Source organism: Dermochelys coriacea, chromosome 2 (genome assembly GCF_009764565.3).
Source record: "Dermochelys coriacea isolate rDerCor1 chromosome 2, rDerCor1.pri.v4, whole genome shotgun sequence".
NCBI classification, from domain to species: Eukaryota; Metazoa; Chordata; order Testudines; family Dermochelyidae; genus Dermochelys; species Dermochelys coriacea.
Genome location: NC_050069.1, coordinates 69079562 through 69151650, shown reverse-complemented (window position 1 = coordinate 69151650; position 72089 = coordinate 69079562). Strand labels below are relative to the sequence as shown.

The following is a 72089-nucleotide window of genomic DNA, read 5'->3' as shown; positions in this document are numbered from 1 at the left end:
TCTCTTTACCGGCAAAATGTTCTGAAAAGGCTCATTGCCATTGTGAGAATGCTTGCTACCCAAAACCTAGCACTGCGTGGCACTTCAGATTAGCTGTGCCAAACAATGGAAACTTCCTTAAAATTGTGGAGCTGATGGCTGAGTTTGCTGTACTCCAGGAGCGTCTAAGAAGAGTCACCACCCAAGAAATGTATACCCCCCACTACCTTGGAAAAACAATTCAAAATGAGATCATGCAGGTACTGGCAACAAAAGTCAAACAGAAGATTGTGGCAGATCTGAAGTCAGCAAGATATTACTCTGTTATTCTGGACTGCATACCTGACATCAGCCATACGGAACAAATGACTTTAATGGTGCGTTTTGTAACAGCAACAGAACCTAGTGAAAATGTCCCTGCAATGGTGACTGTCAGAGAGCATTTTCTAGACTTCATTGACATTGATGATACTACAGGAGCCGGTATGACAAATGTGCTTCTTGAAAAGCTGGAAGATACGGGAATTGCGATAGCTGACATGAGAGGTCAGGGCTGTGATAGGAGTGCAGACATGGATCTGAGAGTTAAACCCTCGAGCTTTTTTTGTCCCATGCAGTTCTCATTCCTTGAACTTGGTGGTCAGTGATGCAGCATCAGCTTCTAGTGAGGCTGCTGAATTTTTTAATATAATTCAAAGCATCTATCTATTTTTCTCTGCATCAACTCACTGATGGCAAATTTTGAAGCAACATCTGGGAACATCCACTCTGACGCTAAAACCACTGAGTGCCACATAATAGGCTTTATCACCTCCACTCGATTTTCCCATCAAACACCAAATTGGGAAGATAGTTGATGCCATAGTTGCCATTATGGAGGATAATGCTATAACAGGAACTGTTGGTGGGAGAACAGTGGCAGAGGGAAATGGAATCACCAGAAACATACAAAACTTCAAATTTCTGTGTGGCTTAGTGTTGTGGCATGACATACTGTTTGAAATAAATATTGTAAGCGAGAGACTCAAAGGTGTTGACCTTGATATATCTGGAGCAATGGAACAACTGGACAAAGAAAAGTCATACCTACAGTATTTCTGGTCAGATGAGGGATTTCAAAATGTTCTGAAGAGTGCACAGAAGTTGGCAGAGGAACTTCGCGCTGAAGCTATTTTTCCACCCATTCAAGAATACAAGAGTCGCCTAAGAAGAAGAGGTTACAGAGTAGCAGCCGTGTTAGTCTGTATTTGCAAAAAAGAAAAGGAGTACTTGTGGCACCTTAGAGACTAACACATTTATTTGAGCATAAGCTTTCGTGAGCATCCGATGAAGTGAGCTGTAGCTCACGAAAGCTTATGCTCAAATAAATGTTAGTCTCTAAGGTGCCACAAGTACTCCTTTTCTTTTTTTCTAAGAAGACGACATTTTGATTACGAGGCACGGGATAATCCCATAAGAGACCAACAATTCAAATTTGAATTCTTTAACCAGGTGCTAGATTGTGCAATACAGTCAGTTGAAGAATGTTTCATGCAGCTCAAGGAACACAGTAGTATATTTGGGATGTTGTATGATATTTCAAAACGCCTCACTATACTTGAAGAAGACCTACACCAGCAATGAAGGACACTAGAGACAGTGTTGACACATGATGGCGTGCGTGATATTGATGCGAGTGATTTAGGTGATGAACTGAAAACCCTTTCAAGATACATTTCAGCAGGACCAACTCCAAAGGCTGTTCTGGAATATATGTGCACAAATAAGATAAGATCTTCCCAAATGCTTTTGTTGCTCTGCGCATACTTCTAATGCTTCCTGTAACAGTTGCCAGTGGAGAATGCAGATTCTCCAAGCTGAAGTAAATAAAAACACATCTACGCTCCACAATGACACAGGAGAGGCTGGTTGGTCTTGCAACCATCTCAATAGAGCATGAGCTGGCCCAGACTGTGGACCTTCAGGAATCAGTTCAAATCTTTGCAACCAAGAAGGCATGGAAAGCACCACTTTGATTATTCAAACAGATAAAAATGCCAGTGTTTACTATGCAGACAAGAAAGTTACATTTGCTGTTCAGGTGTTTGAAAGTTAAGTGTTACTTAAAATTTTTGAACAAGGCATTTTAAGTTGTTAGTTCTCCTTTATTGGGGTAGGTAGCGGAGGAGTAGAACAGCCAGAAGGCTGAATTGAGACGTTTCAAAGTTTTGTCCCAAGCGAGAGGGCCTGGGGGCATCATTTGAGCTTCCCGCCTCAGGTGCCAAAATGTTGTGGGCCGGCCTTGTTAGCAGAGACTCTTGCTCTCTCTGCCCTAGCCTGGGAGCAGCTTGCCTAGCATACTGTCAGTAACAGTGACATGAGAACAATAATTTAAGTTCTTAACTTCCAAGTGCAGTTCCTCATTATTAATGCAGACAGTTCTGAAGGCAAAAAGTAAACTGCATTTGGCAGCAAGACCTTTTAATGAGAATGTAATTAAACAATTCAGTCTGCAAACCACAAAATGATTTGTAGCGCACCCGGCTGACTTTTCTGTCTGTTTCTCCCCTGTGCATTAAACATAAAAATGTCATTTTCGATACATTTCCTAAATTATGGATCTTACTGATATCACACCCCAACTTTAGCAGAAGGCTGGTGTTGGCTTCTGGCCAACTGGCAGCAAGGAAAGAGGATCGCTGTTCAAATGATGTGGAAGCACAGCAGAAATGGAGCAGGCAAATGCAGGCTAGAAATCCTGAACTACTGTAGGTGATTTCCAGGGTACTAAGGGAGGTAGATAAAAAGATGCAGCTCAGTTGGATTTGTGAGACAGTATTGGAGGACTAACAGCACACAGGCTTGATTAGCCTGTATTATCACTGCAAAATAGGCAGGTTGCCAGTCTGGGCTGAAGTGAAACTTGAGCTCAAGCCTATGCCCTCAGCCACACCTCCTAGCCTGGATTTAAAGCACCCTGTGTGGATAGAAGAGGGGCTGAGGGCAACATGCAGGCTAGAGCCAAGGCTAACCCTGCTGTGAAGACATACCCTTAATTGTCGGCCTTTGGGGTAATGCCCTATTTCCCCCCAGTGCAGAGTGGTCTATTCTGTGCTGTTAATCAAGTTACAGAGATTGGAGGGGTGGATGGGAAAGAGGGTAAATTTAAACAGTAGGAATAGCTATAACAATAGCTATAATAACTAGCTGAAAGACACAGAAAGCTGAAGATTCCAGGGATCAAATTTCCTGATCCCCCAAAGGTGGTCCAATATAGTTTTCACCCCAAATTAGAAACTGTACATTTGTCTGCCTTATGACTCAGCTATACAGCTCTCTATATGGAATAATTTCTTGTTCCTTCAAGACAAAGTCTCTGTAAGTCCTGAAGTGAAATGAAAGGGTATTGGATATACTCAGAGAATGTACAGCGTATGTCCAAACCATTGGAAGAATTGAGGATATTAATTTGTGTTTCCCTCAAAATGATTGTTGCACCCTAGAAATGATATGAATTGCATGGTAGAAGAAGGAAAAGGATTATTGGAAGGTATGACATTGAAATATTAAATTAAATTGGTTAAAAGGGGAAACTCCAGTTGCTAGTCTGGTGAATATAGAAATACAATCGCTGAAATGAATAAAACATAAAAAACCATGATAAAGGATAAGAAATTTGTTGTACACTGTTGCCATCTACTGGATATAGATGGACATTAGCAAGAAAGGTTCAGAGTAGCAGCTGTGTTAGTCTGTATTCGCAAAAAAAGAAAAGGAGTACTTGTGGCATCTAGAGACTAACAAATTTATTTGAGCATAAGCTTTTCGTGAGCTACAGCTCACTCATCGGATGCATGAGTACTCATAGATTCATAGATACTAAGGTCAGAAGGGACCCATTCTGATCATCTAGTCGACCTCCTGCACAGCGCAGCCACAGAATCTCACCCACCCACTCCTATGAAAAACCTCACTCATGTCTGAGCTATTGAAGTCCTTAAATCATGGTTCAAAGACTTCAAGGAGCAGAGAAGCCTCCCTCAAGTCAACCATTGCCCCATGCTACAGAGGAAGGCAAAAACCTCCAGGGCCTCTCCAATCTGCCCTGGAGGAAAATTCCTTCCCGATCCCCAATATGGCAATCAGCTAAACCCTGAGCATATGGGCAAGATTCACCAGCCAGATACCCAGGAAAGAATTTTCTATAGTAACTCAGATCCCATCCATCTAATATCCCATCTCAGGGGATTTGGCCTATTTACCCTGAATATTTAAAGATCAATTACTTACCAAAAATCCCATTATCCCATCATACCATCTCCTCCATAAACTTATCTCCTCCATAAACTTATTGAGTACTCCTTTTCTTATAGCCAAGAAACTGAAGGGCAAAATGAGAAACCCATTGGCAAATCTCAGCGGGGAATCCGTGTTAGTCTGATCCGCAAAAACAATGAGGAGTCTGGTGGCCCTTAAAGACTAACAGAATTTATTTGGGATAAGCTTTCCTGGATAAAAAAATCCTCCCACTTCTTTCAGATGCATGGAGTGAATATTACAGATGTAGTCATAAGTATACTGACACATGCAGAGAAGGGAGTTAACTTACAAGTGGAGACCAGTGTTAACAAGGCCCATTCAGTCAGGGTGGATGTGGTCCACTCCGAATAATTGATGAGGAAGGGGTCAATACCAAGAGAGGGAAATTGCTTTTGTAGTGAGGCAGCCACTCCTAGTCCCTATTCATGCTCAAATTAATGGTATTAAATTAGTAATGAAGATGTAGCTCTGCAGTTTCCTTTGAAGTATGTTTTGAATTTTTTTTTTTTGTTTAAGGATGGCTACTTTTAATCTGTTGTTGAATGTCCAGGGAGATTGAAGTGTTTTCCTATTGGCTTTTGTATGTTACCATTCCTGATGTTTGATTTGTGTCCATTTATTCTTTTACACAGAGATTATGTTGGATCATATTAAAGAAGTTCTGTATTAAAATCACAAATGAGTTTGATACCCCTGGAATTTAAAACTATGGGGAATTACTAATTAAGAGGTCTCGGTTTTTGGTACTGTTTCTCTCCCTCATGTGTGAAACTTGCAAGCTGCTAATTGTGTTAGTACATTCTAAGCAAGAGTCTGTTCTCAAAGCAATTCTTTGTACAACAACTACTCCACAGAGAGAGACTCAAAGCAATACTCTGTAACAACAGAAGCAGCACCAAGAGAGTCCCCACCCTTTTGTTGTATTCATCTCGCTTTGTTAACAATTGTGATTAAAATAGAGATAGAGGATGTATGTGGATGGATGCTTGGTGTGGATAATAACTGAATGATCAGGGAGGTGCGAGCCTAAGAATCCAGTGTCCATCGGCTGAAGAAGGTGTGAAGTGGAAATAACCAGAGGGCCCCCAGAGGGCAAGACTGGAATCCACCCAACAGCCTCAAGGATGGGAGAACCAAAGAACAAGATAATATCTGGCAGCACGGAGCCGTCAGGAATGTGCTATCTGCTGATTGATTCAGCAACAGCATGATGAAGCAATTCCCATAGACTGGCATAGGAATAAATTCCTATAAAAATGGACTCTAGAAAGTGAGAACTTTTGGGGTCCTGATTCTGCAAACCAACTTCCAGGAGCATCAGATGAGCATCTGACAAGGCCCTGCTCCCTCCTCATGTCCAGGCTACCTGGTCGTGGGCTTGGCATGAGCAACTCTAAGGCTGTTACTATGATAACAACCTTGCAGAACCTGTGTGTGTATGTGTATGAATGATGTGTGAATAAATATGAAATTGAATGGAATGTTATACCTATAACTAACTGCTTACTGAAAGAAAAGCAGTACTTGTGGCAACCTTAGAGACTAACAAAATTTATTAGAGCATAAGCTTTCGTGAGCTACAGCTCACTTTGTAGCTCATGAAAGCTTATGCTCTAATAAATTTGTTAGTCTCTAAGGTGCCACAAGTACTGCTTTTCTTTTTGCGAATACAGACTAACACTGCTGCTACTCTGATAACTGCTTACTATGATTCTTTCTGTATTCACAATAAATGTGGCATTTTGTCTTTTCCCCTTTAATAAGATCCTGCTAGTTTTTATTTATTGGTATAACAACTGTCTGGTTTGGCCAATGTACCTGGCAGAGGGGCATTGCTGGCACATGATGGCATATACGACATTAGTAGATGTGCAGTTGAATGAGCCCCTGATGGTGTGACTGATATGGTTGGGTCCTATGATGGTGTTGCTCTGATGGTGTTACAGGGATTGGTTCCTGGGTTAGTGTTTCTGTGGTGTGGTGTGTAGTTGCTAATGAGTATTTGCTTCAGGTTGGGGGGTTGTCTGGAAGCAAGGACTGGCCTGCCTCCCAAGGCCTGTGAGAGTGGGGATCATTTCCAGGAAAGGTTGTAAATCACTGATGTGCTGGAGAGGTTTTTAGCTGGGGGGCTGTACATGATGGCCAGCGGCGTTCCGTTATTTTCCTGTTGGGCCTGTCCTGTAGTAGGTGACTTCTGGGTACCTATCTCGCTCTGTCAATTTATTTCCTCTCTTGCCCAGGTGGGTATGTAGTTTTAAGAATGCTTAATAAAGATCTTGTAGGTTTTTGTCTCTGTCTGAGGGATTGGAGCAAATGCGGTTCTATCTTAGAGCTTGGCTGTAGACAATGGATCGTGTGAGGTGTCCTGGATGGAAGATGGAAGCATGTAGGTAGGCATAACGGTCAGTAGGTTTCCAGTATAAGGTGGTGTTTATGTGACCATCACTTATTTGCACTCTAGTATCCAGGAAGTGGATCTCTTGTCCAGGTCTTGGTCCAGGCTGAGGTTGATGATGGGGTGGAAATTGTTGAATCTAGATGGAATTCTTCAAGGGCCTCCTTCCCATGGGTCCATATGATGAAGATATCATCAATGTAGTGCAAATAGAGGAGGGGCACTAGAGGATGAAACCTGAGGAAGCGTTAGTCAGTAAAAATGTTGGCATACTGTGGGGCCATGTGGGTACCCATAGCAGTGCCGCTTACTTGAAGGTATACGTTTTCCACAAATCTGAAATGGTTGTGGGTGAGGACAAAGTCACAAAGCTCAGCCACTAGGTGTGCCGTGCCCTCATCAGGGATACTGTTCCTGACATCCTATAGTCCATCCTCATGTGGAATATTGGTGTAAAGAGATTCTACATCCATGGTGGCTAGTGGTGTTTTAGGAAGATCACCAATGCATTATAGTTTCATCAGAAAGTCGGTGGTGTCTTGAAGACAGCTAGGAGTGCAGGTAGTGTAGGGTCTGAGAAGAGAGTCCAAATAGCCAGATAATCCTGCTGTAAGAGATGCCTGAGATGATGGGGCGTCCAGGATTTCCAGGTTTATGGATCTTGGGTAGCAGATAGAATACCCCTGGTTAGGGCTCTAGGAGTGTCTCTGTGTAGATTTGTTCCTGTGCTATAGTAGGGAGTTTCTTGAGCAGATGTTATAGTTTCTTTTAGTACTCCTCAGTGGGATCAGAGGATAGTGGCCTGTAGAATGTGGTGTTGGAGAATTGTCTGGCAGCCTCCTGTTCATAATCTGACCTGTTCATGATGACTACAGCACGTCCTTTGTCAGCCCCTTTGATTAATAATGTCAATTTTGTTTCTGAGGCTGTGTATGGTGTTGCGTTCTGTATGGCTGAGGTTATGGGGCAAGTGATGCTGTTTGTTCACAATTTCAGCCTGTACACATCTACGGACGCATTCTATGTAGAAGTCCAGTCTGTCATTTCGACTGTCAGGAGGGGAAAAAAAAAAGCAATTTTCCCTCTCTTGGTATTGACCCCTCCGCATCAATTATTGGGAGTGGACCACATCCACCCTGACTGAATGGGCCTTGTTAACGCTGGTTCTCCACTTGTAAGGTAACTCCCTCCTCTTTTCATGTGTCAGTATATTTATTCCTGTATCTGTAATTTTCACTCCATGAATCTGAAGAAGTGGGTATTTTTACCCTTGAAAGCTTATGCCCAAATAAATCTGTTAGTCTTTAAGGTGCCACTAGCCCATTGGCAAGTATCTAATAAGAAATATGAAGATTATCCTCTTCCAATAAATTCCTTGAAACAAGGTATAAAACCAAGGCCATCATGTGGAACCTCAGAGTTTGCCAAACCCACCGAAGAAGCTGCAGAACCCAGAAGTGCAACCAGATACATGGACCAGTGATGTGGACAGGCTATCCCTTCACAGGATTACCAGAAGTCAGAAGAAGAGACTTCATTGCCTCTCTCTTTGTGTTCTTTAATACAAGTACTGAATGTTACCTTCTTGAGTCTACACTCTTTCTAGTGAGACATTGAGGAACTGCATTTTTGGATTCTAACTAAGCAATGCTCTATGCTTGTATCACCTTTGTAAGTCCAAGTAAATTGACCTAAGAGAATCTAGTCCATTGCAAACTAAACACTAGACCTATCGGGATCACATTAAGATAAAGTGCAACGTTACATCTTAGAGAATTACTTGAAGTGTGATAAATGCATTAGAGATACTAAAGAACTGATAACTGATTATATTCTTACATGATTCTTGGTGACTTAATGCACTTATTGGTTAGTTAAGAATAACTAAGTATTCTAATCTGTGAAGCCTGTCCAATGTAAGAGTTGACCTGAGAAGCATAAAAATTGGTAATCTAATGATCCCTGGACTTAATAAAAAAAAAAAAAGGGTTATTTATTACATTCAATTCAGATATTGGCAATAATTAAATTGAAATATCTAGTTTGTTACATTTCATCTTTAAAAACTAACTGGTACCTCAACAAATTCATAAATTTAACCCCATTCACACTTAAATAACCTATGTTAACATTATTAATAAATGTAGTGTCCAGTGCTTAATTTGTAATGAAAGAGGTGCTGGAGCTCAAGCAATTTTTTTACTTTCATAACTGATTCAGCAAGCCCAGTGGTGCTGGGGCTCAGCCCTGGCAAGCCCTGGCACAAATTAAGCACTGGTAGTGTAGAACTCAGTAGGGTGGGAGGGTTTCAGATCCTGGGCTCCAGCCTGAATGTAGAAGTCTACACAGCAAAGAAACAGTCCTGCGAGCCTGAGTTAGCTGGCACCAGCCAGCTATCGGTTTTTCTTTGCTCTGTAGACATACCCTTTGACTTTGAAATTCACTCAGCTCTGTCCAAAATGACCTGAATCTGTTGACTTCTAGTGCATACAGCAAGACCCATCTGTTTCTCAGACCTTTGGAAGTTGATTAGGATAAAGCAAATGGGATGCTGAAGATTATTTGATCATAGCTGGTTCTGAAAGTGCGGGAAGCTGATTGGAGATTTTATTGTATAATTTGTAATGTTTTTAAGGAATGGCAGGGCAGAGAGCACTTTTAGGGTGTTCCATAAATGGAAACAAATGGCAGCTAATACATTTTGCCTGCACCTCCCCAGAGTTCTCCTGAATACAATGCCCCCTGACCTTCTGGGTATGGACCTGGGTGGCTAGCCCAAACACCTCATGTGCCACTATGGCTACACTGCTATTTGTAGGCACTAGCTTGAGCAGAGCTAGTGCGTGTACAGTTACTTGAGTGAGAATTACACCTCCCAGGGGTTGTGTAGATATACCCTTAAAGGGCCAGCTTGCTCTATTAAACACATACAAAGTTATTTTTGTAATTATAAGATTCCAAAAATTCACTGTCACATATGTTGTCAGATTATGCGAAGGAATGTGAAGAGCACAGGGCAAAATTTGTAAAAAAGAGCTTTTTAATATGTTCCTTCTGCAAAAATTAATAAATATGATTCAGCATGAGAAATGTCATAGGGGCCACAACAATGGTTCCCGTAACCCACCCAGCAATATTGTTAATCTATCCAACTATACTCTTAGCCCAGCAGAAGAATCTGTCCTATCTCGGGGCCTCTCCTTTTGCCCCTCCACCCCCACGAACATGATAACAGTTCTGTGGTGACCTAGAATCCTATTTTCGACGTCTCAGATTCAAGGAATATTTCCAACACACCTCTGACCAACATATTAACCCACAGAGACCTTCCTGCCAACACTACAAAAAGAAGGATTCTGGGTGGACTCCTCCTGAAGGTCGAAACAGCAGCCTGGATTTCTACATAGAGTGCTTCCGCCGACGTGCACGAGCTGAAATTGTGGGAAAGCAGCATCGCTTACCCCATAACCTCAGCCATGCAGAACACAGTGCCATCCACAGCCTCAGAAACAACTCTGACATCATAATCAAAAAGGCTGACAAAGGAGGTGCTGTCGTCATCATGAATAGGTCGGAGTATGAACAAGAGGCTACTAGGCAGCTCTCCAACACCACTTTCTACAAGCCATTACCCTCTGATCCCACTGAGAGTTACCAAAAGAAACTACAGCATTTGCTCAAGAAACTCCCTGAAAAAGCACAAGAACAAATCCGCACAGACACACCCCTAGAACCCCGACCTGGGGTATTCTATCTGCTACCCAAGATCCATAAACCTGGAAATCCTGGACGCCCCATCATCTCAGGCATTGGCACCCTGACAGCAGGATTGTCTGGCTATGTAGACTCCCTCCTCAGACCCTTCGTTACCAGCACTCCCAGCTATCTTCGAGACACCACTGACTTCCTGAGGAAACTACAATCCATTGGTGATCTTCCTAAAAACACCATCCTAGCCACTATGGATGTAGAAGCCCTCTACACCAACATTCCACATAAAGATGAACTACAAGCTGTCAGGAACAGTATCCCCGATACTGTCACGGCTAACCTGGTGGCTGAACTTTGTGACTTTGTCCTCACCCATAACTATTTCACATTTGGTGACAATGCATACCTTCAAATCAGCGGCACTGCGATGGGTACCCACATGGCCCCACAGTATGCCAACATTTTTATGGCTGATTTAGAACAACGCTTCCTCAGCTCTCGTCCCCTAATGCCCCTACTCTACTTGCGCTACATTGATGACATCTTCATCATCTGGACCCATGGAAAAGAAGGTCTTGAGGAATTCCACCATGATTTCAACAATTTCCATCCCACCATCAACCTCAGCCTGGACCAGTCCACACAAGAGATCCACTTCCAGGACACTACAGTGCTAATAAGCGATGGTCACATAACCACCACCCTATATCGGAAACCTACTGACCGCTATTCCTACCTACATGCCTCTAGCTTTCATCCAGATCATACCACTCGATCCATTGTCTACAGCCAAGCGCTACGATATAACCGCATTTGCTCCAACCCCTCAGACAGAGACAAACACCTACAAGATCTCTATCATTCATTCCTACAACTACAATACCCGCCTGCTGAAGTGAAGAAACAGATTGACAGAGCCAGAAGAGTACCCAGAAGTCACCTACTACAGGACAGGCCCAACAAAGAAAACAACAGAACGCCACTAGCCATCACCTTCAGCCCCCAACTAAAACCTCTCGAACGCATCATCAAGGATCTACAACCTATCCTGAAGGACGACCCATCACTCTCACAGATCTTGGGAGACAGGCCAGTCCTTGCTTACAGACAGCCCCCCAATCTGAAGCAAATACTCACCAGCAACCACACACCACACAACAGAACCACTAACCCAGGAACCTATCCTTGCAACAAAGCCCGTTGCCAACTCTGTCCACATATCTATTCAGGCGATACCATCATAGGGCCTAATCACATCAGCCACGCTATCAGAGGCTCGTTCACCTGCGCATCTACCAATGTGATATATGCCATCATGTGCCAGCAATGCCCCTCTGCCATGTACATTGGCCAAACTCGACAGTCTCTGCGTAAAAGAATGAATGGACACAAATCAGACGTCAAGAATTATAACATTCAAAAACCAGTTGGAGAACACTTCAATCTCTCTGGTCACTCGATCACAGACCTAAGAGTGGCTATACTTCAACAAAAAAGCTTCAAAAACAGACTCCAACGAGAGACTGCTGAATTAGAATTAATTTGCAAACTGGATACAATTAACTTAGGCTTGAATAGAGACTGGGAATGGATGAGTCATTACACAAAGTAAAACTATTTCCCCATGCAAAAAGAAAAGGAGTACCCGTGGCACCTTAGAGACTAACAAATTTATTAGAGCATAAGCTTTCGTGAGCTACAGCTCACTTCATCGGATGCATTTGGTGGAAAAACCCTCCCACCCCACCCCCCACTGTTCCTCTGATATTCTTGTTAACTGCTAGAATTAGCCTACCTTGCTTGTCACCATGAAAGGTTTTCCTCCTTTCCCCCCCCTGCTGCTAGTGATGCCTTATCTTAAGTGATCACTCTCCTTACAGTGTGTATGATAAACCCATTGTTTCATGTTCTCTGTGTGTGTGTATATAAATCTCTCCTCTGTTTTTTCCACCAAATGCATCCGATGAAGTGAGCTGTAGCTCACAAAAGCTTATGCTCTAATAAATTTGTTAGTCTCTAAGGTGCCACAAGTACTCCTTTTCTTTTTGCGAATACAGACTAACACGGCTGCCACTCTGAAACCAGTATCTTGTTGCGGAAGTATTTGTGTGTTGATTTTTTTTTTAAGCTCAGGCTCATAATGGGAAACTAACTTTAAACTTGATTAGGCAGCAGCTACCACTCTCTCTTGTTCTAGTATCTTTTATTGAATGATATACTCCCCCTCTTTCAAAACTTCGGATAATGCATTATTCAAAATCTTACACAATCTTGGGAATCAGCATTGTCAATAGTTTCTCCATAGATAAGGTGGTGTTGAAATTTGCACTTAAAGCTGGACTAAAATCCCATTGTGTCACATATGCATGATTTAGTGTAATCTCCAAATTCAGCACAATAACTCTTCACAGGACAAGTTGTGTGTAATTTCTTCAAAATATATTTTACTAAATTAAAATGACTAAAATTACATAGACTCAATTGCTCTATGAAGAGTATTGTGCTAAATCTTGAAGATTTAATTAAATCACAATCACTAGAATGTGACACAGATGCATTTAGTTTGATCTTAAATGCAAATTTCAATGCAACTTAACTACGGACTCACTCCTGATGCTTCCGTAGTAACTTGGAATGAGAAAATAAATGTTGATTGCCAAAAGGGCGGCCTATTTTAGATTTCTAAGAATCTAAGAAAAGGAAATACATATAATTATGTGAAAATACTGCAAAAAGAGCTAGGGTATTAGTTTCTTATGAAGGAGTAGTAGTAGCCACATAATAATTAAGATTGAAGCTAGCTTCCCATTGTGGGCTAAAGAAAAGAGTCTCTAATCTAGCTACATCCTGACTGTCCAGTAGCCTGAGGAAAGAGTGGCCTCTACTGACAGGCTGGAGACAAAACTGTTTATAATAATCACACACACACACACACACACACCATTGTTAAGGTTGCAGAATCAAGCACATTATTCAAACCTTGCTCTGAAGATTTTGTGTAGTGCTAATCACTAGAGTATCTGAGAGCTTCACAAAACTTAATGTATTTATTTTCACAATACCTCCTATTATATCCCCATTTGACAGATGGGAACTGAGGCAGAGAGAGATTAGGGTCAAAAGTTTCCACTGATTTCAAGTGTCCAATTAGAGACATCTAGGACCTAATTTTTCAGAGTACTTGGCATTATATAGCACTGCATATGGTCAAAACATTTTACACTGAGTTGCAACTCTGACTGCTCAGCACTTTTGCAAATCAGGCCATGGAGTTCAAGTCAAACATCCAGAAAATGAGAAACACACACTTAAGCACAGCAACCTTAATTCTGGTATATCTTGACTTGAGTGCTTGACTTTGCACCCTTAATAGTGTTCTTTTAACAATGTTTTGGGTGTGTCAAAGATTTAGTCCCTCTGTAGCACGCTATTGGGGTGTGACAGGGTCACATACTGGGGTTCCAATTATCCAAGTTGGGGCAATTAACATCACCAGACTGAGGACAGAAACTTGGCCCTCTGGCTGACTTCCTCTGGAGTCTGCCCTTCTGAGATTCCAGGAAAACAAAAAGAAAGAAGTGGTGCAGGCAGGTGAGGAGGGGAAGGAAAAAAAAAAAGGAACAACCTACCAGCCCCAAACAAGCCATTGGCCACTCTGCCTTCAAGATGGTCTTGGGGCAAGCTGCAATCCAACTCAATACTCTCTGGTCAACTGGCAGAAAATGCCCTAAGACAAGTAATTGTCTATAGTCTGTCCCACCTTTCTCTCAAGGTGCTCAGACATTCTATAGATATGGGAACAGGTACTGCTCTACATCTGGCTTCTCCCTGGGAGCTGTGTGGGCTGCAGTAGTCTGTCCTCCTCCCACAGCTGCCTCCTACTTAGCTGGGCTCCCCCCCCACACTTTTGGGGGGAGAACTTTTCCTCCAGTCCTGACATGCCTTGCAGGCATAGGAATAGCTCCAATTGCAGCCCAAAGCAACTCCTTAACACATTCCTGTCTGGTGTGGGGTGTGTACAACCCATCACAGTATGTAATAATACACACACACACACACACACACACACACACACACACACACACACACACACACACTCTCTCTCTAGTTATGTTAAGATGAACACTAGTTAACTGTATTTCTCTGGAAAATATATCAGACACCATTAGCTATTGAAATCTCTCTTCCACAGTCACAAAGGTTCAAACGTTGTATTTAACCAAGGGAATAAATATGGTAACTAATTGCTGCCATCTATACTTCAAAGTATTTCTTGAATTGTAGTGTTTATGAAAAGTGCCAGAACACCATTAGAACTGAATGTTCAGTACTTTTGTGTTTTGTATAACTTGTACAGTAAGGCAAGTAGCAGTGTAAACTTTCCCATGCTGCTGCACCGGTATATTTCAAAACTCTTGGTCAAGAACTACTAGGGATGTGAGGTTAGCTTCCATGCCCATTAAATCTTTACAGATAACCCCAGTTAAGAGAGTAATGGGGCTAATTGTGATACCCATTCACGAAGGAATGAAGGCAGAGAACACTAACTGAAATTTCATTTGCTGCAATGGAAGTTAGGCTTGGTAACTGAAGAGAGAGAATTTGCCCCTATCTAGTCATAGAATGAAGAAAGAACAGCTTGTACTAAAAATATTGAATAACATGGACAACTAGCAAGAAGAAATACGACATCTTGAAACATGTTAAGTGTCATGTAGAAAGCAACTTAACTACTGAAGTCAGAAACCTGAAATACTAAATCATATTTCCACAAATTGTTACATGTGAATTTCAGTTTGCTGGTATTTGATATCTTCAGTGCATTTGGTTCCAGTCTCTTCTCTTCTGACCTCTTGAATAATCTGGGTTGTTGCCCAAAGTGCTGTGCAAGGAGGAATATCATGTTTGCAGATAGAAAGCTGAGGAGAACACACTGCATTTCTGGTTAGTTTTGAAAATTATAAAATGCGTTCACCACTAATTCTAATGAGCAACAATAGATAAATAATAAATGTGTACACACATAGTGCTTTATGTCTCCTAGTCTGTGTAATCTTAACAAGCAAATTTCCCATTCTCATTTACAGATAAGGAAACTGAGGCAGAGAGGCTAAGGGTATGTCTGGAAGAGACATAATTGCACTAGCTGTCATTGACCTGGCATGCTAAAAACAGAATGTAGCCATAGTGGCATGAGTGGCAGGAAAGGCTGACTGCCACGACTACATGCCAATAGTCTCAGAAGGGTCTGTACTTGGGGCACTACCATGGCTATATTCTATTATTAGTACTCTAGCTCGATCAGAGCTAGTGCAAGTCTGCCTCCTCGAGCTGGGAATCATACTCCCAATCGAAGTGCAGACATACTGTAAGTGACTTGGCCAAGAGTACAGAGTTAGTCAGTAGCAAAAGCAGGTTTAGAAGTTAGATTCATAAATATTAATACAAGAAGGGACCATTAGATCATCTAGTCTGATCTCTTATATAACTTGTAAATATTTCCAGAAAGGCATCCAGTTTTGATTTGAAGACTTCAAGGTATGTCTTCACTGCAATAAAAAAAACAGGGCACCGAGTCTCAAAGCCCTGGTCAGCTGACTTGGGCTGGAGGGGCTTGGGCTTCGAGGCTAAAATTAGCAATGTAGATGTTCAGGTTTGGACTGGAGCCCAGGCTCTGCGATGCATCTATGTCATGGGTTCTCAGTGCCCAGGCTGCAGCCCTAGCCGGACGGTCTACACTGAAATTTTATAGCCCCACAGCCCAAGCCCTGGGAGCATGTCAGCTGACCCATGCCAGCCACAGCCATGCCATGGGTCTTTTACTACAACGTAGATGTACCCCAAGACACTAAAAATCCAAAATTTCCCTTGCTAATTTGTTCCAATGGGTAATCATTCTCACTGTTTAAAAAATGTGCCTGATTTCTAATTTGAATTTGTCTGGCTTTAACATCCAAATATTGGTTCTTGTTTTTCTTGGAAACTGGGAATTCCTGACTCCCAGGCCTGAGTACATTCCTTCCGATCATGCTGCCTTAATTCTTATAATTTATATTCCCGATTAAAATTTTTAAGACGGTGATAAGATAAAAGCCAAAGTGAATATGTGCATTTCCTTTTGTATTAAACCAGGATTTCAGATAAGGGAACAAAATTACAAAAATCACAATCACAATCAAAATCATAAACAGAGCTAATTACAATTTTTTTAACAGTTTTTTTTTCATAAAAAAATGGCCTTTTTTCAAAAACAAAATTTCACAAACCTATCTTACCCCCCCAAAAAAGCTTGCGCTTTTCAATTGTTTGTTACAAAATTTTTCATAACATTTTTATTGACACATTACTAAGGACATTTAAAAAATGCTTGTGACATTTCAATCATCGCTTTGATAAAGGTTTCAAGAAGAAAGGGTTATCCATTTGAAAAAAAAAACGCATTCATTTTGAACCTTGTGAAATGGGAACATTTTATGAAATTTCTGAATTTTTCACAAGACGTTTTTGAATAGCTCTAGTCAAAAGTCCAATACATTCGGACATATATTTTTGCAAGGAATGTTTGTGTTTCTTTGCAGATGGGATTGCTTAGATCTGAACAGAGCGCTGAAGGCTCTGGAGGAGTCAAAGGCAAAGTCTAATCTTCAGTTGCAGCAGGTGTCGCTTTCTGAGGTTAAGATGGCCTGGGAGCCACTTTGCTGCATCCATGATTCCCTTGCTGGTGAAGGCAAGTTAGGTGTGGGGCCCACTCCTGCTAGAGCTTGTTAATACCTCTCTTTGGGAGGATCAGGTGCTCGCTTCCCTTATGGAAATACTTGTTAGATTTCTTCTCAAGGATCTGCTTCTTGATGCAGACTTTTTATCTTGTCTTTTAAAGCCAGCAAAGTAGACAATCCCTTATCTTCCAACTCTTCCTGCTCTTCACAATTTAAGTGACTTCTTAAATATTTGATTAAAGCAAAACAGCTTTTTGCTGCAATTTCACTGCATCTTGTCCAAGAAATGCCTAGTGAGTCAAAGACTTCTCTTAAATTTTCATCCTTTAGTTGGTATAGCAGTCCTCTAATTCTTGTGTTAACCTATTTGTGGATGTGTGCGTGTCTACACTCAAATTGGTCCCTGGCTCAAGTAAGTACCCTATTATGGCAATGCAGTAAAACCACCTTTCTAAATGGCATAGAGCCATGGTCAGCCTAGGGAGATCAAACAAGGTGAATGTAGACACTGCATGACCTGTGTTGACCCTCCAGCAGCTATCCCACAATGCCCCATTCCTTATGGCACTGAACTTTGTGGTCACAATTGCCGAGGCTGTCACAGAGACTGGAAGTCACTTCCCCCACTCTTTAAAACTCCTATTGTGTTTTTAAAATGTCTTTTCCTGATTGCCCACCTTGATGAGCACACCTAGCAACTCTCCCTTGTTGTTTGCAATTGCCCAACTGAGCATGCTGGCTTCAAGCACTAAACACGCTCCTACTTGGAGTAGCCAGGAGGAATTGGATCTCCTGGGGCTGCGGGGAGAAGAGGCTGTGCCAGCACAACTATGGACCAGCCATAGAAATGTTAACATTTTTGAGTAGATTGCCTGGTGGATGCAGACAAAGGGGTACAACAGGGATCAGCAGCAGAGCAATATGAAAGCGAAAGAACTTCACCAAGGAAGCCACAAGGCCAGGGAGCGCAACAATAAATCTGATGCTGAGCCACAGACCTGCTATTTTTACAAGGAACTGCATACCATACTTTGTGGAGACCCCAACAGTACCGTGCAGACCAGTATGGATACCTTGGAGGTGCCCAAGACAAAGACCACGATGTCCTGCACATTGCCGAGTATCACAGTCCTGTGCAGCAGGAGACAATAAATGGCCTGGTACACTTTCATGACTTTCCTACTCCACAATGATTTCTTGCTGACTAGTAGCAATCCAGTATCGCAAGCTTCCACAGTGAGATTGACAGTGGAGTAGCAAATGGCAGTGCAGCTCTCATTTGTGTGTCCCGGCCTAGGATGGCTGGGGTGAACTCAGCACTCAGATCTAGAAATGTGGCCTTTCCTATCCAAAAGTTCTGTAACTACTGCTCGTCATCCCAAACCTGCATTACAAAGCAATCCTTCTAGTCAGTGCTTGGGCCCAGAAGTGGCGCTCCACCATCTGCAGCTGCTCTGGGAATGCCACCAACAACCTTGAATTGTTTTTCGTTATGTCCCTTAACAAGCTGCCCTTGAAGAAATCATCATGTCCCCTGTTGTTGTGGTTCTTCTTGTGGGTTTGCAAATACTGGATGATTGTTCTATCTGTATTTGCACCATTCATGAGAATAGTGCAGACCTGTGTGGGCTCTATGCTTCTGCAAGAGATTGCAACAGCAAAAGTGCTATGTGGGTTTGTGGGATTAAAAAAAAAAAAGACGCAAAAATTATGGGATATGGATGGCATTATGAGATGGAAAATTGCACACTGAGAACTTGATCCCCCAGCTCTCAAAGGTCCCTGGGCAAGTCTTTTCTATCCCAAAACACTTTGGAAAAAGCTTCCGAGAAGGCATTACACTGGATGGTAACAACACTGGAGGGTGGCAACAGGGGCACACCTCCATTCTATGTCCCCAGAAGTCAAACACATGCATCTCAAACAATACAAATATCAGAGAAGAAATAACGGGTTTGCTGCCCTGCTGGCATGGTCCAACATGGAATAGGCACGCAAAACATGGCTCCTTGACTAGTCACACTGACATAAGCACTCCACTTGCATCACATGTAAAAAAACACAACTCCTACAACAGACTCATCATTATCACAAAGAAACCCTACAGTTCCATATTGTATCAACATTTTACAATCCTGCCCTCAGGCCACAGCTGTTCCTTAAACCTAATGAACCTTCACCAGCAGCAGTTAGTCCAATAAAATACATCACCTCACGCACCTTGTCTCTCCAATATCCTGGGACAGACATGCTACAACAAAACTGTATACAGAAGATACATGTCCACTCCCCCTCATTAGGCTGTGGCCATGCAATGAAGGGATCGGACGTCTTCATCAAGAAGCGATCACACTTAATTAAAAGGCTATTTCACCCCTGAATGCCGGCATGCTGGCAGGACTCCCCAGGCCAGGCAATAAATCCATCCTCCTCAAGACTTCTATGTCCCTGTGGTACATTCCAATCAGAGCAGATTTCATTTTAAAAGTGAGTCAAAAGGAAAAAAGGCAAGACACAACCAAACATGACAAACAGAAAGCAATGCCAATATCCGCAGACATGGCACAGTCCAGCTAGGAAGATCCTCACAAGATATTATCTGTGTGTTCAGCTGCCCACTAAAATCAAAAGAGGGACAAGTATATATTCACATGGGCTGAACTAACACACCCAAAGATCTGTAGCAAGAACAGTGTCAGTAATGGGATGTGCTTTCATGAAGGCAGAAACCTGTGTATGATGCAAGATGAAGTGTGACTTTCAACTGTTTGCTAAATCTACCAGAAATACACCAGACATATACTGAATACATGTTCTCTATCATTCTATAGAGCATAAACACCAAATGGTACCTTGGGGAAAATCTAACAAGCAGGTCAATAAGTAGCCAAAGAAATGTATGTGTGTGTAGTAACTGGAGATGGGTAGAGACAGCTCTCTAGGGAGCTGTGTTCATTTTTATAAATGGTGTAATTTAGATTTGACCAGAATGAGACTTTGTATTGCAGCAAAACCAGATAAGAATAGTGGGCTGGGGATATTCTCCCAGAAAATTTTGAAATAACCAGAGAAATTCCTGCATCTTAGAAGATTTAAACGTTTCAAAAGACAGATTTTGCATAGACTATCCGATATATTATTGGTCTCTTTTTCCTCCAGAGGGGAGAGGAGGTGGTGGCTAGCTTGTGGTGCCAAATCTCTTTCTTTTCTCTTCCCCCTTACAATGAAAGAGAAGCAGGTGGTGGGATAGATATTTCTGTAGAGCTTGTAGATAGGCTATTTCTGGCTGGACACCTTTTTCCTCTGTCAGGTGCTGCTGCTGCTCCACCCATTAATACCCAGAAAAAGCTCAGCCAGACATCAGGTTCTCATAGCTCCCCCACTTCATATTTCCCAGCCTGCTGAGTCTTCACCTTTCTTGCCAAAGAGGAAGGGGAACAGTGTTCTCTCAAGCAAAAGGAGAGCGAACCAATATACTCCACACTTGCTCTACAAAATAGCATCCTTCGCAGTGTGACCTCGCACGCACCATACAGATGAGGTCACGCCCTGTGGAGGATGGCGTACCCTGTGGAGCAAAATGGCATCCTCCATACAGCGTGAGCTCACATGTACAGTGCATGTGAGGTTATGCTGTCTGGGGTCCGAGGAGGAAATATTTCATCGAAATGGGATTGTACCTGCAAAAAGTTTGAAAGTCCTGGTCTAATGGTTGCAGGGACATGCAACTTGGGGTGACTTGAGGTATTTTGTCATTTACACATCCTCAGTTTGAATAAATAACTCAGATTTAATAGGAAATGACATCACGGGCTCCTGGGGACTTGCTTGTGCCTCTGTGAAGCATGTTCTCAAAAACACGCTTCTATAGTGTTATAAAGTTCAGTTTCATTGAGTTGGAATTTCTAAAAATGTAAATTTACACAGATTTTTTTTTAAAAAAAAACTTCAGCTTGGAATAAGGAACTGGGAGCAACTTCAGGCTTGTCCCTTACATGAACCTCTCACCAGTCAGGCTCCTGCATCTGGATCATTAGTTCTACAGGAACTATCAATCATAGGTGGAAGCTACTCTAAACCTTCAGTGAGTCTGATTTATCTACCATCATATGGGGGAATGAGAAAAAATCTTCAGGTGGTTGCTCAAGCTGAAGCAAGCTACTACTATGGGGTGGGAAATGAAACTACATTTTAGAATTCCACAAGTTCTTTCCATTCCAGGATATAGGCAAGGAGGCCTGCTTGCTAGGTGTCATGATTACTGATTGCAGACATTTTATAGAGATCAGCAGTACTGGAAGTAGTAGGTACCTATTATGTCCTGCAAGGGAGACAGCATAGCATTACACTACGTTCAACAGCGTTTATTTCTGTTCACTCACCTGTTCAGGTTACCTATTTCCCTTGCCCTTCTCTTGCAGTTTTTAGTAATTGTATACCACATTAGGCTATGGAGCCAGTGACCATGAAAACACTCCAGTTGGTTCAGATTGCAACAACTTACCTACTCAGCACATGACTTCCCACCTCCTCTCTTCTCCTTGTTGGCTCTGAGTGGAATGCAGAGCTTCATCGTTCTAAGCAGTGTTCTGTTTCACAGCCACTATGATCTGTCACGCCCAGATGCATTAGCTGTTTGTTTTTCCCCATGTAAGCGTTATCCTTTCAACTGTTTAAATAGTAAAACTTGCTGTCTAGGGCCATTGAGAATAAAGATTTTCAGCTTTTTTTTTTTTTTTAAATGGTGGTAGTGATGCTATTGTGAAGATATTTGTTATACTTGGCTCTCTACAATTCTTGCTGGTTGAAACGCTGTTCATTTAAACTGTTTGATACCTCTTTCCTTACAAGAAGATTATGAAAAAATTAATGTAATATTTGAAATTATACTAAAAGCCCCAGCAATTTAAATAATCAAGATTACCACAACATCACAAATTCTGCCTTTTTATGCTTATACAAAATCACTAGGCTGTATCATCAGCATACACAAGGGATCTACACTTTACACCTTGGATCAATATTTCCCAAACTTCTGAAAGTTAAGTTCCCCCTTCAGGAAACGAAACCAATTATGCCCTCCACAGCTACACCATGTGTTATTAAAGGCCTATCAATTTTAATTGATGTGTCTTCTGCATGTCCCTCCTGAGCTAGCCCTTCATGCCCATTCCCCTACTTCGGGAAATTCTGGGGTAGATCTTCACCCAGTGGTTCTCAACCAGGGGTATGTGTACCTCTAGGGCTTCACAGAGGTCTTCCAGGGGGTACATAAACTCATCTAGATATTGGCCTAGTTTTATAACAGGCTACATAAAAAGCACTAGCAAAGTCAATACAAACTAAAATTTCATACAGACTTGATTATACTGCTCTATATACTATAGCGTATACACTGTACTATAAGTACAATATTTATATTCCAATTGATTTATTTTATAACTATATGGTTAAAAAGCAATTTTTCAGTAATAGTGTGATGTGACACTTTTGTATTTTTATGTCTGATTTTGTAACCAAGTAGTTCTTAAATGAGATGAAACTTGGGAGTAAGCAAGACCGATCAGACTCCTGAAAAGGGTTCAGCTGTCTGGAAAGACTGAGAGCCATTGCCCTATGACACTTCCTCTCTTTTCATAAGTATTTTGAAAAGCAGTGAGATGGTTAGTAACATTGATATTTAAAGCATTATTAGCGACATTTAAGTTAGCACCCATTGAAATGCATGGAGCAGTTCACACTTCAGTGCTATTGTTTCAAGGGCTCTGTAAGCTTGGACAGACATCTTTCCTTTGGTTGCACTCCAGATTTTAACAGTTTTCTTTGCAGTATAATAGCTAGAGACTTCATTTTGTTTTAAATGAAAGCACAGACTCTGAAGAATATTTGAAAGATCTGTATGAACCTCTCAAAAATAGTGCTTTATTATCCTCCTTGGACATGTCCCTCACTTCGGGGAAACACTGCCTTAGATACACAGATATAACATTTCAAATTACTGCCTATGCATGGAAGTGAAATATTCTGCAGAACTAATAAGTAAAGGCAGTGGCAATGCAACTTTTTCTATTCAGCCCCAATTATAATATATAATATTGTCCTGGAGGAACTACCTTTAACAATATGAGATTAGGTCAATCTCTCCATGTCCATTAAATCCCACAATCTCTTAGCTGTGAGTGCCCATAAAGATAACAGCTATGTTAATTTGTGACCTCGATACCCATTACTTATGGAACTAAGACATCACTACATTAACTTTTATTTGCTTTAATGAATTATGTACATATGTTGAGAGGAAAATATGCCTGTACTGATGGAAAGAAGACAGAACAGTTGAGGATAAAAAATACTGATTAACAGACAGCTATCAGAACAAGTATGACATCTTTAAACACCTAAAGTATCATATAGAAGAGAATTGATCTAAGAAAGAAATAAACCTGAAGAAATAACCCATTATGTCCATTAACTGTTACATACGAATTTTGATTAGCTGGTATCTGACATCTTCAGAGCAGTGTGGTTTTGGTCCCTTGTCTTCCGGTCTCTGACACCGTCCAGATTGTTGAAAATACCAGCATACTCTACAGCAAGGAGTAGCACTTTCTTAGATACAAAGCTGAGGAGACAAACAGCATTTCTAGTTAGTCTTGATGGTATTTTTTAACTATCCACCCACTAATTCTAACTAACAAGGAAAAAATAAATTAATACTACATATAAACAGAAAATCAAATATCTGTCAGGAATGGTCTAGGTATACTTGGTCCTGCCTCAGCATGGGTGGATGGTATAGATGACCTCTTGAGATCCCTTCCAGCCCTACATTTCCACGATATAATACTTTACATCCCCAACATCAGTCTTCACACCACGTTTAACAATCCAAGTTTACAAATGAGGAAACAGAAGAGAGAGATTAAGCCATTTGACCAAGAGCACAGAGCTAGTCAGAGGCAATTTTAGAACTTGGGAGTTCCTGACTTATGGCCCCAAGTGCCTTCCTGCAGATCACACTGTCTTATAACTTGTGAAAATCCTTGAAATAACTTTTACTTGTGTATACGTTTATCTGAGAAGTGTGTTGGAGGCAGTCGTTGAAACCACCCTTTCTTCGTAGTTCTGTCGGTAACTAGTCTGAAAATTGATAGTCCAGCATCATATCTTATTGCACATTTTTACTAGCTTTGTATTCTGTTTAGCTACCAGGTATTTGGTGGTGGGGGAAGGGGAAAGAAATCCCATTCTTACTTTTTCAAAGAAGAAAGGCAATTGGTCAGAGGCATGAACACATAAAACTTCTCCTCTCGAATTGCATCCACGATCTTCCTGCCTGCATACTCTACATCCAAAATAGGAAATAAAAGTGGCCTCCTGGTAAAATAGGACATGTAGTTATTAAAAAACTGTAAAACTTGACTTCTCGAATCACTTACTTCAAAACTGATAATTTCCCTCCTTCCTCCCACTTCAAATGGAAAGTTTTGCTTCTTGCAAAAAAGTAAAGATTCTCCATTCTTAGGCCAGGTTTTCACTTAACGTTTTTGACCTAGTTACATCACTCAGGAGTGCGAAAGATTCACACCCCTGAGCAACATAGGTAAGCTGGCGTAACCCCCAGTGTAGATGATACTATACGGACCTTCCATAGGTCTTGCATTGACCTAGTTACTGTTTCTCAGAGAGGTGGATTAACTAGTGACGGAAAACCCCTTACCATTGCTGTAGGAAGCACTTACAGTAGGGATCTAAAGCAGCACAGCTGCAGCACCATAGCTGTGCTGCTGTAGCACCTGTAGTGCAGATGTAGCTTTAGAGTCCTGCTGTAAGTAAAATAATTAGTAAAAACTGTTGATAACTGTGAAATTTTAACTAATAAATAGCATTCACACAGGGCCCGTTCTGGAGTCCACTGAACTCAATGGGAGTCTTACCCATAGTTTACATGTTAAATGTTTACCAAATAATGCTCTTTTGTGGCTAAGTCGTCAGATCTCTGTATGTGCAAATGCATCCATAAACTCTGGGCAATTTTCTGCAGTTACATATACAACTGTGTGGGCAATTTATACACTCACATGCACACAAAGAGGTGACAAAATTTGGCCCCTACGTCAAACTGATTGCCTTTTATGATCTGATTTTCATTTGGTCTTATCACTGACGATGTGAGTTGTGCGCTTTTCCCAGCTGTGTGTCACAAAGTGATGCGGTCTGCATGAACTTGTTATTTTAGAGAGAGAGCTAAAGTTTAGTGCTGGTGAGCTGTGCAGGTGGCAGAGCTCTAAAGACTAAGTTCTATCTGTAGCATAACTTCCTCAGCACCTCATCTGCCAACAACACTTCTTGCCTGCCTGAGTGAGGGCAGTTTGTAATGCCAGCAGGTGTCCACTACAGGCTAATTCAAGAGAAAAATTTTATTTCAAGTAGGCCACTGAATTGATGTGGGTCCCTATACACTTTGAGATGGAATCTGAAATAGTGACCTATAAGGCAAGGCTCCCTATCTTGCTACCAAATCCAAGCTAGTCACCCGTGTTTGAGTGCACACAGTGCATGGAGTCCACACACAAGATTACAGGGTTTGTGAATTGTACCTCCCCATAGTGTCTGGTATTATTAGACTATGTCTACATTATGGATCATATGCCAGCATAGCTATGTCGGCATAGCCCTCTAGCATAGACGCAGCCAATACCGAGCGAAGGAGTTTTTCAGTCAGTGTAGGAACACCACCTCCATAAACGACAGTAGCTACACTGACAGAAGAACTCTGCTGTTGACATAGCTGCATCTACTCTGGTGGTTTTGTTGGCATAGCTATGTCAGACCAGCGTGTATTTTCCCCCCCACAGCCATGACTGATGTAGCTACGCTGATATAATTTAAACCTTAGGCACATACATAATTACATCTATTTATTGCATATACCATACATTCGGACCTGTACATTTTTCATTTGTTCCAGTGGATGATTTCAAGTTATCTGCTTCATCAGAGGCAGGGACTAAACCCTGCTGAGCCGTCACTCTTGCAAATATGATGGGGAAGCTCCCCACCTAGGCTCTTGCTGGAATGTTTGTGAGTCTGACATGGCAGGGCTTTCCCTTAGTTTCCAAGCATACACTGCCATACCTAGTCTCCTTTAAGTAGGTATATTGTCCAAACGTAAGCAACAAAAAACAGCCAATCAGCTCACCACCTTATGCCCTACGGTTTCATGGGCTCCTCTCACAGGGTCTCTGGTAATCCTCCTCCTTGCTGCTTCCCAGTCCCAGCCAGCTCCCTTCTCAGCCACTCCTTGTTCACTAGTTTTGCTCTCAGCCAGTTCTTCTACTCTTCTGGAACAGCAGCTCAGCTCCAGGGCATCCTTTCTGGGCAGCTGACTGCTGCCACTCCACTGTGGTTCCTCTCTCCTAGTTACTCCCCCTCCTCCTGTCCTCTGACAGGCCTTTAGAGGCCCAGGTGTAGCCGCACCCCTTTTTTTTGGCTTTATTGGCCACAGTTGCTCTGACACAGGGAAGCTGGACCAACTTAGCCTGCAGGGGTCAGTTACCCTGTGACAGCATCCTTCTTTACTACTCTGGGGGCTGGGGAGAGAGCCCTGGAGGGGACACTGGGCAGAGCCCCAGACTTGCCAAGTACTACTTCAGCTGCTTAGGTCTGCATGCAGACAGCACTCTGAACTGTCAGAATGGTTACTGACTGATGAGCAGAGCCCTTGTGGTAGTGCACAGAAAAACCGAGAACAATTGCATTGCTTGAAGCTGCTAGACCAGTGCTTTTGTCTACATTGGCACTGCAATGGTGCAGTGCCATTAGGGTGGATGATATAGTTGTCAGTCTTACTCAGAGGAAGAGCAATCACAATGATAATGTGAGCACCTGTGCACCATTGGTAGTGATTGTATGTGGCCATGTGATGTGTTACAGGTGGCTAGGGGGCTGGAAAACTGATTGCAAAGCCAATATTCTCTAGTGTAGGTAACATCATAAACCAGTACGTGTTTAGACTTCAGTGACCATTACAGATGTTTTAAGGGGTGATGCAAATAAATTTGACTAAGTTCTGTGCTTCGCCTTCCAGAGAAGCAGCACTAAGGCATAGCTCAGGAGGACGGGAAGCAAATCTGGCTTTAAACCACCTGTTTATTTCTCACTTTTGAGCTGCTTTCAGGGCTGGAATGGCTTCTGATGTAAATTAGAACAGCTCCACGGATGCTCTGACTTATGACAGTCTTTCCAGAGCCATCTATGGGTTACTCCACATCCTAGAACAGACTCAGCTTCCCCTTCTATATGCAACATTCCCCCTTTGTCTTCCTGCATACTCCTATATAAGTTTGGGTATGAGTTCAGGCACTAAGGCTTTGTCTATGCTAAAGAGTCTATGCCAGCCTAACCCCCTAGTGTAGACACAACGTACATTGACAGGAATTTTTCTGTCAGCATTGGAAAACTTCCTCCATGAACGTCATTAGCTATGTCAACAGAAGTACTCTTCTGTTGGCATAGCTGTGTTTACACTGTGAGTTTTATTGGCAGATACGTAGTCAGAGGTAAAAAGAAAAGGAGTACTTGTGGCACCTTAGAGACTAACAAATTTATTAGAGCATAAGCTTTCGTGAGCTACAGCTCACTTCATCGGATGCATTACAGACTAACACGGCTGCTACTCTGAAAGTAGTCAGAGGTGTCTTTTTCACACCTCTCACTAACATGGCTAGGCCAGTACCAGTTTTAAGTGTAGACCGAGGTTTAGTGTTCTGCATTTCTCAGGCAGATGCAAAAGTGAAATAAGCTGAAATGAACTAAGGCCACTTTACTTCTTAATTAGAGCATCCACATAGGGGTATAATGCACTTTAACTAATGCACTTTAAATTCACACTTTTAGTTAATTCAGCTTAACTTCTTGTGTAGACAAGCCTTCGGTTATCAACACACTACCATGCCTAATTTTCACCTGCCTGAAAGAAGTGTCCAGTTCAGGCATTATCCAAAGCTAGTTTAGTCAATGGGCTTTGGTTCAGACACTTAGTGCTGCACCTCAGCAATGTCCCTCTTCTTTACAGGTAAGTCAGCTGGACCACATACATGCTGTAGAAATGCATTTCTGAGTAAAAGTCCACTGCCAGTAAGACTTTTGTGCTGTCTGTGCTCATGTCAGTTACTGGTCATGTGTGCTAAAGTGGATTCATTATTCATGGCTTTGTGCACTTATAAGCCATACAAATGGTATTAAAAAACAAAGCCAACTTTAAAATGGCTGGAGACTGAAAAAATGATTTCTACTGTTTACTAATTATATTTTCATACACGCTGTGACAGACTGACAATTTCCTGCAATGTCCTGAATAAATTTCATTGAATTAAGTTAAATCATATTGAATTATGTTAATACCTTTGGGGTCCATTATATTAAAAATGCAATTGTGTATGTGTTATTGTAGCATTGCATGTATTTCCATAAGAAGAGTAAATAGGAGAACAGCATGGGCTGATAAGGCAAATGCACTCAGGCTATAACATTTTCAGAGAAGCCACTTCCCTTGAGAGGCTCACATATACTAGTTCAAAATGGATTATCTAGGGACCAAAAGACAAAGAAAAGGTTTTTGGATAAATAGCCTGGTTTTCAACTGGCTCGGGGCCTTCTTCCTGAGCCAACAAATTGACAGAACCTCTGGTCCACAAAGGCCCCCAATCTTTAGGGTGGGGTTGGAAGGACTGGGCAAACTGAGACCCCATAAAACTGTGCTTGTTCTGAACTCAAGCTGTGATGAGCTTGTGCTCACAAAGGAAACCCCTGGAAGTGGTGTTGAAGGATTGCTGCTGCCAGAGCCCATGTTAGCATTGGGGAGCAGGGGGAATTATTTGGTAAGCTTATTAGCACGCATCTAGGTTCTTTATTGATTTTAATGTGTTTTCTCTGTAGTGTTTTTACCTTATAAAGTAATAAAGTAGGCGTGCACAGGAAGTGTTGTGTGGTACCTTATTACTGTAGCAATTATACCTGTTAACTGTCTCTGAAGAGAAAGCAAGCAGGCATCCTTGGGCAACTTGTCTGTGCTGGGAATAACAGAGCGAAGGCAGGGAACTGTGCTGCTTGGAAATACCTTGGTCAGAAGAGAGACTATGTGGGTCTCCACACAAGAAATGCAACAGCTGGGGAGCTGGAAGCATGAGAGTGGGTGCCCTTGGCTGGACCACTGAGGGAGAGGGCAGTTGCCCTGAATGGTGGCAAATGCTAGATCTAAAGTCAACCATTTTTAGTATTCCACATGCAATTGCTTAATATGCAAAATATAAGAAGTTTTACTTACGAGACACGAATACCTGTGGATACTTCTGTATTTATGAAAGAAGGACGGATGATGGTGGTTTTAATGCCTTTCTTTCCTGCAGCCTGCAACTCAAAAGCTAATGACTCCAGAAAGCCAATTATTGCAAATTTACTTGCATTATAATCTGTAAAGAGAAGAAAAAAGGAATATTCAAAACACATCATTAGCATCATAGCAAGTGTTACTGCCTGAATTTAAATTTTTAGAATAAAATACTTAAACTTTGATAATAATGAGTTATGTTACACTACTTTCTGTTTTGTCAAAGGGCCCAATTGTGCAACCCTTACTCATGTTGGTGAGCATTTATTGATGCGAGTTCAATGGAACTATTCATGCAAGAAAGAGCTCACTAGCATGAGCAAGGTTTTCATTACTGGACCATTAGTTTTTCACAGCATAAGACTTATAATCTGACAACATACTCTGACAAGAGTCGCTGAGATGTTGAAACATTTCAGTTTCTTACTGGAGCTCAGGTACAGCATTGGTATGCGTGGAAAGAGCATCTTGGATATATACATGCAAATAACAGACCAAACATGCTATTAGTTTCAGAACACCTGGATCCAGTACTACCCCAAGAAGCTTACACTGGAATAGAAACTATTTCCTTTGCTAAACTCTAAAGGCACTACCTTCTCAATGCTCTCTTCATCCTCAATTCTTTCATGTCCAATTCCTTCTCTTCCCTGGATATATCCTCAGCAAACTCATCTGCTCCCAAGACTCCCATTATCATTATCCTCTGGTAGCAAGGACTCTCAAATCTAACTATCTCTTGTTCAGTCTTCGCAAAAAGAAAAGGAGTACTTGTGGCACCTTAGAGACTAACAAATTTATTAGAGCATAAGCTTTCGTGAGCTACAGCTCACAAACTTGTTCAGTCTTGTGGCTCTAGTTGTCTTAGACATCTTCTCTGGGATGTCCTTCTGCATGTCAAACTTGATCTTTCCAAAACTGAATTCTCATCTTTCCTACTAATCCCTCCCCATGTCATCTTCCTCCATTACCAATGGCAACTCCATCATCATTCTATTGCCCAGGCTTGCAATGTGGATGTCATTAAGGTTCCACATCCTTAATACAGGCTTTTCCTAACTTTTGGTGTTTGTCTTTTCAACTTTAACAACATTCTTTTAACAAGTTTTTTTAAAGAATAAAAAGTAGAAAAATTATATTATACACAAGTGTAATATTCCTTTCCCTCCACTTGTGCTAGAAGACTAACTTTAATAAACGACAGCGGGTGTAGTCTTATTCTTTGAAACAGTGTGTTACATGTGCAGGAGTAGCCCCATTTTATAGCCAGAAAGATTCTGCCAAATCTAACTACTCAGATATGCTGATAGGAAGTGTAATTAAGTGGCTGAGAGTTAGGACTGTCATGTTAAAGACATGATTACATTCTCAGATTCTCAATGGAGTATGTGGTCTTGCCTAATAGAAATTGGGAAGAATACAGAATTATTAATACCAATCAATAGAAGAAGCTAGACATGCTCCTAATATCCTGGCTGCTAGCACCATGGTATTTTGAGAGGAAATATGAGAAGCTGGATGATCCATTTTGTCTGTGTGGAATGCAGAAGTGAGAGGTTGGGAAGCATGCAACATGTGGATGGTCTGTTCAGAAATTTTAATAGCAAGCTCTACTGAGAAAAACACAAAAGAAAAATGGAGAATTTTAACAGCTTATAACTCATTGAATCAGAATGGATTTTCATGGGGATCATAAAAGGCACCTGTATGACACCAGGACCATCCCCCTACTAAATATAAAGTTCTAGTTGCAAACCATGGAGGCAACAGAGCTCTTTGCAAAATGTCAGAAAAAATGATAATGGGAAATATTAGGCAATGTTCTTGAAGGGATCACTGCTGTGTCCCCTGTGATGATTGAATTATCTGTTTGCTATGGTGCATATTGCTCTTTCCAGTCTGTGAAGCCTGCAGTGGGCTTGTCTATGCTAAACAGGTATAATCATCATAGTTCTCTCCTTCAATCTGCTCATAATTTTTACAAATACTTGCAGGTTTTTCATGAGTTTATACTATCTTTCATAATAGATTAAGACAATGTTCCTTTAAAAAGCTGGATGAGATTTCAGAAGTAAAATGGTTAACTCTGAGTGTATATTTACATTAATTCAGAATAGCTCTACAGCACACTAACCTGTCAGTTTATTGGCACCAATAAGTCCAGTTCCACTTGAGATACTAACCAAGTATACACGGTTACAGGCAATCATAGCTGGAAGGAAGGCTTTGCAAGTCTATGGAACACATAAGAAACCACACAATTAGGTATCAGTTAAAATTAGTTCATTCTATAATTAGGTTTTACAACTTCAATTACTTTTCAAAGCTTCATTTTTGAAAATAGGAGATATAAGATAATGACTTTTCAAGGAGTAAGCTTTCCCCTAAAATCATGGAGATTTGTCAGCGCAGAGATTATTCTTATTTCATCCGCTTAGTGTTTCCTTCTGGTTTGACTTTGCAAGACTCACTGAGTGTTTTAAATTAGTCATAATGATCCACTAAGGGGAGCTAGAAACCAACTTGTCAGGCAGACGGAGGCAAAATGATGGTAGGTGCAGGCAGATGGTAGGTGTAAGGCCTGTTAGCCATGCGGCAATTCTCAAAAAGGGCCATATTTTTGGAGTTTAGTGTATCTACCCTAAACAGCCCCACATTACACATCATTTGAAAACTTATTTTATGTACTATGGCAAGACACCTTTCACCTCAGCTGACTTGGTGTTTCTCCCTCGGGCTATGGGGGCCTGGTGTAAATCAGTGCCACTCTGCCACGTTTTGAATTCCTCACTTTGTTTTTTTTTTCTTCAGTTTTTACAAGGTGGACTTCAGGGTAGGCCAGAGGAGCTCTCCTGAGCAAAACAAAAAAACAAATTCACAATGCAAAAAGAATACCTTTCCCTGCCCCCTCTCTGTGGCATTGCCTTACTTCGCTGACTTCTCGTTGATAGTTCTTCCCCAAACAGAAGTTAACGTAGGTCTTTCCACCTAAGGGGAGGGGAGCACTCTTCCACCCAGGAGAAGCCTTGCCTCCCTGCTGCCACTAGTCCTCCTGCAGCTTGCTTCTCATCCCTCCCTCATACCAGAAGAGGGTTTTTTAAGAATCACCAGAGGCCCTTAATTGGTTCAGGCATCTCTAGCTAACCTGAGAACTTCTTTTCAGTTCACAGGGAAAAGGGCCTTCACCATTCTAGGGCTGATATATCTGCCTTCCACCCTCTCTCATGCAGGCGAGCCGTGCTTGCCTTATTGCCGAAGAAGGGGGACCTCCGCAACTTACGGAACTGGCGTCCCGTCTTGCTCCTCAGCACGAACTACAAAGTCGTAGCCAAAGCCATCTCGCTGTGGCTGGGGTCTGTGCTGGCGGACGTGATCCACCCAGACCAGACCTACACCGACTGGAGCCGTACCAGCTTTGATAATCTCTATCTGGTCCTGGATCTTCTGGAGCTTGGGTGTAGGGATGGTCTGTCATTCGCCCTCCTGTCCTTAGATCAGGAGAATGCGTTTGACAGGGTGGATCATGGATATCTCCTGGGCACTCTGTGAGTGTTAGGCTTCGGACCCCGGTTTGTGGGCTTTCTCCAGGTGCTGTATGCCTCCACGGAGTGTCTGGTCAGGCTCAACTGGACCCTGACCAAACCGGTCAGCTTTGGGCGGGGAGTACAGCAGGGGCCCCTCTCTGGCCAGCTGTATGCTCTGGTGATTGAGCTCTTCCTTTGTCTCCTCCATCGGAGACTGACGGGGTTGGTGCTGCGAGAGCCGGAGCTGCGGCTGGTTCTGTCAGCATACGCCAATGACGTGCTCCTCATGGTCCAAGACCCGGGCAACTTGGTGCGGGTGGAGGCTTGCCAGGGCGTCTACTCAGCAGCTTCCTCCTCCCCGGTCAAGAGCTCTGGCCTGGTGGTTGGGGACAGGTGGCAGGCGAGCTCCTTCCCACCCGTGCTTCAGGCCATCCGGTGGAGCGCAGATCCGCTGTTCTGTCTTGGCGTTTACCTTTCTGCCACGCATCTGGCCATCTGCTGGAGAACTGGCATGGTTTAGAGGGCAGAGTGACAGAGCGGCTCCGGAAATGGACAGGACTACTCTGGTGCCTCTCCCTTCGAGGGAGGGCACTGGTGCTCAATCAATTAGTCCTGTCCATGCTCTGGCACTGGCTCAACAGCCTGGTCCCGGCCCCGGATTTCCTTGCCAACCACCGGACAGCGATTCTGGAGTTCTTTTGGCCAGGAGTGCACTGGGTCTCTGCAGAGGTCCTCCACCTGCCCCTGGAGAAGGGAGGGCAGGGTCTGAAGTGCCTGTGCACTCAGGTCCATGTCTTCTGCCTCCAGGCCCTGCAGGTATGGTGCAGGTAGTCCGGCATGGAGCGTACTGGTGCATGCCTTCCTGCGCCGCTTCTGAGGGCTCTGATACGACTGACAGCTCCTTTATCTCCATCCTCTCTGGGCTGCTGTTCTTCTACCAGGACCTGCTCCAGAACCGGAAACTGTTCTCGGCGACCAGGTCCATGGCAGCCACCGAGGGTGCAGATCTCCTGGCGGAGCCCCTGCTACACAACTCCCAGCTCCGTGTGCAGGTGGCGGAGTCCCCCTCGTGTGCCAGAGGTTGGTCTTGGCAGAAGTCATCAGAGTCAGAGACCTCCTGGACCACAATCGGGGAGACTGGCTGGATTCCCTGATGCTTGTTCAGCGCATGGGGCTCTCCAGACTCATACTCCCAGGTGCGTACTTCAGGAGGTGAGGGCTGCTTTACCGCCCACTGCTCAGGTTTACCTCAACCGGGTTCTGCGAGAGGGCACACCCCACCCACGCTCCACCCCAGGCCATCTGGACCTTTTCATCGGGCCCCTGCCCCATGGACCCAACTGGCCCCTCTGTGCCTTCACCGTGAGCTGGCTGAATTATTTGCAGCAGGTTCATTTCCACATCACGCCAAGGAAACATCTATACACGCTCGCACTCCACACCCTTTACTTCCTCAGCCTTGCGTCCCATCCCAACAAAGTGGCGGCACTTCTTGCCACCTCTAGAGGGTGAGGAGCCCCAGTGGGTCAGCCTATATTCCACCCTGGTTCCGAAGCCCGCCGGGGATATCAGTTGGCAGCTCCTTCATGGGGCCATGAACACAGGCATGTACTTGGTACGGTTTACCCCTGGTCCTGGACACCTGTCCCCTCTGCAGCGAGAGGGAGACCTTGGCGCACGTTTACTTGGAGTGCGCCAGGTTGCAGCCCCTATTCTGGCTCCTCAAAAATATTTTGTTACGTTTCTGGTTGCACTTTTTCCCTCACCTCCTTATCTATGCACTCCCTATCCATGGCCCCACAAAGCCACGGGACCTCTTGGTCAGCCTCCTCCTAGTCCTGGCTAAAATGGCCATTTATAAAACCAGGGAGAGAAGGCTGGCCGATGCGGTCTCCTATGACTGTGGGGCCTATTTCCGATCCTCTGTTCTTTCATGCATCCGGGAAGAGTTCCTCTGGGCGGTGTCTGCTGGCTCCCTTGATGCCTTCGAGGAGCAGTGGGTGCTGTGTGAGGTTCTCTGCTTGGTGTCCCCGTCAGGTTTCCTTCATTTGACCCTTTGACCTCACTTCTGTCCCTGTTTTTTCATTAGTTGTCCTCCAGAATCATTTGGTTTCCAGGTCCTGTGGAACTTCCCCTTAGGCTGGGGGAGGTCCTCTAGCAGTGGGCAGGCTTCCGACCACCCACCTCCTGGATCCCAATAGGACCACTTTTTTATAGCTGTCAGGTCTGACTTTGCCACAGTACATTTAGATGAGGTAGGATCTGAAGCTGTTAGTGGTGCCGTAAGCCTGCAGGCCAGGTGAAACAATGGTACCCAGAATGAGAAAGTGTCATTTTTTTGCACTGTTCCAGAAACACTGGAACATGACTACTGTTTAAGTTAATTTCAACACCTTACTGTGGTGTTTATTGGTCAAACCTACCAAATGACAATTTAATAAAAGACTTTTATTGGTTTTGCATGGGCAATTTTTTTTTCAGAAGTGATGAAGCTGTTTAGCATGTGGCAAAAATGGTGAATATCAATACTCTGCAATTTGAAAACATGAAATACTTTGACAATTAAGAATATGGGATGTGAAAACATCTCACCAGTGATTATAAAGTTTCTATGCAGTATTTTTGATTAAAATTTGCTGGCCAGGTCATTCTCACATTGAAGATATTGCACCAGTATCAGTAGACTGTGTGCCCATAGCCTGCACTGCATAATGGATAGATATAAATGTACGCAAATTCCTAATGCTTCACCATTAGTAAGCTTTTGTACATACAGTGTAGCTCCTAGTCTGCCTCGTAGAAGGTTTTAATTTGTAATTGTCTATGTATGTAGTACTAGCCTTTGAAATATTCTAGAAACTAGCCTTTTATTTGACTTTATGCATAGGTCAGTATTAGAGATGACAATACATAGCTTCATATTATGAATATACAAAAACTATGAGAGAAAGAAGTGGCATAACAAAAGTAGTGAAAACAAAGTCCACAAACAAGTCCTTTCTCTGCATTGAAGAGGGGTGAAGAGCATGTTACAGCTTTACCACCTGTCACGGGGTAACTCACCACACTGTCACCTCCTGCTGGGCATTTCAGAAATTAGCTCAGTCCCAGCGGATGCATCCTCAGGTGGTGGTGGCTCTCCCATCCTTGCATCCACCTGCAGACCCGTTATGGCTCCTTTCTCTCAGCATCTCCTTCGTGGCACAGCCCTCTGGCCATGTCACCATCCGTTTTCCCCCCATTCCGGGGGACTCCTCTAATAATAGTCCAGCTGCTCCTCACAGCGGCTTGGCAGTCCACAGCTGGGCCGCTCCTTCATCATCTAGTGGGGAGACCCTGGCCCAGGGACCCTGCAAACAGCAACTTCCTGCTGCCTCTTCCTTCCAGCTCACTGTCTATATTCCCTGGACCATTTCCCCACAGCCCCAGTTCCTTCCCCTCCTGCCTCTGGCTCCAGTTCCTTTGCCCTTTTCCCAGGGCCTCAAGCCTATAAGTCCTGGCAGTCTGCCAGGAGCCCTCTAGAAAGCCAGTTGTCTCCCTAGGACTCCTTGTAGCAGACTCCCTCACTCTGGTCTGCAGCTTCCTTTCATATGGGCCAGCTGGGCCCTGATTTGCTAGTCCAGCTGTCGCCCTTATTGTCTGCAGCCGCCATCCTAATTAGCTGTTTCCCCAGCAGTCACTCCTTTGGCTGCCTTGCACTAAGCCTCTCAGGGCCAGTGCGGGGCAGGCGTTCCATCACACCACCATATCCACAACAATATGACAAACCCCTTTGACCCTAAATCACATCCAGAAGCCCTTATCAACATACCTAGTGGAGTATAAGTAACATCTGATGTATACGACTCTATTGAAAACAGCAGATGTTGGTGAAGAACAAATGGAGAGATTTGTGAGAGGGGCACTTGATTCTGATGCGACATGCTGCTTCTTTAGCCCAGTCAAGAAATCTGGCATCAAAACATTTTCTGACATGACCAAGAAAACCAAATTTAAGTCTGGCAAGGGAAGGACAATCACAGCAACTATCAGTCCAGAAATTTTCTGCAGAGCCATGTCCTTAGCAAGATGCAGAGATGATATTTCAATGGCAACTATTCTTAGTTCCTCAATGGGACCTGTGCCTGCGACTCTCTTGCATGCTGATGGACCACTGAGAATAACATACAAAACTGAATTAGGATATCAGCTGAAAGCTCAGGCTGAAAGAATCTATGACCTAAGATCATGCAACAGAGAAACTACAGTACAGAGATGCTATAGCTGTCATACAAATGATGGCTGGAGACAAATTCCACACATGTAATGACCTGGCTGCTGAGTACTTGAGGCAGATCCTAAAAGGATTTGACAAAGCCAGTTCTGCAATCAAAGTCTGACCAATATGATAACAGTAACCCTTAAAATCGATATCCTTACTCCAACCCCGACAAGGGGATTAGCGCTGAAATCGGTTTTGCTGGGTCGAATTTGGGGTACTGTGGAAGCAATTAGATGGTATTGGCCTCCGGGAGCTATCCCAGAGTGCTCCATTGTGACCGCTCTGGACAGCACTCTCAACTCAGATGCACTGACCAGGTAGACAGGAAAAGGCCCACGAACTTTTGAATGTCAATTTCCTGTTTGGCCAGTGTGGCAAGCTGCATGCAGACCATGCAGAGCTCATCAGCAGAGGTGACCATGATGGAGTCCCAGAATCACAAAAGAGCTCCAGCATGGACCAAACGAAAGGTACGGGATCTGATCGCTGTATGGGGAGAGGAATCCGTGCTATCAGAACTACGTTCCAGTTTTTGAAATACTAAAACATTTGTGAAAATCTCCCAGGGCATGAAGGACAGAGGCCATAACAGGGACCCAAAGCAGTGCCGCGTGAAACTTAAGGAGCTGAGGCAAGTCTACCAGAAAACCAGAGAGGCCAATGGCTGTTCCGGGTCAGAGCCCCAAACGTGCCGCTTCTATGATGAGCTGCATGCCATTTTAGGGGTTCAGCCACCACTACCCCAGCTGTGTTGTTTGACTCCTTCAATGGAGATGGAGGCAACACAGAAGCAGGTTTTGGGGATGAGGAAGACGATGATGATGAGGTTGTAGATAGCTCACAGCAAACAAGCGGAGAAACCGGTTTTCCTGACAGCCAGGAACTGTTTCTCACCCTGGACCTGGAGCCAGTACCCCCAAACCCACCAAAGGCTGCCTCCCAGACCCACCAGGCAGAGAAGGGACCTCTGGTGAGTGTACCTTTTAAAATACTATACAAGGTTTAAAAGCCAACATGTTTAATGATTAATTTGGCCTGGCATTCGTGGCTCTCCTGGATATACTCCCAAAGCCTTTGCAAAAGGTATCTGGGGAGGGCAGCCTTATTCCATCCACCATGGTAGGACACTTTACCACTCCAGGCCAGTAGCATGTACTTGGAAATCATTGTAGAACAAAGCATTGTAGTGTATGTTTGCTAGCGTTCAAACAACATCCGTTCTTTATCTCTCTGTATTATCCTCAGGAGAGTGATATCATTCATGGTCACCTGGTTGAAATAGGGTGCTTTTCTTAAGGATCATTCAGAGATGCCCGTTCCTGCTGAGCTGTTTGCCTATGGCTGAACAGAAATGTTCCCCGCTGTTAGCCACGCGGTGGGGGGGAGACAAAATGCGACCTTGTAACGAAAGCACATGTGCTATGTATATAATGTTAACAGCAAGGTTTACCGTGAAAGAGTGTACCCATTCTTCTATAAAATGTGTCTTTTCAAATAACCTTTTTTTTTCTCCACCTGCTGCATGTGTTTCAAGGATCACAGGATCTTCTCCTTCCCAGAGGCTAGCAAAGATTAGAAGGCGAAAAAAATGCACTTGCAATGAAATGTTCTCTGAGCTCATGCTGTCCTCCCACACTGACAGAGCACAGACGAATGCATGGAGGCAGACAATGTCAGAGTGCAGGAAAGCACAAAATGATCGGGAGGAGAGGTGGCGGGCTGAAGAGAGTAAGTGGCGGGCTGAAGAGAGGGCTGAAGCTGAAAGGTGGCGGCAGCGTGATGAGAGGAGGCAGGATTCAATGCTGAGGCTGCTGGAGGATCAAACTAATATGCTCCGGCATATGGCTGAGCTGCAGGAAAGGCAGCAGGAGCACAGATCGCCGCTACAGCCCCTGTGTAACCAACCGTCCTCCTCCCCAATTTCCATAGCCTCCTCACCCAGATGCCCAAGAACGTGGTGGGGGGGCCTTTGGCCACCCAGCCACTCCACCCCAGAGGATTGCCCAAGTAACAGAAGGCTGGCATTCAATAAGTTTTAAACTTTTAAAGTGTTATGTGGCCTTGTCCTTCCCTCCTCCACCAACCCTCCTGGGCTACCTTGGTAATTATCTCCCGATTTGTGTGATGAATTAATAAAGAATGCATGAATGTGAAGCAACAATGACTTTATTGCCTCTGCAAGCGGTGATCGAAGGGAGGTGGGGAGGGTGGTTAGCTTACAAGGAAGTAGAGTGAACCAAGGGACGGGGGGTTTCATCAAGGAGAAACAAACAGAACTTTCACACCGTAGCCTGGCCAGTCATGAAACTGGTTTTCAAAGCTTCTCTGATGCGCACCGCACCCTCCTGTGCTCTTCTAACCACCCTGGTGTCTGGCTGTGCGTAACCAGCAGGCAGGCGATTTGCCTCAACCTCCCACCCCGCCATAAACGTCTCCCCCTTACTCTCACAGATATTGTGGAGCGCACAGCAAGCAGTAATAACAGTGGGAATATTGGTTTCGCTGAGGTCTTACCAAGTCAGTAAACTGCGCCAGAGCGCTTTTAAATGTCCAAATGCACATTCTACCACCATTCTGCACTTGCTCAGCCTGTAGTGAAACTGCTCTTGACTACTCTCCAGGCTGCCTATGTATGGCTTCATGAGCCATGGCATTAAGGGGTAGGCTGGGTCCCCAAGGATAATTATAGGCATTTCAATATCCCCAACGGTTATTTTCTGGTCTGGGAAGAAAGTCCCTTCCTGCAGCTTTTGAAACAGACCAGAGTTCCTGAAGATGCGAGCGTCATGTACCTTTCCCGGCCATCCCACATTGATGTTGGTGAAACGTCCCTTGTGAACCACCAGTGCTTGCAGCACTATTGAAAAGCAACCCTTGCGGTTTATGTACTCGCTGGCTTGGTGCTCCGGTGCCAAGATAGGGATATGGGTTCCGTCTATGGCCCCACCACAGTTAGGGAATCCCATTGCAGCATCCACTATGACCTGCACTTTTTCCAGGGTCACTACCCTTGCTTTCAGCAGATCTTTGATTGTGTTGGCTACTTGCATCACAGCAGCCCCCACAGTAGATTTTCCCACTCCATATTGATTCCCGACTGACCGGTAGCTGTCTGGCATTGCAAGCTTCCACAGAGCTATTGCCACTAGCTTCTCAACTGTGAGGGCTACTCTCATCTTGGTATTCTTGCGCCTCAGGGCAAGGGAAAGCAAGTCACAAAGTTCCATGAATGTGCCCTTATGCATGTGAAAGGTTCACAGCCACTGGGAATCGTCCCAGACCTGCAACACTACGCGGTCCCACCAGTCTGTGCTTGTTTCCCAGGCCCAGAATCAGCGTTCCACCGCATGAGCCTGCACCATTAGCACCATGATGCCCACATTGCCACGGTACGTGCTTTGAGAGACATCTGTGTCCATGTCCTCATCACTCTCATAACCGAGCTGATGTCGCCTACTCGCCCGGTTTCGCTTTGCCAGGTTCTGGTGCTGCATATACTGCTGGATAATGCGTGTGGTGTTTAATGTGCTCCTAATTGCCAAAGTAATCTGAGTGGGCTCCATGCTTGCCGTGGTATGGTGTCTGCACAGAAAAAAGGCGTGGAACGATTGTCTGCTGTTGCCCTGACGGAGGGAGGGGCGACTGACAACATGGCTTACAGGGGTGTCTTACAGGGAATTAAAATCAACAAAAGGGGTGGCTTTGCGAGAAACTGAATGGCCGCCTCAAGGATAGAACTCAAAACCTCAAGGATAGAACTCAAAACTGGGTTTAGCAAGCCGTTGATTTCACAGAGGGAGGGAGGGAGGAGAAAATGAACAGAAAACAAATCTGGTCTATTTCTTGTTTTGAGCCCCTTCATCTATCTTTATACATCTTGTTGGCAGCAGACTGTGCAGTACGACCGCTAGCCATCGTCACCTCCTGGGTGCTCAGCAGAAGACGGTGCAGTATGACTACTGGCCATCGTCTTCTGCTAGCTGCAGATTAAAAGACAGTGCACTGCCGGTAGGACTCAATCGCCATGAGACGAAACAAGGGAAATGACCCGGCTAGAGTCACTCCCACGTTTGCCCAGGCGCCCGGTTATAAGAGCACCGAGGACTGTGTTTACGACGGCTACCAGTCATACTGCACTGTCTGCTGCCAAAAGGCAATAAATTGCTGTTGTGTAGCAATGCAGTACCATGTCCGCCAGCACCCAGGAGACATACGGTGACGGTTAGCTGAGCGGGCTCCATGCTTGCCGTGGTATGGCGTCTGCACAGGTAACTCAAGAAAAAAGGCGCAAAATGATTGTCTGCTCTTGCTTTTACGGAGGGAGGGAGGGAACGGGGGCCTGTCGATATGTACCCAGAACCACCCGTGACAATGTTTTAGCCCCATCAGGCACTGGGATTTCTACCCAGAATTCAAATGGGCGGTGGAGACTGCGGGAACTGTGGGATAGCTACCCACAGTGCAAAGCTCCAGAAGTCTACGGTTGCCTCAGCACTGTGGACACAGTCCGCCAACTACATGCACTTAGAGCATTTGTGTGGGGACTCACACACTCGACTGTATAAAAACACTTCTACAAAACCGACTTCTGTAAATTCGACCTAATTTCGTAGTGCAGACATACCCTAATAGATTCAGTTACGCTCTGGCCTGTTTCATTTATCTATTTTCCAGTAGGTGGAGACAAAGCAGAACATTTTGTATGACTCCTCTCCAGAACTTTGAAACATGAAGATTGGCTACCAACACAGGAAGATGCAGGTTGGATTACCTATTATCAAAATAAAAAGTGCTCTGTCAGAGCAAGCACGCCAAAGTTAAATACGTTCAGAGTGCTTTGAAACTTGCAATTACTAATTATTACTCATTCTTCTTTGTAAAGTAAGCACTCTTTGGCAAATCCTCTCCTTCAGCTTCTCCAGGGTCATGAAGGTCAATGATAGCTGCAGAATCAGTGTGGACCCTCTGCATATATTGGGAGAAGTAGTATTATAGGACCCAGCATAGAACATCCATGAGTCCTACATGCTGGGGAGCTGTGCTCTGTTGAGGCTTATTGCAGTCCATCACAAAGGGGTGGAGGAAGAGAGGCACAGAGGAAGGAGTTTGCATGGTCTGAGGAGGAGACAACCCTTGATGGTCTCACAGAATCTGTAAAGTAATCTCTGCTTCTTCTCCTACTACTCAGGCTTTGTGCAGTGACCAGGATTTTTCCCTGTGGAAGAAAATCTTGTGACTATTAATCTGCCAAAATCCCAGTGCCCCAATTGGCCAAATTCCCCAAGTATTTTCTTCCCCACCTGGTACTTGCAGAAACATTCTGAGAATGAATTGTTTGTAATAAGGCTCTGTAGAGAACTGGATATTTCATTTCTGGAAACCAAGCACTGAAGGTGGATAAGTGAGTGTTTTGCTTTGTTTCTACAGGCAGAAGAATGCTGTGAGATGAGAGAGTTCTCTACTGAAAACAGTATTAGCTCATCTGTGAAGTTGTTTGGTGTCTCTTTCCTTTCTATATGCACATAGAGCCACCACAATTACTTTCTCTATCAAAGGCATTCACTGTCCACGTTATTTCAGCTACTGCTGTCACATCATTTTATCTCTGGAGGGCTAAAAGCTTGGAACTATAGAGCATGGTTTCCCCCAGTGGCAGCTTCTCGCTGAGCTGGAAGTGTAAATTCCACCTTGAGCCATACCCACGCTAGCTCTCATTGAGCCAGTGTGCTAAAAATAGAGTGTAGCCATGGTGGTGTGAGACGTGGGGGGGAGAGCTGCCTGGAGCATGTTTAGCATCTCAGACAGATACATGCATGAATCTGCTTGCCCATTCCGCTCCTCACACCAGCACAGCTATACTCTATTTTTAGGATGCTAGCTTCATCAGAGCTAGCAAGGGTATGTCTCCTCGAGCTGGAATTTACACCTTACAGCTCTAATGCAGACAAAGTCATAATTATCATTGGCCCAGAATGAGAGAAAACTCTTGGATGGGAAGTGCAAATGGCTTCAGTTCTAGTGAACTCAGAAGTAAAGCTACTGATAGTACTATCGACCTCATTCATTCATAGAGGGCTCAGTTAGGGTGTGGATCAGGGCAGGGATGGGTTGCTGTAGGAGCTGTTACACCAATTCTAAGCCATTGGAGGATCCCCTGTGCTGGGGTGATTGGCTTGTGGCCCCAAAGCCACCATAGCAATGTATTTTGTGTAGGTTTTCACATTATAATGTGTCTCCAATGTAAGGGAAGATCTGAGCCTGTGTCTTCTAAAGGTGTTTGCTAATTTTAAGGAGGCAGGGATGCATTGGGAATAAGATAGTTAATTAAATCTTACTTGCAAGTGAATTAAATATAGAGAATGGGAAGTTAGAGCAGTAATGGAAAAATATGAATTGTGTATTATTACTTTATTATTAATCACTTTTATTACAAATAGCACCTACAGGTCCCAGTCAAGACCAAGGCCCATTGTGCTAGGTACTGTTCAAATTCATAGTGAGAGACAGTCACTGCTGAAAGAACTTGGGACTAGATTTTCAGAGGTATTTAGGTGTCTAAAGATGCAAATAGATGACTACTGGAATTTTCAAAAGTGGCTAAGTGCCCACTAGGAGCATATGTAACTTGCTTAGCTATTTTGGAAAATCTCACTAGGCACGTATTGTTCCTAAAATCTTTGAAAATCTGTCTCTTACAATCTAAATAGGTAAGATACAAAAGCAAGGGGGAAAGGAAGTATTACTATCCCTATTTTATTATTGGGAACTGATGTGGAAAGAAGTTAAGTAACTTCCCATTATAGGGAAAATAGGGCATTATTTTAAGTAATTAAAATATAGGAGGTGCTCAGGAATAACATTTAATTATTTTTACCTCCGTATAGGTTACTCTGGATTGAAGCTGTGAGAAATAAACCAGTTTGGTGCACCTTTTATAAATTAAAAGACTAAGCAAGCAGTTATAGAACAAATATGAATTTAAGCAACGTATGTCACAAGCTAATTTAAGTTAAAGTTTTCCTAACTTAACTTACAATGGTATAATGCAACAGTCAAATTAATGGTATAATTAAAACATAATCAGTAATTCAATGGTTCAATTTATCTGCTTTGCCAGTGAACAAGTTAAAGAAAACAATTCTGTTAAGATTTTGCAGGAAGGTTAATGGGAGAAGCTATTCCCTTTTATTTAAACCCTTTAGCGAAGGGTCCGTTAAAGGCAGAGGCTATTTCTTGCCTTGATTTTGAGGAAATACAGCTCTTAAAATGATTTCTGAGTACCTTCTCTCTCTGGTTGCTTTCTCCTGCTAAACTTCGTGTTCACAGATATCACATCAAGCTTCTGTTCATTTACTCTATTTCCTCTCCTCACTTGAATACAATACCTGCATTTTTCTGGCAGTCAGTCATATGCAGATATAGAAAGTTTTCTAGAGACCCATACTTAAACCAGTGTCCTTCTAAAGCTGCTATGACCCAGGATCTCCTTATGTTTAGATAACACTTAGGGGTTTAGCGTCTTCTTTGAGGGGCAGTTGCGACACACATGTGCATGTGTGCATGCACACACATGCATGCACACGCACACACACACACGCACTAATGGGCATTGGAGCAATTTGAGTGTCCTTGAATTGCTCTACAGAAGGATTTTCATACCTTCTTCTCAAAGTCTTTAGCTCATATGAGTGGTCTTAGTTTGGAAGTATTTAACCTGGAGTTCTTTTGCATGTGGTGAGGAAAGTTTGGTCTGATATTTCTCAGCTGTAGATTTCAGGCTTGGCTTAGCTGGCGGTCAAAGTCTTTCACCTCTTCTTCTTTGGATGTCTGGTCCAGGGAACAAAGCATGATACAACTTTGGGTGTTGTGTTGATGTGAGAGACCCTCTCCCTTCTTTCTGCATGGTTAGCATCTTTTGGATCAGTGACTCCTCTACTCAGCCCTAGGAACACTCTTGTCCAATTAGGGGTTCCAGCATGTCGGCTATAGTTCATTGTGCATCAGTGACTTGGCACCTTGATCTTGAAGTCATCTAGAAGATGCCAGTTCAATATGTATGTGTCTTGCACCAATTTGTTGATAATTGCAAACAGATGTTCTCGAAAACAAGATGCAAGAAGGTGCCATGTGATAAGGAACTGTGGTAGGCAAACTTCTGCTTATCACCAAGACGTGTCCTATTTGTTTAAATATAATTAATAGCTATTCAGCATTCACACATCCACTCATTCCCACACATCTTTGTGACCATGAATTAATTTTGACAGGGGGAATGTAACTCTGAGAAGTGGGGCAGCTCCTAGGGCAAGTGAATGACTGTACCATAATAACGTGTTGCCTACAAGCCAGAAAGCTGCTTCAAACATCTCTTAGTAATGCTAACTTTCATTAAGCACTGAACAATAAACTATCATTAAATATTTCACACAGAACATCTGTAAGAGAGCCAGGAATTTAACCCAGACTGCCTGAAGTCTCAGTCCAGTGTCTTAGCCCAAGCTCATCATCCTTGACAAAAGTCAAGTCACTTCAGGCTAACTTCAATTCTGTTTCACTATGCATGTCTCAGTTTTTGGGTGCTCAGCTTGACACACCTATGGCCCGATTTCTGGAAAACTCAGAAACTCCAGCTGAAGTCAATGGAAATTGTGAGTGCTCAGCAACTCAGAAGATCAGGCATTAGGGGTCAGATTTTCAAAACAGATCAGCTCCCATTCAAACACCAAAATAAGTGGCCAGATTTAAAAAAAAATCACTCAGCACAATGGATAACAATCCAGCCATAAATGTCACAGTGGGAATTACTGGCTGCTGAGCTGTTTTGCAAGTCACGTCCAGAGTTCTAAAAATATGCACCAGAGTTAGACAACACTTTTCAAAAGCTTACACTTTACCACTTTGTGCCTTTCTCTGACTTCACAAATCTCTAAAATGGGACAATTCTCTATTAACCATTGAAAAGTGCTTTCAGATCCTAAGAATAAAGGATCTGTACAAATACCAGCTGTTGAGCACAGATGGTAGCGGAAAAAAAATACCCCAGAATTCTATTTGAAATCTATGGAAAGCAAAGGAAAAATACCAGTTACAGATGTGCAGTCCTGCATACTGGTGTAGGAAGTGTAGTTTAAATATGTAATGGCTTGTGTTTTATGAAAGGTGAGAATAGGAAAAGAGACCAAAAAAAAAATAGAATTCTATCATCACTAATTGCAGTCACAGCTATTATAGAGAGATTCTGTTTCTTGACTTAGCAATACAAAGCCTTTGGATTTACACCAAAGAGCACTGTCAGATTTTGCTTTTAACGTCAGTGCACATAATTTTTTGGTGAGGACAGTTTGGGTGCCTGCTCCTAGTCAATTCATACCTCATAGAGGAGCAGAGCTTGCAAGCTAGTACTTTTTCAGCCTGGCATTTGTCACAAGTTGAACCAAAACCAAATATTGCTCCATTTCTAAAGGGAATTTCTGAATACTAGACAACCTAAGTTGAACACATTTTGCTCACTTCTGAAGAAGTTGGGTGCTAGCGCACTGGAAAAAATATATTACCCAGAACTGGGCCATGATGTTCACCCTTATAGTTTTCTCCATATCAGCATCTGGAAGGTCAAGAAACATCTTCACATTTGCTATGCCTGCATCATTGACTAGGATATTAACATCCCCAACTTCTTTTCTAACCTGAAGGAAAGAAGGGAAAACCAAGCTATTATATGATATTCATGCTTTACGTTTATAAAAACATATAGTGATCTGTTCTATGTACTTCCTGAATATTTGCCATTATTATTTATTACCAATACTGTGGAAGCAGACCACATTTGATAAGTGTTTTACAAACACGGAGAAAGACAGTCCCTTGTCTTGAAGAGTTTACACTCTCAGAGGATTACTGTCAGATTCACACATGACTTTTCAATTAGTGTACATGACTAGAAAGGAGTTAATGGAATTGAGGATATTTTATCAATCAACTTCTAACACCTGAGTATGAAAAAACTCTTCAAGGAACAGATTTATGCTTGTAGTTTAAGGGTGTGATTTCTAAAGTGTTGTACACTAACTGGCCCATGTAAACCCTGCTGGTGAGAACTAAGCACTACATTAATGTGCAGTAGGGAATGTATAATTTATTTCAGCAGGGTCTACATGGGCCAGTTAGTGCATAACATGTTAGTACACTTTAGAAATTACACCCCTTTAGCACACATTGTTGCACATGTAGACAAGACCTAAGTCTGTGCTTTTAAGAATAATCCATACTCATAGGATCACCGAAAATTCAAGGTGCTTGATCCCCTAATGTTTAGCTGGTAGAGTCAATGTGTTGGAAATTTCATATGGACCTGGAATAATTTCAATATATTAGTTTACCTGGTAATGTGTACTATGTGCATATGATTATTCTTATATTCCATTTAAAAAAACAATAACAAAACAAACAACATCATTACTAGCATTGGATGAAATTTTTCAGATGAGTAGTTTATTCATAAAAAATGCAGTTTTGGATGGACCCAAACTATTTCCAAATTTGTGTCAAGTTCACAAAATAGTTTCAACTGAGCTGAAAGAGTCTAAATGTTTTGATAATGTTGAAACAAAATGCTTAGTTTTGACCCGAAAAAAATGCTTTTGATTTTTCAGCATTTTGACAAAAGCAAAGCACTGACAAATTAGCTAGAAAAGGAGGTTTTTCCCTTATAAGCTTTAGCCTAGCAGTTAGGCCACTCACCTAGGATGTGGGAAATCTGGCTGCAATTCCACACTCTGCGTGATGCGTTGAAGGGATCTGCACTTGGGTCTCCTACATTGCATAATCACTGTGCGATGGGGCTTTCTTAATTTCACCTGTTGAAGCTGTTCCACTTCGGCCATGTCTAGACTACAGACCTATATAACTATGTCGCTCAAGGGTCTGAAAAATCCACACCTTTGAGAAATGTTGTTATACTGACCTAACCCCCCATGTAGACAGCGCTATATTGATAGGAGTGCTTCTCCCCTTGACATACCTACTGGCTAGGGTGACCAGACAGCAAATGTGAAAAATTGGGACAGGGTATGGGGGGAATAGGAGCCTATATAAAAAAAAGACCCTAAAATCGGGACTGTCCCTATAAAATTGGGATGTCTGGTCACCCTATTACTGCCTCTCAGGGAGGTGGATTAACTATTCTGACAGGAGTAGCTCTCTTGTCAGTTTCAGAGTAGCAGCCATGTTAGTCTGTATTCGCAAAAAGAAAAGGAGTACTTGTGGCACCTTAGAGACTAACAAATTTATTTGAGCATAAACTTTCGTGAGCTACAGCTCACTTCATCGGATGCAGTGAGCTGTAGCTCATGAAAGCTTATGCTCAAATAAATTTGTTAGTCTCTAAGGTGCCACAAGTACTCCTTTTCTCTTGTCAGTTTAGTAGCATCTCCACTAAAGTGCTACAATGGTGCAGCTGCACTTGAAGAAAAGCCCTTAGTATCAATAATTAAATAGTCATGGAGCACTGATTTCAACTTGGGTCTCCCACATCTTAAGTGATTGCCCTAAGTACCAGGCTATAGAGTCATACTCACTCTCTTTCCCTAGCCCAATGACTATCTATTGTCATTCACAGTATCGAGTGTCATTCATAGTCGTATAAAAGTCTTTGGGCTAGGGAATGAGGCTGAGAATGACTCTATTGCCTGGTAGTTACGGCACTTACGTAGGATATGGGAGACCGAAACTGAAGCCCTTGCTCAATGACTATTTAGTGGAAAAGCTTCAACAGAAGAGACTGAGAAAGCCCCACACCAGAACAGTCCAGTGGATAGGCACTTTCCTGTAGTGCTGGAAACCCAAGTTCAAATCTCTTCTCCACATCAGAAGCAGGGAAACAAACACAGGTCTTCTGTGTGAGTCTAAAACTTATAAAAGGGAGACACCACTATCACCTCCTCATCCAGCCGTTTTGTGAATACTTTGCTTTTGTCAAAATGCCTGCATATCATAATGGATTTTTTGGGTCAAAATGAAACAAAACATTTCAATGTGACATAACCAAAACAAGTCAACTCTTTTTAATGTTTTGATTTGCTGAAAAGTGTCATTTGACAAAAACAATTTTTTTTCAGAATTGCCAGCAAACCAAAAAATACATTATTCACTCAACTCCACTCACTACATTCAGGAGTCAGTTAGGAAATGCTAATGTTAAGATTGCATCTACCAGCTTAACTGTCACTTTTGTATATGCTTTCTCAAGAGACATAGAGTATATGGAAATTCAGACTTTATATCAATTTTTAAATTGTATTTCTTAAATGGTTTGATCTTGATAGGTTTTAAAGTAACTTCAAGATGAAGATTCCAGAAGATAAGTTGTCTGACGTACATGCCAGTTTCAAAATAGAAAGATTACTGTAAATTGTCTTTTTTGCAAGAAGAATAACACCACTGATTAGTTGTTTAACCTTATTTTTAATTTTGTGATGGATGAATGTTAAGTGACTGATTGAAATAGATCGTAGCAACAATAAGCTAATTTTATAGGACTTTTGTTGAACTTTTCGTAACCTGGTGATTCCATATCATCATAAGACCTTTTCACCTAAATAAGACCATGTCAGCTTCCTCAAAAGTAGTCTTGTGTTCTGGGTTTTTTTGGAGGAGTGGGGGAAATGGGGGAAGGACACAGTGTAACATTATCTGTGGTATGTGAAACACTGAATATTTTTTAAATTGCTGATTTAAGTGGGACTTTCCCCAATATAGATGCTAGCTCAGGCTAACCTAATTAAAACCTGATTGAACCAAGGTGCATGGCTCTAAGGTAGGTCTCGCATTCTATGTATATGACGGCCTTAAAGATAGGCACTGCAAGACAAAGTAAGCAAAGTTTGCAAATCATAAGAATCAAGGCTAAGGCTAAGAAGCCTTTACCTTTTGGGTCAACAAGCCACCTGAGGGAAGACTGATGTTCCTGAATCCTCAAGACCCAGCCACCTTGGGGAGAAGAGGTCAAGACATCAACGAACAGGCCATGTCAGCCTTTGACCAGTCTTGCTACACCTGAAGAAAGTTTGCTAGCAAGAAGCGCTGTGCCAGTAACATCATCATCTGGTTCCTTGATGGCATATTCTATGAGAGAGACAGAGTGGATGAGGTAGTATTTTTAAATGGACCAACTTGTTGGTGGAAGAGACAAGCTTTTCAGCTGCACAGAGATCTTCAACAGAAAAAGAGCCATGTGCAGTTCAAAAGCTTGTCTTTTCCACCAACAGAAGTTGGTCCATTAAAAGACATGACCTTACCCACCTCATCGCTCTCATATCCTGGGACCAACATGACTACAACAACGCTGCATACTCCATGAAAGTCCAGAAGACTACAAGGGTTTAAGAGCTCACAACACCTTTGTTATCTTAAGTATCTTAGTTTTCCTTTTTTCCTGTTTTTGTCTTTTGCATTTATTAGCTGGTAGAGATCCCAGCTCTTTTTTTTTAAAACATTCTTTCATTTTAGAGTGTGAAAGTGTGGCTGTGTGCATGCACCTGTGTATAAATACCCAAAAAGTCTAAACTGAGACAACACCAGAAATTAAGTTCTTCAGGTCTAAACAGCCCTAAAAGTTGTCTCATAAAACCATTCATTAAAGTGTGTTCTGTGTTTTAATGTCCTGGCTTACACTGGCTTCAAATTGTATTCTGTAATTTCTGGTAAGCAAGTGTTCTCAAACTTCTGCTAATGAAGAGTTTTCTGTTAAAGTCTGTACTATAATGTCTCTTTTGGAGTGTGGAAGGAGGAAAGCGTTAGACACCCCATAGCAACAGAATTCTAAAAAGAAATCTTTACAATTGGCTTTGAGGATGTGGTTCAGACAAATAAAAAATTAGTTTTAGTATTAAGATTCCAACAGGTACCAAGTTGTAAATTTGACTAAAGTTGGTAAAATTCTTTAGTTGGGATTTATAACCAAATAGACAGCCACATTCTTAAAAACTTTCTAGAATTTCTAAGGATTGATTATTTGTACTTAGTGTGACAGGGCAAGGCCAGATGGCTATAGAAAAGTAGTGGCAGATAGATATATTAGCTCCAGGCTAAACAAATCCCTAGTACCAGGTTAAGTGAAATAGAAGCTGCTCCAGGTCAATGAAGACACCTGGGGCCAATTAAGAACTTTCCAGAAGGCAGGGAGAATGCTATGTTGATTGGGACACCTGAAGCCAAACAGGGGCTGGCTGAAACTAGTTAAAAGCCTCCTAGTCAGTCAGGTGGGTGTACATGTCAGGAGCTGTAGGAAGAAGTTGCGCTGTTGGAGAGGCTGAGTAGTACACACCATATCAGGCACAAGGAAGGAGCCCCTGAGGTAAGGGTGAAGTGGAGCTTGAGGAAGTGAGGGCTGCTGTGGGGGAAGTAGCCCAGGGAATTGTATATGTCATGTTTCTAAAAGGTCAGCTACCATAGCTGATACTATTAGGGTCCCTGGGCTGGAGCCCGGAGTAGAGGGTGGGCCCAGGCTCCCCCCTCCCACCTTTGCCCCCTGTTTAATCACTGAGACTGGGAGACAACAGAGACTGTGCAAGGAAGGATAACTTCTTCTCACCTCCCTCGCTGGCTTATGATGAAAATGGCTCAGTAGACTGTGACCCTTGTCTCTAGAGAAAGAAGGGTTACGTGGAGGGTCTCAGTGAGCCTCTGAGGCTAGTGAAATCCGCCAGGAAACACGGGACCCACAGAGGCAAGGACAGAGCTTTGTCACAATTGGTGTTAGGAGTGGGATTTTGTTCACAGCGTGGCGGAAGAAAGAGGTTTAAAAAAAGTGCACTGGGGTTTTGGATTTTTTTTTGGTTTTGGTTTTTATTTGTTTGCTTTACACCACAATGGAGGAGGTGGTAAGAGCTCTGGTACAAGCCACAGCAGCCCAGCAGGAGGCCACCTGGGTTCAGGCAATGGCACAACAGGAGTCTACGCGGCTACAGCAGGAAACCAATCAATTATTGATGAGCGAGGCGACCCAAGATCGTGCCCTCTTGAGAGAAGTGGTGGACCAGCTGAAGATCCTCCCAGGCCCGGGGGTCCAACGGGACGTGAACCCTGACGGCCTCTGGTTGTCTGCCAAAGATGATGTCAGGAGATGACGTAGAGGCATATCTCCTCTCATTCGAAAGGACTGCTCAATGTGAGGCGTGTCCCCAGGAGCAGTAGGCCAGCATTCTCGCCCTTTTTTTGTGTGGAGAAGCCCAGAAGGCCTACTTTGACTTGCCTGCCATGGATGCCACTGACTATACCCCTCTGAAAGCAGAGATCCTAGCACGATCAGGGGTAACGGCAGCGGTAAGGGCTCAGAGGTTTTATGAGTGGAATTTCCAGAACAAACCCCCGAGGTTCCAGCTATTTGACCTTATATACCTCACACGGAAGTGGGTACAGCCCGAGGTGTGAAGGCTGGAGGAGATTTTGGAGACCTTGATCATAGACCATTACACGCGGGGACTGCTGCCAGATCTCCGCAAATGGGTAGGCCAGAAAGATCCGTCCACGTATGACGAGATGATCACACTGGTAGAAAGACGGATGACAGCGAGGGAACTGACCCAACTACCCAAGGAAGGCCCCTTTCGAAGCAAGCACCCGACCCCAACCCTGGAAGGTTGGGCAGCCAAACCCTCGGGGAGTCCTAGGTGGAAGAAGGGGGGCCAAAAACCAGGGGGGACCCCAGAAGGAAGGGATTGGCCTGAGTGTGGGGAACCCTGGGACTAAACTCCCTAACCCCCAGGATAGGGGAGTGATTAAAAGCAATTATAGATGTTACGCACGTTGGGAGTGGGGACACATAGCAGAACAGTGTCCCAGCACTGAGGAGCCTATGCAATGTAACTTGGGGGATTGGGAGGTCCCATGCTCCCTTATCCAGCTTGTGGGGGTCGCATTAGCCCCGCATAATTACACCAAGCCAATGAGGATAAATGGAGCAGAGACTACAGCGCTTGTGGACTCTGGGAGTGCTATCATCCCCATATAGGGTAAGCTGGTAAAAAATAGTCAGCTGCTACAAGCCAAACATATAGCAGTGACGTGCGTGCATGGGGTCGTGAGCCATTACCCCACCATCCCAGTGGAGATAGAGGTTCAGGGAAACCCCATTGAGGTTACCGTGGGCGTAGTTCCTAAACTCCCCTATCCTGTAGTCATTGGGAGGGACTATCCAGGGTTTGATAATTTACTCCCCCCGGAGAGGTTGGAGGGAGGTGGGGACCCTGAGGACAGTGACTCGTCACCAGGGGAATGTCAACCCCCGATGTTCGCTGAGATTTCTCAGGATCTGTTCTCAGCCCCGCAAAAGACCCGGAAGACAAACAAAGAGAGGAAGGCCGCGAAGGCCTTGGGAACCCGGATCCTGACCCAGGGCCAGAAGACCTCCCTAGTAGGCAGATGGACGTGAGCAGCCAACAGAGAAACTTCCACCACAGAAGGTGAGTCAGAAGCTGTCCCCAGCCATGATGGCGGCGAGCCACTGGAAGGAGCAGAAGCCAGCCGCTGGGAGCTTGGGCAGGTTAGTCCAGGGAGAGAGACTTTTGGGCGGGACGAGGCGGAGGACCCCAAATATGATAACGCCAGGAAAGAGGTGGTCGAGATTGATGGGATACCCATGGATGGGAAGGTCCGGGGTCCTGGACTTTACTTTATAGTGAAGAAAGATCTCCTGTACCGCGTGGTGCAAATGCAGGAGCAAGAGATACAACAACTTCTGGTGCCACGAAAACATCAAAAAGCCATATTGAGTCTCGCCCACAGTCACCTGTTTGGAGGACACGTAGGGGTAGAGAAAACCCAGGCATGGATGCGGCGGAGGTTCTTCTGGCCAGGAGTACATGAAGATGTCTGGCGATACTGCTCCTCTTGTCCGGAGTGTCAGTTACATAGCCCTCGCCCGCCACTTGCGGGCTCCTTTGATACCTCTTCCAATAATAAAGGTTCCTTTTGATAGCCATGGATCTGGTAGGGCCCCAGAGAAGACAGCTCAGGGCCACCAACATGTGCTTGTTGTACTGGACTATGCAACCCCGTACCCGGAAGCTGTTCCCCTGCGCAATACAGCTTCCAAGACTGTAGCTAAGGAGCTAGTACAGATCTTTGCCCAGGCTGGGCTACCCAAGGAGATATTGACTGATCAAGGGACACTTTTCATGTCCAAGTTGATGAAAGATCTCTGTTCATTGCTCCATGTACAAGCCCTACGGACCTCTGTATACCACCCGCAAACAGATGGCCTTGTGGAAAGGTTCAATAGGACCCTCAAGGCCATGATCAGGAAAGTGGTGAGCCGGGATGGGAAAGATTGGGATACCTTATTGCCTTACCTCATGTTCACTATCTGGGAGGTTCCGCAAGCCTCCACTGGTTTCTCTCCATTCGAACTACTATATGGGTGCCACCCTCGGGGCATATTGGATATAGCCAGAGAAGCCTGGGAAGAGGAGCAAAATCCTGGAAGGAACATAGTTGAGCATGTACTGCAGATGAGAGATTGGATAGCCCGAGTTACGCCCATTGTACGGGAACACTTGGAGAGAGCACAGGAGACCCAACGAACCCATTATAACCATCAAGCAAAGCTTTGACAGTTCCAACCAGGGTATTGGGTGATGGTACTGGTCCCCACAACAGAAAGTAAACTGTGGGCCCAGTGGCAGGGACCCTACGAAATAATCGAAGCTGTGGGAGAGGTGAACTCTAAGGTGCGGCAGCCAGGCCGCCGGAAATCAGAGCAAATTAACCACATCAATCTTCTAAAACCTTGGCATGATCGAGAGGCATGCTTTGTCATGCAGGAGATCCTTCCCCAGGAGGTAACTTACACGAGCAAGTGGGGATATCATCCGACTTGACGCTGATCCAAAAGATTGAGGCAGTCGACATGATTAATCGCAACAGAGATGTGTTCTCTACAAAACCAGGGCGGACGACTGAGACTTATCACCATATCCGCACGATCCCCAGAGCCAAGGTAACATTGAGACCCTACCGAATCCCAGCAGCCAAAAGAGAGGAAATCAAGGCCGAAGTAAAGAAAATGTTAGAATTAGGGGATATTGAAGAATCTTACAGTCAGTGGTCTAGTCCAATTGTTCTAGTGCCTAAACCTGATGGTACCAGGAGATTCTGTAATGACTTTCGCCGACTGAATGAAATATCCCAGTTTGATGCATACCCCATACCACACATCGATGAACTGGTTGACTGACTGGGAAATGCCTGATTCTTGACTACACTGAATCTGACAAAAGGGTACTGGCAGATTCCTCTGACCAAAGAAGCTAAAGAAAAGACAGCATTCTCCACCCCGGATGGGCTATTCCAGTACACCGTCCTCCCTTTTGGGCTACATGGGGCCCCAGCCACATTCCAGCGCCTCATGGATAAGCTGCTGCGCCTCCATACTAGTTATGCAGCTGCATACCTAGATCATGTCATCATCCATACGCCAGACTGGGGGACCCACTTGGAGAAAGCTGAGGCAGTACTGCGCACCTTAAGGCAGGCTGGCCTCACTGCTAATCCCGCTAAATGCGCCATAGGGCTAGCAGAGGCTACGTACCTGGGATATACTGTGGGAAGGGGCATAGTGAAGCCCCAAATGAATAAGCTAGAGGCAATTCAAAACTGGCCCCGGCCGACCCGAAAGAAGGAGGTCCGTGCGTTCCTAGACATGGTAGGCTACTACCGACGGTTTATTCCCCACTTCGCCACTAGGGCAAGTCCCATAACGGACCTGGTGAAGGCCCGAGGTCCAGACATGGTAAAGTGGACCGACGCAGTAGAGGGGTATTTACAGACCTTCGGACGGCCCTCCGTAATGACCCTGTACTCATAGCCCCAGACTTTAACAGGGAATTTATTTTACAAACAGACACTTCCGAGGTGGGGTTGGGAGAAGTTGTGTCGCAAATGGTGGGAGAAGAGGAACGCTCTATCATCTATCTAAGCAGAAAGCTTCTCCCAAGAGAACAGAAATACGCAATAGTCAAGAGAGAATGCCTTGCTGTCAAATGGGCTATGGAGACACTGCGTTATTACCTCTTAGGCCTGCGATTTACTCTTGTGACGGACCATGCACCCCTCCAGTGGATGCAGCGGAATAAGGAAAAGAATGCAAGGGTCACCAGGTGGTTCTTATCCCTCCAACCATTCCAACTCCGCATATGGTACAGGGCTGGATGCCACCATGGCAACGCTGATGGTCTGTCACGAGCATACTGCCTGGCGTCCCAAGTTGCCCAACTCTATGGTGTTGAGTGGGGGGCGGGATATGTGACGGGGCAAGGCCAGATGGTTATAGAAAAGTAGTGGCAGATAGATATATTAGCTCCAGGCTAAACAAATCCCTGGTACCAGGTTAAGTGAAATGGAAGCTGCTCCAGGTCAATTAAGACACCTGGGGCCAATTAAGAATTTTCCAGAAGGCAGGGAGAATGCTATGTTGATTGGGACACCTGAAGCCAATCAGGGGCTGGCTGAAACTAGTTAAAAGCCTCCAGTCAGTCAGGTGGGTGTACATGTCAGGAGCTGTAGGAAGAAGTTACGCTGTTGGAGAGGCTGAGTAGTACACATCATATCAGGCACAAGGAAGGAGCCCCTGAGGTAAGGGTGAAGTGGAGCTTGAGGAAGTGAGGGCTGCTGTGGGGGAAGTAGCCCAGGGAATTGTATATGTCATGTTTCTAAAAGGTCAGCTATCATAGCTGATACTATTAGGGTCCCTGGGTTGGAGCCCGGAGTAGAGGGCAGGCCCAGGCTCCCCCCTCCCACCTTTGCCCCCTGTTTAATCACTGAGACTGAGAGACAACAGAGACTGTGCAAGGAAGGATAACTTCTCACCTCCCTCGCAGGCTTATGACGAAAATGGCTCAGTAGGCTGTGACCCTTGTCTCTAGAGAAAGAAGGGTTACGTGGAGGGTCACAGCGAGCCTCCGAGGCTAGCGAAATCCACCAGGAAACATGGGACCCACGGAGACAAGGATAGAGCTTTGTCACATTAGTTAATTCATCTGATTAATTATTTCATTTTATTCCAATGATCTTCTTATTGTACATGGAGCTTGCCAAGCCAATTTGCAGCAGCCCTCATCAGTGAAGTGCAGAACTGTCAGACCACCATCATATCCAGTCATCAGTGATGTGTGATGTCTGTGTTTAGACAGAGCCACATGTGGGATCCTCTCATTGGCATCAGGTGTGAAGGCTGGCTGCACATTGACCCTGGCTTATTCAAAATTGGTTCCAAAGGCCCCATGAGCAGAATGGCAAATCAAAGCCTGATACACACATGGTTAAGTCAGTTGTAAGAGACTGGTTTCTGACATCGATAGCAGACCATTCTTCATTGTACATTGACATCACAGAGAAAGTAGTGTCAAGTAGGCCCACAACAGGTACCTCAACAATAAGCACACTCTTGGACGGTTGAAGAGGTCTGTGTAAAGTGATTGGTTGTGAAGATCAGTGCAAACCCAAGCCTTTCTGTATTTAGCATCCTCACAATGGATGCGAGGAGGAGCAATGTTACTTAACACAGTAAGCCATGGTACTGGGGCTGGTCAAATTGTTCTAGTTATGATGCACATGGTTGAGAGTAGTTGTGTATCAACCAACTTGATGTGAGACGAATGGAGCCGACTGCGTTTCATGGCATTTCTCGATCTGAAAGGATGAATCCTGCACTGCTCTCTACTATTGTGATCATTGTTATGAACAAATTGTGGATGTCATGCAGTATATCAGGAGCTCCCACTCTCAACAGGAATCAGAGTTGCCTGACCTGCTGTGTGCTGTGTGGAAAGAAACACCAGATTACTTCTGGCATTCACAGAGCAGCCATGGTGGACTGTCGCTTCTGGGCTCGGGAAACACGCACTGAGTGGTGGGATTGCATCATTATGCATGTCTGGGATAACGAGTAGTGGCTGCAGAACTTTTGGATGTGGAAAGCCACCTTCCAGGAACTGAATGTGGAGCTTGCCTCAGCACTGCGGTGCAAGGACACCAAAATGAGAGCTGCCCTCGTGATAGAGAAGTGCTTGACGATCGTTTTGTGGAAGCTGGCAACTCCAGACTACTACTGGTCAGTCACAAATCAGTTTGAAGTCAGGAAGTCTACCGTTGGGGCTGTGTTAACGTAAGTGTGCAGGGCCATTAATTGCATCCAGCTATGAAGGACTGCAACTCTTGGCAATGTGCGTGAAATAGTGGATGGCTTTGCGGCAATGGGATTCCCTAACTGTGGAGGGTTGATAGATGGCACACACATTCCAATTTTGGCCCTGGACCATCTTGCAACAGAATACATCAATAGAAAGGGGTACTTGTCTATGGTGTGGCAGGCACTTGTGGATCACCATTGGCGTTTCACTGACATTAACGCGGGGTGGTCTGAGAAGGAGCATGACACATGAATCTTCAAGAACACTGGCCTGTACAGAAAGTTCCAAGCAGGGACTTTCTTTCCAGACCAGAAGATTCCAGTGGGGGATGTTGAAAGGACATAGTGATCCCAGGAGACCCAGTGTACCCCTTACTTTCATGGCTCATGAAGCCTTACACAGGAAAACTGAACAGCATCAAGGAGCACTTCAACAATAGGCTGAACAGGTGCAGAATGACTCTGGAACGTGCCTTTGGCAGATTAAAAATGCGCTGGTGCTGCCTTTATGGCAGGTTAGGCCTAAACGAGGAAAACATTTCTATGGTCATAGCAACCTTCTGCACGCTCCATAATAGTTGTGAGGCCACGGGTGAAAAGTTCCCCCTGGGGTGGAGCACAGAGGTGGATTGCCTTGCTGCTGAATTGAGCAGCCAGATACCAGGGCTACTAGAAGGGCACAACCGGAGCTATTCAAATCAGGCTGGTGTTGGAGGCAATATTTTAATAATGAACACCAGTAATGTGTCTTTCTGTACAGCACTCTGCCATGCTCTGTTAACTTGCAGCCTTGCATGTAACTGTGATGATTCCTAACTGGGATTTGTAGTCAGCAAATGATCAAACAGCCACTATGTATTACGACCACTAACAACCACACGTGTAGAAGACAAATAAAGATTGGTTATCTTTCAGAGAGTTTGTTTTTATTAAATACCAATTAACAACATACACAAAAGGCTTGGTTGGAAGGAAGAGGATAACGCAGGGCAGTGTAGGCTCTCATAGCTGTGTGTAAGTCCAGCTGTCACTTTGGAAGCTGTCCAAAGGGGTGGAGTGAATGGGGTATCGAGACATTCCGGGAAGTTGTAAAGAATATGTGGGAGGAGTTTGGAGAGCATGGGAAGCAGTTCTGTATTGGCTGCAGGTGGGGTGAGCACACGTGTTCGGCCTGGAGCTTGATTAGGGACTTCTCTGTTTGATCCTCTATCACTTTTATCATCCACTTCTGGCCCTTTACAATGCGCTCCTCACTCTCCTTTCTGTCCTGCCTTTCTATTTTAAATTTTTCCTTCAGGGTCTCTCTCCACTCCCTGCATTCTCCTTTTTCGGCCTCTGAGGATTGGAGCACCTCTTGGAACATGTCCTCCTTGATCCACCTTGGTCGCTTCCTTATCTGGCAGAGGTGTTCTGCCAGTGTACAGTGGGTTCCCCTGAAGTCCACATCTGCAGAAGCACAAGAAACAATACACAGAGCATGATGGTTAGTTCATGCACAGCATTGAATCATTACAGTAAAATACACCTCTTAACATATGAATCACTTTCTCACTGTCCCTTGGCAAGCACACATCTTGGCAAACACCCTACAAATGGTGAGTTCGGCCTGGGTAGGAGTTGGGCATTTAAGATGGAGCAAAGGGTCTACGTGTTTTTTTAAGGGGATCAGTGCACGCAACTAGGGACAATAATGTAAATTCTGCATGAGTGCAACTTCAGACACAGGCCCTACACTGCTTGCCTGCGTGCCACTTTGGTACCTGCACAAGTGATTGCCGATTGGTGTGGGAAAATTTCCTACAATGGGGGAAGGAACAAAGCAGTTCTGCCAAGGAACCTTTGGCAGAGGATTGTCAAGTGCCTCCAGGAAAGTTTTCTAGAGATCTCTCTGGAAAATTCCCGTGAAATCTCAGTGTGCATTAACACACTGTTCTGCCGTGCTTCTTAGCTGCACAGAGGAATGTGGAGCACACACAAACACAGCTAGTCTTGTATGTTTCTATCCTTTCGCCCACTTCTAGACTATACAGAGCAAAGGACAGCTCTACCACACATAACTGAGCAGCATCAACTCAAAAAACATCACTTACCAGAGCTCTCCTCTCCTGCATCATACACGCCAGAGATGGACTGCTGAGACTGTCTAGATCCCTCTGGAATGGAAAAGAGGTCCTGACTTGCCATGCCACTGGACGACCCTGTCATGTTCTCCACGTTATCCTCCAACTCAACCTCCTCATCCACAACTTCCTCCTTGGGGTTGAGTCCACTGCCTCCAGCCCATCCTAAGTATCCACGGGGCTCTTGGTGGTGGAGTTGGGGTCGCCACCAGGATAGCATCCAGCTCCTTATAGAAGTGGCAGGTCTTTGGCGCAGCATCAGAGTGATGGTTTGCCTCCCTTGCCTTCTGGTACACCTGCCTCAGCTCCTTTATCTTCGCACAGCACTGCTGCATAGCCCTTATCCAAAAAGCCATGAGAAATCTGACTGTAGGTATTGAAGTTCTTACGGCTAGAGCGGAGCTGGCACTGCACAGCCTCCTCTTCCCACAGTGCCAGCAGATCCAACAACTCAGGTGTGGTCCAAGCGGGAGAGCATTTGCTGCATGGAGCTGTCATGGTCAGCTGGGCATATGCAATGTGAGCTCTCCTCACTGAGCAAACAGGAAGTGGAATTTCAAAAATTCCTGGGACTTTAAAGGGGGCAGGGCAGAAACCTGTGTACCTGGGTGCAGGGCAGCGGAGTTCAAACTCTGGACCAGAGTGGTCAGGATGGGCATTGTGGGACAACTCCTGGAGGCCATTTACAGCGACATAACCAAGGAGCCCTCTCAATATAACTTTGCCACAGGAAGCTCTACGCCTCTCATCGAGGTAGTTTTATTTTGTTGGCAAAGCAGGAGAGCTACGTTGGAAGAAGGAACATTGCAGTGTGTACACCTCCACTGTTCTGTCAATGAAACCTGACTTTTGTCGACAAAACTGTGTAGTGTAGATAAAGCCTTAGTTTACTTAAGATAGGGCAGCAGAGCAGCAAAAGTTAAGTTTGTAGTGAGGTTTTTTTATGTCTTATTTTCCATCTTAGGCTGAGTGAAGAATAAGTCAATCCGTACATCAGGAAAACTAGGATGAGACCCTCCTAGTTGCTTTTTTGAAATGGTTAGATCCCAAGGCATCCTTACTTAACTATAATTCACTGATCACATGGACAAATAGCAGAAAAATCTCTTTACTGTGTTTTACTGTTTCTCAGTAACATTTGCAAATTTTGAGTCTCAGCAATGATCAAGTGAAGTCAACTACTATCATATGCTTTACCATGGTTTTGATCTGAAACAACTAATTTCCTTTAGAGGGAAAACTCACAGTATTTCAGTCTCCACAGTACATTAGATCAAACCCAATTATTTTATTACAAAAAACAGATTAAGCTCCATTTACAAATACCTTCAATTTTTTTGTTAAATTGCAATAAATGGACATAAGTGGTAAGTCCTCTTTACCAAACATTACTGCTTCTAAAACTAATTCTTTGAAAGAGATATCTTTTAATTAGATACAATATTATACTGGAAACAAAAACAACGTAAAATATTACCTGATCTGCCACTCTGTAGACTTCTTCCCTATTGCTGCAGTCACACCTATAGGCATAAACTCCTTTGGTTCCATTTTCTTTGGCCAGTTTAGTTGTCTCTTTGTTACCTTCTTCATCAATGTACCAGAAAACCAGGGTAGCCCCAAGACGAGCAAAATTTAAGGCAATCTGCATTCCAATCCCATTTGCAGCTCCTGTAATAAGCACTATTTCACCAGCAACATTCTTTTTACATAGAGGACAAATTAACAGAACGAAAGCCTCAAAGTAGTAATATCCTAATAAAATCAGGAATTCAAGGGTCTCCAAGATGTTGTTTAACTTGCACATGATTTTTCAGATATCAAGGATAATTTTTCTGATTAAAAAGATAAAACAAAAATGCTGCATTGAAACTTCAGAGATATTAGGGTTAAAAAAAAGAATTAGCTTGTACCCTAAGGATCTAGTTAGTTAATAGGTCACAATTCCTTTCTGCAAAAATGCATTTTATCGCTAGATATATTTATTGTATTTTCCTAGGGAGTCATGGTATAGTGCCAACTGCTAAAGACTGCTTAGGCCAGAGGAGCAAAATCCCACAAGTCTCCTATTCACTTCGTTTTAACGCTCCATTTTCCATTGGTTGTAATGTCACTTTATATATATATATATATATATATATATATATATATATATACACATGGGATTTTGTATACACACATTTTGTGTTATTGTTCACATTTCTGCCAAATAATAGATTGTTTTTGTAGTAGTTTGTTTAAAAGGAGTAGTTTGTTTAAATGGAGTGAAAGCCACCAAAACACTCAGACTGCATTAACCTCAGAAGACAGACTGCTAAAAAAGTTTCCTTTTCCCAAGAGAAAATGTGCATCACAGTTTCAAAGCACAGGAGATAATGATTTGTTCAAACACTGCACATTTTCCATTGATATTACTATTTGTATTTTCATGGTACCCAGGGGCCCTAGATTTAAAAATCACACCCAGCATTTTATATTATGGTAAAGTGCACCAATGCTCCTGAGCAGCATAGAATTACAATTTTACAATTTTATTATGACAGCGCATCATTTTGTTTCCTTTACATTGTTCTCTACTGTACATATCCATTGTGCCTTTAAAATGTAGGCTCTTAATTCTAGGGACCTGTTATAAATTTGGTACATTTCACTTCTGAAGTTGCCATATGTAAAAAGCCAGTGCTATATAGTTAGTTTGTGATAAAACTATCTTGGATTTTTGTAGTTACTTTGAACAAATGGGTGAAATCTCATCCTCTCTAGCATCACTCAAGAGGTGATGGAAAATAATGTTTGCCAAATGGAACAAAGCAGCAAAGAAATTTTTTTCCTCCCATAGATGACAAGGCCAGAAAGGATCATCATAATATCGTGAACTTCTAATTTGACTTGCATAAGACAAGCCCTATTTTACCCAGCAATTACTGCACCCAGCAGATAATTTTTGTTTGAATGATAGCATATGTTTTTAAAAAAATATCCCATCAAGATTTAAAGACTAAGTGATCAAGAATCTACCCAGTCCCTAGGTAAATTATTCCAATAGTTAATTACCCTTACTATAAAAACCTGTGCATTATTTTAATGGGAATTATGAACTAAGAAAATATTACTTGTCTCTGTCCTTTTAAATCCAGTTAAAAAGCTCAGTATAGCAAGCTATGAGATATTGTGACATTATAAAAAGGAGTACTAACAATACTTTTTTAAAACAATCCGATGAGGTGAGCTGTAGCTCACGAAAGCTTATGCTCAAATAAATTTGTTAGTCTCTAAGGTGCCACAAGTCCTCCTCTTCTTTTTGCGAAAACCTAAACAGTGACCTCATTTATAAGAAAAGTACAGTATTGAGTCTCCTCTTTTTTCTATCTGTTGCAGCAGCCGTTAAATATGTACAACAGCTTTTGTGAATAATTTTCAACCCTCCAAGGCTTATGTTAAGGAAGTATGGGCTGGATGAATGCACTATAAGGTGGGTAGAAAGCTGGCTAGATTGTCGGGCTCAACGGGTAGTGATCAATGGCTCCATGTCTAGTTGGCAGCCGGTGTCAAGTGGAGTGCCCCAGGGGTCGGTCCTGGGGCCCGTTTTGTTCAATATCTTCATAAATGATCTGGAGGATGGTGTGGATTGCACTCTCAGCAAATTTGCGGATGATACTAAACTGGGAGGAGTGGTAGATACGCTGGAGGGGAGGGATAGGATACAGAAGGACCTAGACAAATTGGAGGATTGGGCCAAAAGAAATCTAATGAGGTTCAATAAGGATAAATGCAGGGTCCTGCACTTAGGATGGAAGAATCCAATGCACCGCTACAGACTAGGGACCGAATGGCTCGGCAGCAGTTCTGCGGAAAAGGACCTAGGGGTGACAGTGGACGAGAAGCTGGATATGAGTCAGCAGTGTGCCCTTGTTGCCAAGAAGGCCAATGGCATTTTGGGATGTATAAGTAGGGGCATAGCGAGCAGATCGAGGGACGTGATCGTTCCCCTCTATTCGACACTGGTGAGGCCTCATCTGGAGTACTGTGTCCAGTTTTGGGCCCCACACTACAGGAAGGATGTGGATAAATTGGAAAGAGTACAACGAAGGGCAACAAAAATGATTAGGGGTCTAGAGCACATGACTTATGAGGAGAGGCTGAGGGAGCTGGGATTGTTTAGTCTGCAGAAGAGAAGAATGAGGGGGGATTTGATAGCTGCTTTCAACTACCTGAAAGGGGGTTTCAAAGAGGATGGCTCTAGACTGTTCTCAATGGTAGCAGATGACAGAACGAGGAGTAATGGTCTCAAGTTGCAATGGGGGAGGTTTAGATTGGATATTAGGAAAAACTTTTTCACTAAGAGGGTGGTGAAACACTGGAATGCGTTACCTAGGGAGGTGGTAGAATCTCCTTCCTTAGAGGTTTTTAAGGTCAGGCTTGACAAAGCCCTGGCTGGGATGATTTAACTGGGACTTGGTCCTGCTTTGAGCAGGGGGTTGGACTAGATGACCTTCTGGGGTCCCTTCCAACCCTGATATTCTATGATTCTATGATTATGCGGATTTTGTTTACAACGTTGTAATGACAGGTAGAGGATCTATATCAAAAATAGTAGTCCAAAGCTAGATCTAAGGGGACTGCCCGCTGATATACCTAAGGCTAAAAGCACTTTTCAGATTTGGCATTTCTAAGACCTGTACTTTATGGGGTGGGAGAGGGGGACGGAAGAGCTCCCTTGTACAAGGCAGCGATGCACACCGTTCTGAAAGGTACAATGTGTTTATTAGTCCCCTGCACACTTTTAACTGTCTTCCGACAGAATCGCAGCTGAGGTACCTGCTGTACTTCCCAGAGCCTGCAGCCGATTTTCCTCCCAGCCCAGGAGATCCCACGAAGCACACGTTTGCGGGCACGTGCCCACTGGGCACCAACTGCGTGCGCAACTGTAAAGCACGGGAAAGATGAAGCTTTCCTGCCCCCCCCCCCCGCCTTTAAGAGCCGCTGCGGACAAGTCCCCAGAAGCTGCTCCTCCGCCCACCCCCCTGACAGACGGGAGGGGCCGATTTCCACCCGCCCGCCGTTAGTCTCCCGCCGCGGGCGCGCTCCGCAGCAGCAGCAGCCTCGGCGGGCGGCTCCCACCTCGTGCCCTGCCCCGCGCGCGCGCGCGGCGCCCCCCGGCTCCCGCAGCGCCACTGGGAGCGGCCGGCGCCGTCTGGCTCCAGTCGGCTCGAGGGGACCCCGCCCCCCGCCCCGCAGACCGCGTGGCTCAGCTGCCCAATCACCGCGCGGGCAGCTCCCTGCGGCGCGCGGGCCCCGCCCAGTGGCGGGTGCCGCGCGCGCCGGCGGGGTAAATAGCTGCCCGGCCCCCCGCCGCCGCCCCTTGGCCGTGACCCACCGGGCCCGCTTGGCCAGGGATTGCAGCCCGCAGCGGCCGGGGGCACCCAGGGGCCCGCGGCAGAGAGCGGGGGCTGGAAGGGGGGGGCAGTTTCCCCCGCGCTCCCCCAACTCTCTCCCGCCGCGGGGGTGGGGGTGGTTCTAAAGCCAAGCGGGCGAGTCAGTGGCCACTTTGGGGTGAGTCTGCACCGCAGTTTAAGCGCAGGGTTAGTGGGGCTTGAGTCAGCGCTGACCTGTGTTAGGGAGCCCTGGTCTTAGGCTGACCAAAGATCCCCGAGGCTTTGTCTTATATAGGCAATTATTATTGCCTTCCCCCGCCTTGGAAAAAAAAAAAAAAAGTCTTGCTATCTGGTCACCCTACCTGGGCTTAAGCATCTACGTTGTATTTTAACCTTACCTTAACACTTTTCTAACCTGTGCTCAAACCTAAGGCTGTGGTGTCCATACTGCAATGCTCAGATGTGAGTCAAAGTAACCATATCCCAGTGTCTCTAGCGCCCCATCCCCTGAATATGGCTGCTCTAGCCCTAGGTGTGCAGGGAACTGTAGAAACATTTCACTGCTTGCCCTACACATTACTAGGAAGTAGCTTGCTTTGTAAAAGCCCTTGTTCGGTTCGTTCTGGTTGCAAACCGAGGAGATTCTCTGACAATGTGTTTGCATATCAGTGATCAGAAGCGACTGGGTTAATGCTGACCTGAGCTGCTGCCGTTTGCAAAGGGGGGGTGGGAGGGGAAGGGTGGCGTCTGTTTTAAATAGAGTGGATTGAATATTGTTGGGATAAAGAGGACTAAGAAAGTTGTCCCATGGAATTGTGGGATGCTTCTGACTGACTGCTGGGGCCTGAGTCAGGTGGGGCTGCATCTACACAGCAAAGCAATCAGGCTTGGCCCCTGCATCATGGCTTACCTTGAGCTCGGAGCCTCAGCCCTGCAGAGTTCTGTCCGAGACATTGTGTCCGAGTCCTGGGTGAATGTAATTGCAATGTAGACACAAGGGGGGTTAGGCTTGAGCCCGGACTCAAGCATGGGCTTATATTGCAGTGTAGACATACTCTGAGAAGGCAGCTGTGTGCCTGGCCATTGTCCCAGGTGGCTGCATAGTGTCTGAAAAGAGCAGCAATGAGCAAGGGGCCAGAGCCTTAGGGTCATCAGCGTCTTGCTGCCATTAGAAAAAAGAAAAGGAGTACTTGTGGCACCTTAGAGACTAACAAATTTATTGGAGCATAAGCTTTCGTGAGCTACAGCTCACTTCATCGAATGCATTTGGTGGAAAAAAAATGCAAATGCATCCGATGAAGTGAGCTGTAGCTCACGAAAGCTTATGCTCTAATAAATTTGTTAGTCTCTAAGGTGCCATAAGTACTCCTTTTCTTTTTGCGAATACAGACTAACACGGCTGCTACTCTGAAACCTGCCGTTAGAAAGTTACAGCGGGCTGGACGGTGGCTCTGAGGAGTTGTATTAGCCAACACTGTGCTACCCCCAGTGGTGCACTTAACGCAGACGGGACCAAGGCATTGCTCCTACCCTCATCCCACCCTCCATGCTGCTCTGCAAAGAGGCACCCCTGAGCTGAGGTGTGGAGTCCTCCTATGCTATCTTGCTGCATCAGGGCTCCCATGGGAGTGGTATAGGTGCGCAGACATCTCACTGGGGTGGATGAAGCCTCCTGAGTCAACAAGTGCACTCTACTAAACTGCCGAGGGGGCTGTGACCACCTGCCCTTAATCCCCGGATGGAGCGGAGGCCTTGGGATGGGTGGAGTAGGGCTGGAGAACAAGTATGCCTCACACTCACTATACAGTAAGAGCTCCTGTTCTGTGGGTCTGGGCCAGGCTGTCCTCTTGAGGTGCTGTGACCTGGTGCATGGGGCTGCAGTGCCACTCAAATGTGGCTCAGTGATGCTGGAGGGCCTTTTGGGCCAAACCTGAGTGGTGCTGTGACCCTGTGTACCTGGTCCCAGTGCTTAGACAGGGGAGCCCTGCCCAGCCCTGCAGGACAGGAGTCACTGCTGCAGGGTGAGTGTGTCACAGGCTTGCTCTCCTGACCATTTTATTGGCAAAGAGTATAGTTTTGTGGTGGAGCAGTGAGCAAACCTGGCATCCTTTGCCAGTGCGCCCAGTTATTACTTTTCCATCTGAATCTGCCAACAAGGTTGTTATACTTAATCCAAGGATGCCATCGTTCATTACATTGAGTGGCTGCCTGCAATAGGTTGTGAACCCTGAGTTTGCTTAATTTCTTCAGCATTTGTGATGACTTGTATCTTGCAGTTGCATTATATAATATTGTCTGGAGACCTCCTGTGTCCTTTCAGAATGAGTCTGGCTGCTGGAACTACAAGTGAGCACTTTGGAGCCCTCTCTAATGCAGTGTGAGCTCTGCTGTACTGATTACCACCTGTCCATCTTGATACATGGTAGGAGGCCGACTTTCTGTAACAAGGCTGCCTACTGCCATAATGAGTGAGTACAGTGCACCTGCACATCACCCCAGCTCTGAGATCAAGTCGGAAAAGAGAGTAGCCACTTGCAAATGTATTTATTTGTTGATTTGTATTACCATAGCACCTAGGGGCCCTAACTATGGTTCAGGATGCCACCGCATTACACCCTGTACAAGCACAGAACGAAAATGTGGTTCCTGTTCTGAGGGGCCTACAATTTAAATATAAAACAAGAAACATAGATACAGACAGACCAGGGAGAACACGGAAACAATGAGGTGATATTGGTCAGCATGACAGGCAGTGGTATCAGCACACCCGCAGCTCAACCAATGCCAATTTTTTGTAGGCATCACAGCAACGGAGAGTTTTCAGGAGAGTTTTGAAGGAGTGTAATGAGTTAGTTTTGTGGATGTTTATGGGGAGCACTTCCCAAGCACATGGGGCAGCATGGGAGAAAGTATGAAGATGTTGGTTTGAAAATTTAACAAGTGGGCAGTGGAAGCTGGCATCATGTGCTGATTGGAGATGAGAATCGACAGTTTGGTAGTGAATGAGAGATGATAGGTAAGGTGGAGACTATGAAGGGACCTGAAAGTGGTTATAAGGAATTTGTATTAGATATATTAGAGAAGGAGGAGCCAATGGAGGGATCAAAGGGAAGGCTGATATGGTCAAAGTGATGGGCTAGGAAAATTATCTTTGCAGCAGCGTTCTGAATGAATATGAGTAGGGCAAGACTACATTTGTTAAAGCTAGAGGGAAGGATATTGCACTAATTGAGACTGGAGAAGATGAGAGCTTGGATGAGAATTTTAGCTGTGTGGATGGATCGCAAAGGCTGTATTTTAGAGAGATTATTCAGAAAGAATTAGCAAGTTTTAAAAAGAGCCTGGATGTGAGGCCATCGAGAGAGGTCCAAGTCAAAGATGACACCCTGGTTGCACCTTGGGGAAGCCAAGACTGAGGTGCCCAGGAGAGCTTGAAAACTACATGTTTGTATTCTGAACACCAGAGCCGTGAGAGCAGAGTCTCATTTTTGCATCACAGGCGGACAGAACTTGGAAGAATACCACTATCGTCCTCTCCCCCACTTTGACCCCTGTCGTACAGCTTGTCCCCATGCAACAGAACTATATTGCGTCCCCTGCATTCAGATCTGCAGGAGAGAGGGAACCATATATTTTTAAAAGAGGAAGGAAAATGCCTGTCACGATTGACACAGTGTGGTTCAAGGTCAATCATCGAGAGATCTGTAAAGTAACTATTACAGTTGAACTTGCAAAACACAATAAAGGGTATGTTAATGGTTTCACAACAGTGAAAAAATACATCTAAAGCAAAGCAACTAGCTTACCCTTGTTTCAGGTCTTTAAGGAGACACCATAGCAGTCAGTTTTCCTTGTATCCTAATTAAAACTTCCTTTTTGCTTAGTTATTATGTGAATGCTTCTATGACATTTAATTTAATCTAGCATTTTACGTACCTTGCCTTAGCCAACAGTCCTTTTAAAACTAGTTTCATTCACTTTAATTAATATTTGTATGCAGGAAGATCAAACATATGGTGGATAGACCCACCTAAACATCTCCCATTTTACTGTGTATAACATTAGTTGCTTCTGTCCACACATGTGCTTCCTGCCTATTTACCTCATGATCATTTGAACAGCTTCCATGGTATAAATTAATGTTTACACCTTTTGTGTTTATTTAAAGAGGTAAGTAAGGTTATTGTGATGTTGCACTCCATGTGTTTTATGGAGATATGCTTATGAGTGTAAATATGATGTAAATGGAATATGCTTTATGCAAAAGGTTTCTTGTAAGGTATCATAACAAAGGTTATAACCTACTGAATATATTCCTCCTATTTGTATGCATGTATCTTTCTTGTGTCTGAAGCTAGAAAGATGAAGTATAACTCTGAGGTCCTATTGTAATTATGCAAAGTGTGGGCCATAAATGGTGGTTTAGATATTACCTATAATGAATTTTTTAATGTATTAGGCTTAGACTTGTCTGCTTTGTTTTATTTTATTTGGTGACTTACTTGGTTCTGTCTGTTATTACTTGAAACCACTTAAATCCACCTTTTATACTTAATAAAATCACTTTTGTTTATTATTAAATCCAGAGTAAATGATTAATACCTGGGGGAGAAAACAGCTGTGCATATCTCTGTATAAGTGTTATAGAGGGCAGACAATTTGAGTTTACACTGTATAAGCTTTATACAGAGTAAAACAGATTTATTTGGGGTTTGGATTCCATTGGGAGCTGGGTGTCTGGGTGCTGGAGATAAGTAACTGGCTGAACTGTTTTCAGTTGTCTGCAGCTTCAGGGGCATGGACCAGACCCTGGGTCTGGGTTGTACCAGGCTACCGTGTCTGGCTCAACAAGACAAGGTTCTGGAGTCCCAAGCTGGCAGGGAAAACAGGCTCAGAAGTGGTTTCAGCATGTCAGGTGACAGTCCCAAGGAGATCTCTGTGACAGTTACAGTTATTTCGATCTCTAGATTTCCATTTTTGAATAAAAGTGCTCTGATCCCCTACACAGTCATGAGATAGGCCACAGAGGGAGTGGATTTTTTAAAATGAGCTAAAATTAAGTTGAATTCCATAATATGCTTTTTCTATGCAGTATCATTAGATATTTTTCATTTCAAACATTTAAATAAAATAGGTTTTAATGTAATTGAAGTTTGAAAATGTAAGAGCAAATTCTGCTCTGTAAGCATTGATAGCATATTTGCATGGGGTTATTTAATTAGATTTATAAGTACTACTCTACGTTCCACCTACATCCTATCTGCTTATTGTGGCAGAAGGCAGGCATGTCTTTTCTATTCTAGTCAGGTTCCTATACTTTGCTCATCACAATAGCATCTCAGCACCTTCCAGTGGTGCACTAAGCAATGTTACTGCACACAGGTCACATGTAACCTCTCCACAGAGAATGAAGTATGTGCAGTGGAGGTTTCTTTTAATGTAAATATACCTGTTGCTGTGTATTTATGTAAGAGAAGGCAAGGTCAAAGAAATGCACGTTACATTTGGAGTGGAAAGTGGTGAGGTTTGTGATGGTTCTTAATTCCTGGGGGAGTTTATTCCACAGTCTTGGATCATCCCTGGAGAAAGTCTGTCTCCCACACAGCCGAGCTTTACTTTTATTGTTGAGAGTTCTGTTAATGTTCCTGTGGCAGGAAAAACACCACAGCAGCCCAACGCTGTAGCATTTAATTTCAGAAAGGGGATATACACAAAAATGAGGAGGTTAGTTAAACAGAAATTAAAGGGTACAGTGCCAAAAGTGAAATCTCTGCAAGCTGCATGGAAACTTTTTAAAGACACCATAATAGAGGCTCAACTTAAACGTATACCCCAAATTAAAAAACATAGCAAGAGAACCGAAAAAGAGACACCGTGGCTAAACAACAAAGTAAAAGAAGCAGTGAGAGGCAAAAAGGCATCCTTTAAAAAATGGAAGTTAAATCCTAGTGAGGAAAATAGAAAGGAGCATAAACTCTGGCAAATGAAGTGTAAAAATATAATTAGGAAGGCCAAAAAAGAATGTGAAGAACAGCTATCCAAAGACTCAAACAGTAATAGCAAGGGTTTTTTTTTTTTTAGTACCTCAGAAGCAGGAAGCCTGCTAAACAGCCAGTGGGGCCATGGGACGATTG

General features: G+C 44.0%; 2 protein-coding genes across 3 annotated transcripts; both read right to left on the bottom strand.

The window, feature by feature from the left end:
• Window positions 1–23181: 23181 nt before the first annotated feature.
• Window positions 23182–62919, bottom strand: LOC119851473 (epidermal retinol dehydrogenase 2-like). Of its 2 annotated transcripts, XM_038391360.2 has the most exons (6): window positions 62058–62919; window positions 46831–46962; window positions 31626–31725; window positions 29429–29573; window positions 24355–24477; window positions 23182–23722 (listed from the first exon to the last, which is right to left on the bottom strand). In XM_038391360.2, the coding sequence occupies exons 1-6, from the start codon at window positions 62385–62387 to the stop codon at window positions 23593–23595; spliced, it is 960 nt and encodes a 319-aa protein (XP_038247288.2). In that variant the 5' UTR covers window positions 62388–62919; the 3' UTR covers window positions 23182–23592. The 2 variants fall into 2 exon arrangements, with proteins under 2 accessions (XP_038247288.2, XP_043363769.1); XM_043507834.1 differs by lacking the exon at window positions 46831–46962.
• On the bottom strand, window positions 59389–61447 carry LOC122458685. The gene is made up of 2 exons (XM_043507835.1): window positions 60551–61447; window positions 59389–59906 (listed from the first exon to the last, which is right to left on the bottom strand). Exons 1-2 carry the CDS (start codon window positions 60837–60839, stop codon window positions 59488–59490), a joined length of 708 nt encoding a protein of 235 aa, XP_043363770.1. The 5' UTR covers window positions 60840–61447; the 3' UTR covers window positions 59389–59487.
• Window positions 62920–72089: the final 9170 nt, after the last annotated feature.

Coding starts and splice junctions, on each gene's coding strand:
- LOC122458685 (XM_043507835.1), bottom strand. CDS start 60,839: ATGCTGCGCCAAAGACCTGCCACTTCTATAAGGAGCTGGATGCTATCC. Junction 59,907..60,550: donor TGCAGGAGAGGAGAGCTCTG/GTAAGTGATGTT, acceptor GTGCTTCTGCAG/ATGTGGACTTCAGGGGAACC.
- LOC119851473 (XM_038391360.2), bottom strand. CDS start 62,387: ATGTGCAAGTTAAACAACATCTTGGAGACCCTTGAATTCCTGATTTTA. Junction 46,963..62,057: donor TCTACAGAGTGGCAGATCAG/GTAATATTTTAC, acceptor TCTTTCCTTCAG/GTTAGAAAAGAAGTTGGGGA. Junction 31,726..46,830: donor ACATCATGGCCCAGTTCTGG/GTAATATATTTT, acceptor TGTGTTCCATAG/ACTTGCAAAGCCTTCCTTCC.